At 40.6% G+C, this 72,089-nt stretch overlaps 3 protein-coding genes and 1 long non-coding RNA gene across 4 annotated transcripts in view; all 4 read left to right on the top strand.

Annotated features, from left to right (window-relative positions):
- The first annotated feature begins 24,178 nt into the window (after nt 1–24,178).
- LOC129827989 (transmembrane protein 33-like) lies at nt 24,179–33,017 on the top strand. Its single transcript, XM_055889362.1, has 8 exons — nt 24,179–24,297; nt 24,980–25,051; nt 29,913–30,007; nt 30,457–30,644; nt 31,013–31,080; nt 31,322–31,455; nt 31,630–31,713; nt 31,843–33,017. Exons 2-8 carry the CDS (start codon nt 25,001–25,003, stop codon nt 31,970–31,972), a joined length of 750 nt encoding a protein of 249 aa, XP_055745337.1. The 5' UTR covers nt 24,179–24,297; nt 24,980–25,000; the 3' UTR covers nt 31,973–33,017.
- Nucleotides 33,018–33,176: 159 nt separating this feature from the next.
- On the top strand, nt 33,177–35,450 carry LOC129827988 (uncharacterized). The gene is made up of 2 exons (XR_008755235.1): nt 33,177–34,598; nt 34,712–35,450. It is a non-coding gene; the product is annotated as an uncharacterized LOC129827988 (long non-coding RNA).
- Nucleotides 35,451–44,996: 9,546 nt separating this feature from the next.
- LOC129827987 (cyclin-A2-like) lies at nt 44,997–49,744 on the top strand. The gene is made up of 9 exons (XM_055889361.1): nt 44,997–45,222; nt 45,367–45,622; nt 46,037–46,286; nt 46,410–46,510; nt 46,613–46,836; nt 47,010–47,214; nt 47,291–47,404; nt 47,875–48,008; nt 49,016–49,744. Exons 2-9 carry the CDS (start codon nt 45,407–45,409, stop codon nt 49,065–49,067), a joined length of 1,296 nt encoding a protein of 431 aa, XP_055745336.1. The 5' UTR covers nt 44,997–45,222; nt 45,367–45,406; the 3' UTR covers nt 49,068–49,744.
- A 19,657-nt stretch (nt 49,745–69,401) lies between these two features.
- Nucleotides 69,402–72,089, top strand: part of LOC129827986 (annexin A5-like) — a 17,739-nt gene continuing 15,051 nt past the window's right edge. Inside the window, exons 1-2 of the mRNA XM_055889360.1 lie at nt 69,402–69,501; nt 69,782–69,826. Of these exons, the coding sequence (XP_055745335.1) occupies nt 69,824–69,826 (3 nt within the window). The 5' untranslated portion in view covers nt 69,402–69,501; nt 69,782–69,823. The remainder of the gene's footprint in view (nt 69,502–69,781; nt 69,827–72,089) is intronic.

Genomic DNA, 72,089 nt, shown 5'->3' with positions numbered 1-72,089 from the left:
TTTTCTGTTTTAAGCCTTTCCTAAACCTTAACCACTCTGAATTCATTCCTAAACTTAACCCTATACCACACCTTAACCCTTTAACTTCACCAGATGTGAAACCCCTAGCCTTTTTTGTTTTTCTGTTTTAAGCCTTCCTAAACCTTAACCACTCTGAATGAATTCCTAAACTTAACCCTATTTTAACCCTATACCACACCTTAACTCTTTAACTTCACCAGATGTGAAACCCCTAGCCCAATGGCAGTTTAGTGTTTGGTTTCACTTGAGTTAGGTAACAGTGGCTTAACTTAAACATTACAAATAACTGTTTTACTTTGACTTCAGCCACAGACGTTTGGAAAAACGTGGACAAATGTCACATTTCCGAAGTTAAAAAGTGATATATGGGATTTGATCCACTTGATTAACCAACGCTAGCCTCCCATTAGGACAATTTGTGTTGTTTTGTGTGGAAACTTCATTCAGAACCCTCTCGTGTGTTTATAATGCATTTGTGTCATGTGTGAATTGTTCTGTTATGTATTTATTATCTCATCTGAATGCCACAACCAAAGCTACCTCTGAGAAAAAGTAATTCTATTCTTGCTGATCTTTTTTGCTATCAGACTCAGAGCAAACTGAATGTCTGATTTCACTTTGTGGGAAAATGTCTCAAATAAATGTAACTATTGTTATGCTAAACAAGTCATGGAAGAGACACTGTTATGGCACACGAGTATGCTCTGCTCATTCTCCATTGATGAAGAGAGCATGCAGCTTGGTCTTGAAAAACTTTCCAAAAATTCACAGGTTATTCCAGAAATCCCAGATGGAATATTCCTGGAATCAGGTGGGAATAAGCAGGAAATCCATGAATTCTCCAACCAATTTCAAAAAAGTTAGGAAAATTTTGCAACCCTTTCTGTTGGCAGTGGCACAGTAATGAAAAATACTTTCCTGCATAGGTAAAAAACTAAAAAAATCTCTTTACCAAACCTTAACTAATGCAGCATTAAAATGTCAGTTCAAAGAGATATTAATGAAATCATTGACATTGAGCTTTGGAATTGGGCAAAGTTGAGAGAGGGACTGAAGCAGTGTGCATTGTGTGCAGAACTATTATTGCAATGGCAGAAATATGTCACCAAGGTGTAAAGCTATAGTGTTTGTGCTGCATGTACAGTGCATTTGGAAAGAATTCAGACCCCTTGACTTTTTCCACATTTTGTTACATTACAGCCTTTTATTCTAACAGATTAAATTGTTTTCCCCCCCTCATCAATCTACACACAATGCCCCATAATGATAAAGTAAAAACAGGTTTTTAGAAATGATTGCAAACGTATCAAAAATATAAATAAACTTAAAAATAAAAAAAACACATTTATAAAAGTATTCAGACCCCTTACTCAGTACTTTATTGAAACACCTTTGGCAGTGATTACAGCCTTGAGTCTTCTTGGGTATGATGCTACAAGCTTGGCAGACCTGTATTTGGTGAGTTACTCCCATTCTTCTCTGCAGATCCTCTCAAGCTCTGTCAGGTTGGATGGGGAGCGTCACTGCACAGCTATTTTCAGGTCTCTCCAGAGATGTTTGATCGGGTTCAAGTCTGGGCTCTTGCTGGGCCACTCAAGGACATTCAGAGACTCCTGCGTTGTCTTGGCTGTGTGCTTAGAGTCGTTGTCCTGTTGGAAGGTGAATCTTCACCCTGAGGTCCTGTGTGTTCTGAAGGAGGTTCTCATCAAGGATCTCTATGTACTTTGCTCCGTTCATCTTTCCCTCGATCCCGACTAGTCTCTCAGTCCCTGCCGCTGAAAAACATCTCCACAGCATGATGCTACCACCACTGTGAGTCACCGTAGAGTTGGTGCCAGGTTTCCTCCAGACATGCTGCTTGGCATTCAGGCCAAAGAGTTCAGTCTTGGTTTCATCAGACCAGAGAATCTGGTTTCTCGTAATCTGAAAGTCCTTTAGGTGCCTTCTGGCAAGCTCAAAGCCGGCTGTCATGTGCCTTTTATTGAGAAGTGGCTTCCGTCTGGCCACTCTACCATAAAGGCCTGATTGGTGGAGTGCTGCAAAGATGGTTGTCCTTCTGGAAGGTTCTCCAATCTCCATAGAGGAACTCTGAAGCTCTGTCAGAGTGACCATCAGGTTCTTGGTCACCACATTGACCAAGGACCTTCTCCCCCGATTGCTCAGTTTGGCCGGGCAGCCAGCTCTAGGAAGAGTCTTGGTGGTTCCAAACTTCTTCCATTTAAGAATGATAGAGGTCACTGTGTTCTTGGGGACCTTCAATGCTGCAGACATTTTTTGGTACCCTTCCCCAGATCTGTGCATCGACACATTCCTGTCTCGGAGCTCAACAGATAATTCCTTCAACCTCATGGTTTGGTTTTTGCTCTGGCATGCACTGTCAACTGTAGGACCTTATATAGACAGGGGTGTGCCTTTCCAAATCATGTCCAATCAATTGAATTTACCACAGGTGGACTCCAATCAAGTTGTAGAAACATCTCAAGGATGATCAATGGAAACAGGATGCACCTGAGCTCAATTTTGAGTCTCATAGCAACGGGTCTAAATACTTATGCAAATAAGGTATTTCTGTTTTATTTTTGTTTTATAAATTTGCAAAAAAAATCTAAAAACCTGTTTTGATTTGTCATTATGGGGAATTGTGTGTAGATTGATGAAGAAAAATAATAATTTAAGCAATTTTAGAATAAGGCTGCATGCAACAAAATGTGGAAAAAATAATACTCTGAAAACTTTCCGAATGCACTGTATAACCATTCATTAACACCCATGCCATGATTCTCTAGTCTAGGGATGTGCTTGTCACAATCTCCAACCAAGACAACATAATTCTTGCATTTTAGGTTTAAATAAATATACATAGCATAAAATAAAATAAAACAAACAACGTTTGTGTTAGTTCATGTTGCTTCGGTAGTCCTATAATCTTAAAGTTCAACAAAACAAAAGTACCCAATCTTTAGCTGTTTCTTAGTAGGGCTAAAGGCTCGTATTTCTCTATTTGTTCAATCAAAGGACGGCCATTTATCATCAAGAGGGACAGCTTCGTATTTTCTACCTAGTTCTCTGAAGCCCAGACCCAAATTCAGCATTTTTATGGAAAACTGCAGTCATTTTGATTGATGAAATCTAAAGATGTCTAAAACAATGCAAGAGATCCCCAACTGTGGCGCGCCGAAGGGGTGCTCCACTGTTGTCATTGTTCCGCACAAATGGGGAGCGTTGGGAGAATACGCAAGAAAAAAATAGCGATTTCAGTTCAAAAGGAATAGAAAAGTAGCATTTCTTTGCAGGCAGTGGGAAAGTTTCAGAAAACATTTTCCACTTCACTCGAAAACAAAGCTAGCTTTGGTCTTCTCTTGACTAATTCAAACATATAGGCTTGCATAGGAATAGGATATAAAGAATAGATTATTTTACTGAATATGAAAGTCGTTTGTTTGCATGCATGAGTGCCTTTTATGTCTCCAATTGAGCCAATAATAAAAATGGTAAGTTTCATGTGTCCTATATAAAACGATTATTATTTGACTATCATGTAGCCCAGGGTTTCCCAAACTAGGTCCTGGGCCCCCCCTGCGTGAACGTTTGGGTTTTTGCCCTAGTGCTACACAGTTGATTCAAATAATCAAACCTTGATAATGAGTTGGTTATTTGAATCAGCTGTGTAGTGCTAAGGCTGGACCGAGTTAGGGAAACTCTGATGTAGCCTACTGTAGATTTGTGACACATGGATTTGTTTCCTTGGCATGTAATACAAATAAAAAAAATAAAGTACCATTTACATTTGTTTTTGATAGAGGCCTACTTGTACTTGCTTGTTTTCCCTTCTGTCTTGTTTAGCGTGATACATAATGTAACCTGCCTAATTTCCACCTTATATTATTAATACCAGGAGCGCGTGGCATCCTCATCACCCGCCGGGAATATTTTACTTAATACCGCGACACCCAAAGGGATCAATGAATCTCCCTTTAACTGCCTTCTCCCTCAAAACTCCTTCAGGCGAAAGGGGGCCGTGTCAAGATTGCGTTTGTGTGCCAGTGCTTAGGACCAGCTGCTCCTAAAGACAGACAAGCCCTTGTCAATTAGCCGGTGACAAGCAGGTCCTCTGGTTGCCTAAGGCGCTCCACCACCCAGCTAGCGTATTTGGTTCCTTGGAAGTTGTGGGAACTTTTGCTTTTGTTTTCAAATTGGTTGTTGGAACAAAGCAATACATTTCCTGACCATTTAAACTGAACCTTTTTTACATGTTCTGAGAACAGAAGGGAAACGTTGCCTGTTCCTTAAACTTCCTTAAAAATGTCACTGAATGTTTCAATATAATTTTTAATAACACTACTAGCTTATTTTGAGTTTTAAAAAAAAACTGTAAGCACAGATAGGACACAGAAATTATGTCCTTAGGGATTTATACAACCACATGTATTTTTTTATTGTGATATGGCATTAGTGGGATTTGAATTTAAGAAATTATATTTTCAATCTTATGAATTATTCCACTGCGCCACCAGAATGGAGCTATCATGCTTCTTCTTTTGTTAAACAAACAAAGCTTTTAATTTTAGTCTATTCAAACAAACCCCATTTTTAAAGGGAACAAGCACTCATTAAGATCAGGTGTGGCCAATTAGAGGGCGTGGCCAACACACCTGAATACACTTAACAAGACAGAGGATAGAGGGAGTTTTGTTGAAGCTGACAACGGAATGTATATGTTTTTAAATAACATTCTTAGAACGTTATCTGAACGTTACTAAAGTTTTCTTGTGTTTTTTTTTTTATGGAACATTTTCCATGAAGAAACCGGTGGGAAACTTTACGCAGAAGTACTGAAATTCCCACAGAACAACAGTGTTTCATAATGTTCTTGGCACAATTTGAGAACATGACTTTAAACAGAACCCTGAGGAAACCTATATGAAACATTATGCTTCAGTACTGAAATTCCCACAGAAAAACGTAGATTTTTAACATTCTCTGTATTATTTGAAAACATTCCTGTCAAACCAGTTGGAGAACCTTCCTAGACCATAACCAACATTTAAATTAAACGTAACCATGTTTGAACTTTTAACTTTTAAGAAAGGTTCTGTAATGGAATATCGAGAAAACTAAGTATTTTTGTACCAAGAAAATAACGTTTTTTTGTCAAGTTCCTTAAAGGTGCTGAGAACGTTCCAAACCCAAGCAACTATCATGCACCATTCCCAGAACGTTGTGGGAAGGTTGTATGGAAAATAACCATAGGACAACCACGCTCTCACCAAGCTCTAAGAAACATATGGTTCTCAGAGCGTTATGTGCTAGCTTGTCAGCTAGCCGTGTAGTACAGTCCCTGCAATTAGTATACATTTCTGTCTGGACCTCCTTGGAGCACACAAGGAGGTCCAGACAGAAATAACTGGATAGGCCACAAATTACAATGCGTAATAGACAATTTTAGCTGCAAGAGAAGGAAATGCTGGAATAGTAAGAAAAGGGAGACTTTTTTTAGGCTTAAATTCAAACATGAAACTGTGTTTGGTTCCATGAGACTATTAACAAATTTCAGTCCAACACTGTCACAATACTGACATCCCATAGAACGATTGCTCACCGCGAGCCTTTGTGGCCGGTGTCACCGCTAGCAGCTGGTGGTGCCATTCTGAGCCACGGACGGTGCCCTTTGGCCCGTGGGGGGATGGACTTCGGACAGGGCGGTCCAGCCGTTTCAACAGCGCAACAGAAGAGCTAAGTTTCCAGCAAGACATGCAAAGTCCAGAGTTAGAACGCAATCGCAAAAGCTCGCCAGGCCGGCCGAATCATTAGCACGAGCGTTTATTTAACCAATTAGCAAGCTGGGCAGTCAGGGGACGCTTGTAGTCGACAGGGTATTTATTTTGAGGAATATCCAGAGTTCAAAGTACAGGATGGGGACACGGCAGCGTCGCCTGGTGCGGCACACTGAAGTTCAAGAACAGTGCAAACAGCACATGCCAACAATGGGGGGGACACACACTATTCAACTGTGGAGCCAAAGAAGTCCCAACGACTGCAAAATAGAGAGCGAGGGGGGAAAGATCCCCAGTTAAAGATGGGAAAGTTTAGGGAACGGGTCGGCGGGTCAAGAAAAGTCAACAAGAGAGCAGTCTTGATGACAGAAGGAATTTAATATCAAAAATACATAAATCTTCGAGTAAGGGCAGGCGCACAATGGGCACAAAGGGGGCGAGTGTTCCGAGTCAACGTAGATTTGTAGTTGGCGGTAAAAATGGATTAGGCCAAGTTGTTAACATTTAACACATAACGTTGGCACTAGAATAGAAGTTGGGTGAAATAGAAGGGGGGTCCCTGTAGGCCAGGGCGGTCTACAGGGAAGAAAAACAGCTTATGGTTTTGCCTCGAGGCTAATTGGAGACAGCCAATTCCACTGAGGGTGGCTATTTTTTAAGCACGTACAAGTTGGTCATGCGAAAAAGTGCACTGGTTGATTTAAAAAAATAAATACAATTTAATAAGCAATATGCAAAAAGAAAGCTAAACTTACTCGCAAGAGCTATGACTTAATGAGCAATGATATGTCAGGCCTTCATGCTGGAATAGTTCGGTGCACTGAAATGCATCATCAACCTAGTTGATTTTATGAGTAATAAAATTGGCACTAAAATTGGCACATTTTGGAATATCGTTACTTCACCAACTGTAAACATTATGGGGTGAATGGTAAAAAAACGAATTACATTTACATATAGCAGCCAATACCAAGTCCCAATCCAGTCGTAAACTACAAGTGGGGCCACTTGTGCCTCCTCTCTCCAGTCCTTAGAAGATGCCACACACTGAACAGTGAGTGACCATTACTGATTAGAACTTCATCTGACCTTCGCCAGTTTCTCAGCGGTTGGCCGCCCTCACCCTTCCTAACCCACACTAGGTCGCCCAGCAGTCGCCAACAACCCCTGAATTCCACAATTCTTCGACGAAAAGGCATTATTAGGGAAATCCTTCCTTTTTGACAATTTAATAGTGAAAACTCATCATCTGCGTGACACGGAACATTCATCTCGTCATAGCGAGACAAAGACGAGGCCTCTTCGCATGTTGAGTCTGGGATCCTGCAGCTAAGACATGGCTCTATTTTAGGATCTAGTGCACAATAAAAGCATTGTGACTGCTTAATGGTTATGTTTGTGAAACCAATACCAGTGTATTAAGTAGATTTTTGCTACGGATTAGAAATCTAGCCCAACCCACAGAACTCACGACTTTCATGTCACGTTTTCAATTTAGAAGAGGAGCAAAATGGTATCTGAAAAATAGCTATCTTGAAATGCGTAAAAATAAGGACAAACATGACGGAGAAAGCTGGGGGGAAGATAATGGTAGGGTGCCACACAATTAGGCCTACTATCTGTAAAACCTGAAACAATTTAGTGGTTCCAAATCATTTTCCAAACATTCTCTTGTGGGATTAACAGGCCAGAGAAATTGATCCGTTGAGACCTCACCTTTCAGTGCGCCTCAATAAAAGAGACATCAGCCTCGCGCGACGACTGTTTAATTTTTAATATATATGCAATAAATGTTCAATTTGTTTCCTGAAATGACGGGAAATAATAACGTCAAATTTTAAAGCCATCCATTATAACACAACGATGTGCTTGCTCTATTGCGTGGTACTTGATTAATTCATTTTCTTATTGTGTTTGATAAAGCAATAAAGATAGCGCTTTGATCTTGACATTGTGCTCTCCGCGGGGCAGGTAGACCAATTCCCCTTTAGGGGGAAAATACTATGCAGGCATAGGCAGTTGTTTAAATATTATCAATTATTAATTTATGAATTCGACGTTATTAAGCTACGCCATATCTGGTTGCCCCAAATGTCAACATCAAAATAGATCTACAGATAAGGGCCCATCTTTTAGGCCTTACCATTAGATTGGCGATCCGATCCAAACGAAGGATTCGTTTTTCAAGAATGTCACACACTACTTTTAATTTGTATACCAACACAAATTGTTTATGTCTTCTACAGTGAAAGTGTCCTCTGTTTAAAATTACCTACAATAGGCCTACACAAAGTTTAGTTCATAAACATCATAAGGAATATGGCGATTATGGTAGCCTTCCGGCTACCCATACCATTATCACCAAACGAACAAAAGTGGCCTATCAGCATGCCTTGGCCACTGCACAACGAATAAATCAAATACGCCTTCCATTGGGTAATATTCCTCTAACCATTTGATTAATACTATCGTATTCAACCAAAAGGAGGCCTATGAGCTAGAGGGACGTGACATAATAGTCGAGCATCCCTGCGCGCCCAGATGAGTTGTGGTGACAGCACAGGGCCTCGTTTCCTAGTTGCAATGTAACTTAAACATTACGATTATCGTACCAGTTGCTTCCTTATTTACAAGTCAACTTTTTAAACAAGCATGTAGAGAACGTTCGCTAAGTCCATCGTTAACAGATGGTCTTTAGACCATGTGTCGACACTGACAGGATCGAGAAACATCATAGCTGCTCTTGGATCAGCCTTCTCCACTCAAATCTTACCTTAACATTATAATTATTCCACAATACTGAAGATGGATCAGCTCCTAGAGAAATATTACCACATATGGCTGCAAATATTGAGGCGGCTTATTATGCTTACCCAATAATAAGGTACTAAATCACATTGGGCACATCATTGTGCATGATTGGGAAACAGATCGGCTACTAAAGAAACATGGTAAAATGGTTTTAAAGATGATCTTAACGCTACGAATGCTCTGGGAAACGAGGCTCAGACCACTCGCACAGCAGCCGAAGTGCATCGTTAGATGCTTTTTTGCCCTTCCTCGTCACTTTATTCACAGAAGATCTCCGCTTAACATTGAATCAATGTTTAGGCTATCGGTCTGACTGTGACTGCTGATAACTTCGGATTGAAGTTGACTACAAAGTTGTCAATGTATTTGCAATTGTTACAAACAAATGAAGGATAAAATGATGCTTCAAATGAAACCGAGATGACTGCATTACAATATAGATAGGCTACATAGGCCTATGGCCATTTCAATCCTATTGAAATCAATTTCATGTTCAATCAATTGAGTTGTATTTTGCGACTAGGCTACTGTCTGTCATTTTTGTCTACTTTTTTGCCTCAATGTGTGACAACATGTGTGCAATGATGTGCCCAATTTGTGATATCTCTAAGTTTCCTTATAGAACCAAAAAAGGTTATATCGTTTGCTTCATATATGGAACCCCTAAAAGTTCTATATAGAACCCTTTTATAGGGTTCTTTGATCAGAACCCTAGAGGTTCTTCTTCTCTGATCCAAAATGGTTCCATATAGAACCCTGCATGGTGCCATTTATGAATTATGGATACTGCTATTAAATAGTCATATTTTTTGTTGCAAATAATATACTTTAATAAATAATTAAATAATGGACCAAAAAAATACCAGCATAGCTTGAATAAATGATTGTCATTATATGCAAACATAGTCTGGAAATATGCACTGGTAGCCAGGGAGGCATTTCTTTGTTTGAATAATGGCCCATGTCAACTCCATGTCAACAACTTCTTTACAATACAATGCAATACAACTTTGTCCATTAGTTACAGAGAACAGCACACATATGTCTTCTGCTCCATTCTCAACAGTGGAGGCTCCAAAGAGGAGCATCCTCCTCAGTTCATATCAGAAAAATTAAAATAGTGAAACATTTAAAAAGTTATCCTTTTTTAGATACAAGTATACTAAATATATTCACGTCAACAAAACATTTATTAAAACACACTGTTTGTAATGAAGGTCTACAGTAGCCTCAACAGACTCTGTAGGGTAGCACCATGGTGTAGCCGGAGGACAGCTAGTGTCCGTCCTCCTCTGTGTACTATGTTTATACAAAACCTAAGAGGCTCATGGTTCTCACCCCCTTCCATAGGCTTACACATTACAACTTCCGGAGGATGTCCTCCAACCTATCAGAGCTCTTGTAGCATGAACTGACATGTTGTCCACCCAATCAAATGATCAGAGAATGAATCTAGTACTGAAAGTATAAGCGACAGCTAGATAGCACTGCAGTGCACAAAATGTGGTGAGTAGTTGACTCAAAGAAAGAGAAAGACAATAGTTGAACAGTTTTGAACAAATTAATTTCTTAAAAAATGAAGGTGAAGCAAGAGAGGGAGAGCTAGCTGTATTTCGTTGTATCTTTTTCCACTTCAATTCCACTTACTAAGCTTGCGAATGCAGCTAGCTAGTTGAGTCTACTCAAACACCCTGCACAAAAAGAGAGGGTTGCTATGTTAGCTAGCTGGCTATGGCTATCCAACACTGGAATTCTTCCAAGTCAAGGTAAGCTTTTGGTTTTATTCAGTGCTTGATTTGGACTGAAATAGGTGCTGGTACTCATTTTAGATGCTGGTACTGTTTGTATTTGAGTTCAGGAGCTCCACAATACTTTTGAGCTAATATTCTAAAAGAGGAACATTAGCTCAAGCGTTACAATATTTAAGGTGCTGGTACTCAGCTACGGCGAGCTCTTGTCCAAGTCAAGCACTGGTTTTATTAATTTATTGCCACAGGGGCCTGCCGGTGGAAACTGCTTGCGGACTGTATACTGTACTGCATGATTGTAGTGGGTTTACTAACACGTTAGTTCTAATAGCTATGTTGACTATGACATAAGCTAATATGGTGACAATGAAATAGGCTGTGTGTAGCAGTTAGCGGTTATGATATGAAGGTTTGGCTTAGAGACGTTTTTTCGCCTGGTCACAGACAGCTGATGTGCTGTGCACTGAAGGCCACAAGTGAAAGAAAAAGATGGGAGGAGGTGTGAGAAGGAATTATACACTGAGCAAAGTGATCATACTGTTTGTATGTGGCTGCTATGAAAGTGAACTGTGTTTTTGCATATAATCAGGGGTGTATTCACTCCTCCGATTCTGTTTCTTAAATGGACGGAAACGGAACAAAACGGGGATAAACATACCCGAATTTGTCCAATAGAAACTTGTTTGCAACTGTTGGACTTATTGTTACAGCCGAGATCAGCTAGATGCAGGCAAGAGCGTGCAAGCTTGTATTGAATGTGTCACTGTCTGTCAACTTGATTACTCAAATTTTTCTCTCGACCTGTGTGCACCTACGTTGTAAACTTTCATTCATAGGCTAGGTCATAGGCTAGGTTATAGCCACCTCATAATGGGTATAGGGAACATTTTAGTATCATGTAGAAGCCTAAACCTATCGATGTTACATTGAGCTGGGTGAGTGGAATATGAATGACAGTCATCCAATATGCTGTAATAGAAATAAGGCCATGCTCATAAAAAAATGTATCTTCCTCCCTCATCTTAAACGGCACTGACCGCCACTGGTTCTCAACCCCCCTCCCCAAACAGCTGTATTGTATTGGTCACATGCACCAAACACAGTAGGTGTAGACTTTACTGTGAAATGCTTACTAACGAGCCCATTCCCAACAATGCCGTTTAAAAACTATGAAAATGATTTGCTAAATAAAAAATATGGAAATGGCAACAAAATACAATAACAATAATGAGTCTATATACAAGGAGTACCAGTACAGAGTCAATATGCAGCGCTACGAGGTAGTTCAGGTACTTGAGGTAATACAGTATGTCCATGTAGGTAGGGGTATAAATGACAAGGATAGCAGCGTATAGCAGGATAGCAGCGTATGTGAAGAGTGAAAGTGTGTCTCTGTGAGTGTGGCGTCAATATTCATGTGTGTGTGTGTGTGTTTTGTGTGTGTGAGCATATGTAATGTGTGTGTGTGTGTGTGTGTGGGTAGAGTCTAATGAGTGTACATAGAGCCAGTGCAAGAGAGTCAGTGCAAACACATTAAAATAGAACATCTATAATAAAGGGGGTCCATGTAAATAGTCAGGATAGCCATATGATTCAATTTTCAGAAGTCTTATGGCTTAGGGGTAGAAGCTGTTCAGGAGCCTTTTGGTCACAGACTTGGTGCTCTAGTACCTCTTGTCGTGCAGTAGAAGAGAGAACAGTCTATGACTTGGGTGGCTGGAGTCTTTGACAATCTTTAGGGCTTTCCTCTGACACCGCCTGGTATAGAGGTTCAGCCCCAGTGATGTATTGGGCCATATGAACTACGCTCTGTAATGCCTTGAGGTTGGATGCCGAGCAGTTGCCATACCAAGCAGTGATGCAGCCAGTCAAGATGCTCTCAATGGTGCAGCTGTAGAACTTTTCGAGGATCTGAGGGTCCATGCCAAATCTTTTCAGCCTCATGAGGGGGAAGAGGTGTTGTCATGCCCTCTTTACGACTGTGTTGGTGTGTATGGACCATGATAGGTCCTTTGTGACCTATCATGCTACAGTGCAACACCCCTGGATGGAGATGCTGTGGGGTTAAGGGCTTTGCTCAAGGGCCCAACGGTAGGGGTATGTTTTGATGATGTGAACCCAGCAGCCCTCCAGTTGTCAGATCAATTCCACCTGTTTTTTCCCAGCACCCGGCCCAGGTTACCTACTGCCAGTACAGTATGGGTTATTGCCTGGCTGGTTCCAGAGGATAAGACAATAGGAGCAAAAACATGAGTTAATCTTCAGAAATAAGCATGAGTTAATCTGACAAAATGAAGACAAAATTCTATGCATACATATAATTACTATGGTGTAGAAAAACAATTTACATGCAGTTGTTGTCAGCAGCAGCCAAAAGACAGATTATCTGCCTCTGATAGTTCTGGGTTACTGCCAGACTGAGAAAAACATAGTGTGTTAAAAGTAATGTAATGCTTAACTAGGCTATTCACCAAGACTTATTATACATTATTTATTATAATTTATGCATAGGCCTACCTCCTCTCAGTCAGCAACAGTCTTCTAATGGCTTCATGAAACATAGCCCTAATCTATTGATTCCACACTAAAATACTGAAATAAAACTAACAGTTCGCAAACGTCCTTTGTCAGGCTGTGTCTGTAGCTCCATTTGGCATACCCCATAATAAAAAAACAATGTTTATTTGAAAGAGTAAACATTAGCCGGCTGGCTTGTAAAGTGGCAGATTAAAGTAAATCCTAGCCTAGTTACCTTTTTCTGTTTAACGCTAAATTAGCAAGCTAAGTGCTGTAGCTAGCTAGCTAGCTTACAAACGTGCTCAAATTCTAATAACATTTCAACTTTATTTATCTAGCCTATAGTTTATCATATGAATTTCCCTTCCTATATGTTAAATAAATAATCTACTTTGCTTAGCTTAATACATTGAAAAATAACTTGCTTATTGGTACGGTTCAACCACAGTCCTCTTGCTTATTCATGCTAGAATGGCAGTTGGTTTTGAATTGACCAAAGGTTCTATATAGAACCACTTTTTTTTATCTATGCTTTTATGAAACACGTGATTTCCTCCTGCTTCTAGCTAGCACAATGTGGCAAAATAGGAATTCGATCTTCCCTCTGCCATAAAGAGCTGACGTGTTGGACGTCAGCTAGCCATTCTTCTGACCAGGCGTAATCATGCAGCAGTATCATTAATATGTATATAAATGCCAATGCTAAAAAGATAAAACAAATTAAAAGGGCATGTTAGCTGTCATTTCAGAGTTTGATGTGACTGGGTTAGCTTTTGTAGGCTAGATGTTGTTTTCTACAATCCCCATTACACTCTGTAGGGATAGAACCCTCAAGGTTATTTGCCTTCACATGGCATATAGTACAGTAGCCTATATATAAACTTTTTTAGTAAAGGGATCTTTAATCTCGACCAAAGAACCAAAATGATCTATATTGAACCCCAAATTATCAAATTTTCTAAGTGTAGGAGCTGATCCGTTGTCCGTAGGCTATTGTGGAATCATTGTCATGTTAAGGTAGATTTGAATGGAGAAAGCTGATCTGAAAGCAGCAATGCTTTTCTTTCGACCCTAACAGTAGCGAACACATGGTCTAACAACACATTTAGCGAACATTCTGTCAACATGCTTGTTGGGGAAACACTCTTTCTTAAAAGTTGGCTCATAAATCTACCACTTCTCGCAGTATCACGTCAGAATTAGACATTCATCCATGCCTCTCAAATATCAAATGTCGAAGTTGTTTCAAATGTCAAATGTTGAAGTATTTAAGGTTAAGTTCAGACATGAAGTCTACATTCGTAAGGTTAGGCATTAAATCCGAATGGTCGATGTAAGGGTTAAGGTATGGAATATGAAAACCAAAATATCAAAAACAACTTTCTATTGCTGCATTCGAACGCGCAACCTTTGGAATCAGAGGCTTATAGCCTACTTGAAGGTAACAATGCTCAATGTTGCCCCTAGTGGCCGGTATCCACGTCATCTCCCAATGTCCTCAGAAATGAAAAGGACGTCGAACACTGACTTGACCTGGCTGCATAAATAACTATGCATCTGGTACCATCATTGTGATGCCTAGTTGCATCGTTACTAGGATAATAGGCCCTTATCCGATCAATTCCATCGCCCAGTTTCCCAACAGCGATGGAATTTAGGCTTACGCGTGTTTTAAAGATGTATCTTTCGTGCAATGGCCGAAGATGTAAAATGCGTTACCCAAAACACCATGCAGAGATAATTTTTGCTAAGCGCGTCGTTGAGGCATGTATAGATACTAATAGAATCGAAAGAAAGACGCTGCTCTCGGGATCAACCTTCTCCACTCAAATCTTACCTCAACATTAGAATAATTACACAATACTGACAACGGATCAGCTCCTAGAGAGATATTATCACCAATGGCTGCAAATACTGAGGTGGCTTATTCTAATGCTTACCCTTATAATAATGCACAAAATAAAGACTTGGCACATAATTGCGCACATGTTAGGCTACACATGATGAAATATAGCCTATTGAGGCAGAAATTACATACAGTAGCCACAGAGCAAAATAAAATAAACATTACATTGATTTCAATATCATTTAAATATATAGGCTTATGTAGCCTGTACTGTAGGTAGGCTATTTATATGTTAATGCAGGCATCTCGGTTTTCATTTGGAGCATATTTTTTATCCTTCACTTGTTTGTAACAATTGCAAAGACATTGGCAACTTCATTGTGATGTTATCAGCGGTCACAGAGACAGATAAACATATTGGTTCTATGTTTAGCAGAGATCTTCTGTGTATAAAGTGGCGCGGTAGGGAAAAACGTATCGAACGACGCACTTTATCTGTTCTACGAGTGGTCTGAGGCAGTCGGTAAATAACGAGCGTTTTCAAGTGCAACTTTTTGTAACGACAGTTTTGGGAAACCGCTTGGAGGTATAACAATAATCCTAAGAAGGTTCTGACGATGAACCTTAGCCTTAAGATGCTTTTGGGAGACCAGGCCCAGGCCATTCAGCTAAGAAACAAACATTTTTTTAAATATTTTTTTTACCTTTATTTAACTAGGCAAGTCAGTTAAGAACAAATTCTTATTTTCAATGACGGCCTAGGAACAGTGGGTTAACTGCCTGTTCAGGGGCAGAACGACAGATTTGTACCTTGTCAGCTCGGGGATTTGAACTTGCAACCTTCCGGTTACTAGTCCAACGCTCTAGGCTACCCTGCCGCCCCAGTACCTCCCCAAAAATAAAAAAAGGCTTTATTTTCTAAATAAAGCATTTATTCAATGGAAATAGTTTGGCTATCAAGTCAAGCATAAGGAACAATAGATTAGCCTACATAACACATAACACATCATCTGTAGCCTGTTCAGTGGTCAGCGGGTTTGCACCCGCATCCACCGCCTTATGTGTTCTACATTTTGTTAATGCATGTTTATAATTACCTTTTTGTCTGCTTGACCTTGCAAACATATCCCCATGCAAACAGATGCCGCAACAAGAGCTGCCAATTATTTACAGGCTACAATCAGAAATCAGCATTTATTGCATTATTTGTATATTTGTTTTATATTTTCGATGCAATTCTGAAAGTCTGCTATTCTAAATAAATAGCATTAATATAATAGGCTGTTTGATCCCCCGTTAACAGAGCTAATATAAGGTTTGAAGGGACTATAGATTCACCCTTGTCCCGTTTCCCCCATTCCACCAAACCAAGCCTTTTTTACACGTCTTCCTCGCTTGTGCCAATTTTCGTTGGTTTCAGCCCATTCCACACCCTGTTTGTTTTGGTCAGATACAGCTGTACAGACCTATTTTTGCGGATTACAACTACATTCCTTTTGAGATAGCCCTTTCCCTTTGGCAGTCTTCCCCCCCGCTATACCCTGTCAATCGCACGCATGTTTTGTTCTATTTCCCGACGCAGCTTCAACAGAAAACGTATGGTCCTTGTTGATTGATCAGTTTTGAAATAGGTTAAAAAGGTTAAAGGTGGAAAAAGTTAAAGTGCGGGTTTAAAGGTTTCCCTGGCAATTGCTTTGTTTTTGCGAAAATGCTGTTATTTTTTTGTCATTGGTGGAAGCGATTCGACAGCAGAAAAAGTGGGTTGCTGAACGAATTGTTTTTGCATAGAAAATAGACAATTGTGGACTAAATCAAATAGATATAAAAATAGGAGTCAACAAAAAAGCCTACATTTTATGACACAAAAATGTAGCCCAACATCATTTGCCCCTTCCACATATTAGAACATGACAAACGGTACCGACAGACAGGTGCGTCTGAACGCTCGCACTTTTATGGAGTTTATGGAGCATTTCTTCTCCTGCACTTTTGCATTGCAGTGAATAGGAAAAAAGAGAAGGCCTTTTCATCGAAATCCTGATATCACATTTAAACAACAGCAATGCAAAAACGTTATATCTTGGTGAAATAATCAGAAGGCTAAACCTAAACTGGTTAAAGCAGGAAAAAATCCGTTCTTTTCCACCACAGAATGCCTAGATTTTTCCACATTTACATTTTGCAATGCATGAGTTCACTCTAAGTTAGGCTATGCGCTATAATGACAGTGGTTTAATGATATATGGTCCTTGAGGACCTGACGCAGGAGAAATATCATGCACTGCAGTGCTCATATATTGATGTTGCCATATATTGCGATTCCCTCCGGGAATAATATTTTTTTAAATAAATCATGCTGCAATATAATCTTCCATTCGTGAAAGGAAAACGACATACATTTCATAGTTCAATGCGTAGCCCATAGTTAATGCAGCGATTCCACCAATAAAACACGCTGTCTTATAGCCTCAGCTATAAAACTACGACGTTTCGTGTAGATTCTGATGTTTTAATAACAGCAATACAAAAATGGGCTATAGGGGGGAAAAAAGGGCGAAAATACACATGCTATAGCCTACTTACTGTGACGATGTCCTCCTTTCCCATCTCAGATCTTGTCAAACGTGGTGTGTTTTGTCTCGACCATTTCTCAGAGATTCACTTAAACAAGTGGAAACTTAGTGTCCTGCACGATTTTATACACGATGAGCCGTCAGTAATGGGATTATTAAACAAAAACGGTTTCAGGCGCTGGCGTTAACCTTTTTTAATGCCTAATTAGGTTTTGCAAAGAAATAATTAGATTCAGTATTGCCCTGCCTATATTTTCTAATGATATCTACCACAATCTCATCATTAGGCTATATGGCCCTCTTGTCAATCATCTTTAAACATATATTTAGTGTCAGAGTACAGTAGATGATTTCATAACATGTTGGCATCAAATACAGCTTTATAAACGAAACGAATTATCCAACACACAGCGAGTCAACTCCACACTGCAGACGGGCAATGGACCCAACTGAAGGGCTGACCGCGCCATCTAGTGAAACCATAACAAAACACAAACAAAATTGTTCTGTAAATACAACCATCACATGGTCTAATTTACAGCATCATTGAAACATACAAAAAGCTGATTGACAAGCATGCGGAAAAGGGCTCGGTGCTGTCCATGGTGCTGAAACCAATCTGCAGCTCTTGCCTGGGCCACAGTCACTTGATGACTGTTTTCACCATGGTCTCTGATGCTTTCCAAGTAAGTGATTCTTGCTGTTCTAAAACCCATTCAGCATCTCGGTATCACACATATTCGCTGCAGTCAGTGCATATTAGGGCTACATATCTGTCTTTTCAACCAGCCTTCTCCCTCGATGTCACAGATCTCATCCCAGCGCTTGATTGCATTTACAACAGATTTCACACCCCTCCATTCCTCCACAACAGCTTTTTAAACGCTGGGAGAGGAGATCACATTGAAATTGTTATCACTGTCGCTCTCATCAGTGGTGAAGATGGTCTCAAACTTTCCAATTGTGTCAATAGGCCTAAATAACCAAACCTTAGGTCAAACCTAGTTACAATGTGGATTTATTAGACATGTTAGCCTATGTATTAACATTATTATCCTGCATCATTTAATCAAATGTCCAGATTAGGCTATGCTAAATAGAAATTAAATCAATGGTAATTGCAGCTGGACATCACAGCCAGCCCTGCAAGTACCATTTATTGAGTAGAGGGCAGCATTGAGATCAATTTTGTTAAAGGCCCAGTGCAGTCAAAAACGTGATATTTCTGTGTTTTATATATATTTCCACACTATGTGGTTGCAATAACTGTGACATTGTGAAAATGGTGATGCCCTTTTAGTGTAAGAGCTGTTTGAAAAGACAGCCTGAAATTTCAGCCAGTTTTGGTGGGATTGAGTTTTGGCCTGTCTGGTGACATCACCATGTGGGAAATTAGTTAATAGACCAATGAGAAAGAGAGTTCCAAACCTCTGCCAATAACAGCTAGTTACTCCCCACTCAGACCACTCCAAGACAATCCTAGAAAAAATTTAGCTTGAGAAATTGTTCTTTGTTAAGAAGCTATTTTAGTTTATTTTTTACTATTTTACTAACAATCACAGTAAGGTACTTAATTGTTACCCAGAAAATATTTGATATTGAGATAAACGGCTGAATTGGTCCTTTAATTATTATATTTCAGTTTACTGAATTGGTCCTTTAATTATTATATTTCAGTTTACTGAATTGGTCCTTTAATTATTATATTTCAGTTTACGAATTGTTTTTTCATAATTCGTTTTTGTTTAAGTTTTTGTTTACTATAATAACCAATGTGTATGTGTGTGTGTGTGTCTGTGGTGCGTGTGTGTGTGTGTGTGGTGCGTGTGTTTGTGTGTGCGTGTGTGTTTGTGTGTAATATAGAGGAGTATTGGCCCAATTTAATGGATTTCAGGTTGGTCTCCAGATGAATGTTTGCTGGCTTGATACTTCTAAATTGTGGATTCTGTTTAAAGTACTGTTAAATATGCCATGTACCACAAATATATGATTAATAGATCAAAGCCATTTGAGCTACAACACTGTAATTAATCCCTTGTTAGCATCCCCGTATGGACATGATGCAATACAAGGAACCTTTATGCACATATCCCCTGTAGACTTTTTCTAGCCTACTGCACATGTGAGAACTTGGACTCATTAGTTGCCATATCTTTTACTGAGGGAGTATTTCCAGTGTATTTACACAATACCAATTAAGTTTAAACATTAAATCTTGACTAAAGTAGGCCTATATCTCAAATCAAATCAAATTGTATTTTGTCACATGCGCCAAATACAACAGGTGTAGTAGACCTTACAGTGAAATGCTTACTTACAAGCCCTTAACCAACAATGCCGTTTTAAGAAAATACCCCACCCAAAAAAGTAAGAGATAAGAATAACAAATAATTAAAGAACAGCAGGTAATAACCATAACGGGGCTTTATACAGGGGGCACCGGTACAGAGTCAATGTCAATATGCGGTGGCACCGGTGTCGAGGTAATTTAAGTAATATGTACATGTAGGTAGAGTTATTACAGTGACTATGCATAGATAATGACAGAGAGTAGCAGCAGCGTTCCGGGGGGGCAATGCAAATAGTCTGGGTAGCCATTTGATTAGCTGTTCAGGAGGCTTATGGCTTAGGGTAGAAGCTATTTAGGAGCCTCTTGGACCTAGACTTGGTGCTCCGGTACCGCTTGCCGTGCCGTAGCAGAGAGAACAGTCTATGACTAGGGTGGCTGGAGTCTTTGACCATTTTTAGGGCCTTCCTCTGACAGCGCCTGGTGTAGAGGTCCTGGATGGCAGGAAGCTTGGCCCAGGTGATGTACTGAGCCGTACACAGTACCCTCTGTAGTGCCTTGTGGTCGGAGGCTGAGCAGTTGCCATACCAGGCAGTGATGCAACCTGTCAGGATGCTCTCGATGGTGCAGCTGTAAAACCTATTGAGGATCTGAGGACTCATGCCAATTTCTTTCAGTCTGCTACGTGAGCTAAAGGACTGGAGGACTTATCAACACTGCACATGAATCAGAGCAAATAACTACTCTGTCTGCCTTGACTTCCTCTACCCATTGCAAAGCCAACAATACAGCCATCAGCTCCACCATATATACAGCCAGGTGATCTGTAATACGTTTCCTGACTGACACCCCACATTCCTGCAGTACAAATGCTGACCCAGTACGCCCTGTCCTTGATCTTTTGAACCATCTGTGTAAATGGCCACACAATCCTGGTATACAGTACAGTATCCAGACGTCTATGAAACAAATCAGTTGGATCAACCCCCTCCCTATCTTTCTGTAGTCTCTCCAACACTTCTAGATCAACTACTGGAGGCGGGAGTTGCCATGGTGGATTCACAAGAATAGCTACCATTGGGAAAAATTCCCTTCCTTACAGTCCCATCTCCTTGCCTGGATATTACCCACCCACCCAAAGCTCATGTTCCCAGCATGCCTGTAAAATCCCTTTCGCAGGATGAGACACTCCATGTCCTTGTAAATTTACCCAATAATTCACTGCCAGCGGCTGTCTTCTAATCTGCAATGACATATCCCCCATCTCCATCTGTAGTGCAGGCACTGGGGACATCCGAAAAGCCCCACTACATATTCTGAGTCCTTAACACTGTATGACATCTAGCCTTTCCAATGAGTTCCAGGCTGCTGAACCATATGCTATACTGCCAGTCCATTACAGATCGGATCAATGCAACATACATGGTCCTCAATGAGGAACGCCCCCCCACTCCTTCCCTGTCAGACAGCGCGTCACATTTAGCACCTTCTGACACTTTCACATCACTCTCTCAATGTGTTCTGCCCAGGTCAGCCTGGCCCTAGTGTCAAAGTACACCCCAAGGAACCTGAAGGTCCCCACCCTCTCCAAGTTTCTCCGATATAACCTCAAGCGTACTTCATCTCCCACCTTCCTCCTGGTAAAGAACACTGTCTCCGTTTTCTCTACAGAGAACCTGAATCCCCACATTAATGCACACTGCTCTACCTCATTAATTGCTTCCTGTACCATCCTGACTATAGCGATAGGCATCATTCCCACATTGAAGTCAAATTTATCAGCTGATCTTGGCTTGCACCAGAAAGGGAAAAAGATCATTCAAATCATCTCTGTTTTATTTTATTACCTGAAACTAGCTAGATACATTTCAAGTATGGCTTCTTTTATGTTGTCCTAGTGTAACAGTATAACTTTACCTCGTCCCCTCGCCCCGACACGGGCGCGAACCAGGGACCCTCTGCACACATCAACAACTGACACCCACGAAGCGTCGTTACCCATCGCTCCACAAAAGCTGCGGCCCTTGCAGAGCAAGGGGCAACCCTACTTAAAGTCTCAGAGCAAGTGACGTAACTGATTGAAATGCTACTAGCGCGTACCCGCTAACTAGCTAGCTAGCCATTTCACATCCGTTACACTCACCCCCCTTTCAACCTCCTCCTTTTCCGCAGCAACCAGTGATCCGGGTCAACAGGATCAATGTAACAGTATAACTTTACGGCGTCCCCTCGCCCCGACACGGGCGCGAACCAGGGAACCTCTGCACACATCAATAACGGTTGCCCACGAAGCATCGTTACCCATCGCTCCACAAAGGCCGCGGCCCTTGCGGAGCAAGGGGCAACCCTACTTAAAGTCTCAGAGCAAGTGACGTAACTGATTGAAATGCTACTAGCGCGTACCCGCTAACTAGCTAGCCATTTCACATCCGTTACACTAGCAAGATTTCTGAGTAAAACATTGATCTTACTGGAATTATTTTATTGTAAATATACAGAAGCCTACTGATCCTATATAAATATACAGAAGCCTATAGCCATGAAATCCTTTGAAAGGCTGGTCAAGGCTCACATCAACACCATTATCCCAGAAACCCTAGACCCACTCCAATTTGCATGACGCACCAACAGATCCACAGATGATGCAATCTCAATTGCACTCCACACTACCCTTTCACACCTGCACAAAAGGAACACCTAAGTGAGAATGCTATTCATTGACTACAGCTCAGCGTTCAACACCATAGTGCTCTCAAAGCTCATCGCTAAGCTAAGGACCCTGGGACTAAACACCTCCCTCTGCAAATGGATCCTGGACTTCCTGATAGGCCGCCCCCAGGTGGTAAGGATAGGTAACAACACATCCGATATGCTGATTCTCAACACGGGGGCCCCTCAGGGGTAGGTGCTCAGCCCCCCTCCTGTACTCCTTGTTCACTCATGACTGCACGGCCAGGCACGACTCCAACACCATCATTAAGTTTGCTGATGACACAACAGTGGTAGGCCTAATCACTGACAACAACGAGACAGCCTATAGGGAGGAGGTCAGAGACCTGACCGTGTGGTGCAAGGTCAACAACCTCTCCCTCAACGTGATCAAGACAAAGGAGATGATTGTGGACTACAGGAAAAGGAGGACCGAGCACGCTCTCATTCTCATCGACAAGGCTGTAGTGGAGCAGGTTGAGAGCTTCAAGTTCCTTGGTGTCCACATCAACAACAAACTAACATGGTACAAGCACACCAAGACAGTCGTGAAGAGGGCACGACAAAACCTATTCCCCCTCAGGAAACTAAAAAGATTTGGCATGGGTCCTGAGATCCTCAAAAGGTTCTACAGCTGCAACATCGAGAGCATCCCGATTGGTTGCATCACTGCCTGGTACGGCAATTGCTTGGCCTCTGACCACAAGGCACTACAGAGGGTAGTGCGTACGGCCCAGTACATCACTGAGGCTAAGCTGCCTGCCTTCCAGGACCTCTACACCAGGCGCTGTCAGAGGAAGGCCCTAAAAATTGTCAAAGACCCCAGCCACCCCAGTCATAGACTGTTCTCTCTACTACCGCATGGTAGTAGCGGTACCGGAGTGCCAAGTTTTGGACAAAAAGGCTTCTCAACAGTTTTCACCACCAAGCCATAAGCCTCCTGAACAGGTAATCAAATGGTTACCCGGACTATTTGCATTGTGTGCCCCCCTCAACCCCTCTTTTTACGCTGCTGCTATTCTGTTTCTCATATATGCATAGTCACTTTAACTATACATTCATGTACATACTACCTCAATGGGTCCGACCAACCAGTGCTCCCGCACATTGGCTAACCGGGCTATCTGCATTGTGTCCCACCCACCACCCCCCTCTTTTACGCTACTGCTACTCTCTGTTCATCATATATGCATAGTCACTTTAACCATATCTACATGTACATACTACCTCAATCAGCCTGACTAACCGGTGTCTGTATGTAGCCTCGCTACTTTTAAAGCCTCGCTACTGTATTTAGCCTTTCTTTTTACTGTTGTTTTATTTCTTTACCTACCTATTGTTCACCTAATACCTTTTTTTTGCACTATTGGTTAGAGCCTGTAAGTAAGCATTTCACTACACCTGTTGTATTCGGCACACGTGACAAATAAACTTTGATTTGATGGTGCAGAGCTGGCAGGAGCAGTGGAATAGAGACACTAAGGGCAAGCATCTATTCCAAGTACAGAGAAAAGTCGGGGAGGACGGAAGAGAGGAGGCTAAGATTAAGGGTGGGACACAGCCGGTTGAATAAGACTAAATGTGATAGGAAAGCATCCAATTGGAAAATGTGACTATTTACAGGAAATATATACAATAGGGCATGTAATGATACTGTGTGGGCAGTATGAGGGAAAGAGAAAGGCTGAGATCCAGTATGAGGGTGAAGTGGATACAGGAAATTAGTTTAAAGAGTACACTGAGTAGAACGTCATTAGATACAATATTCTCAAATATTTTGTTACCTTTTTTTATTAATGGAAACGGGGCTGGCAGGTGGGATTTAGTTTCTCCCCGTCTCTGGTCCATACTCCAGTACAGTAGGTGGCGGTAATGCACCATAACGTTGGCTGCCAACTGCTGACAAACCCCACCGAATAAAAATATCGCTGAGTATTTAGCAAAATTAGCCAACAAAATAACAGAGTCATTGATGAAACTGCACATCTGACGTTGATCTCGACAGTTTCAGGTAATTTTCAGAAAATATAGCCTAACCCGAATTGTTCGTGTTAGCTACATTGAAGCCAGACATTCCACACAGAGAATATTTAAGATAGTTTACGGTACATTACATGCTTGGTAGCTAGTCTAGCCAGAATTGAGCTGGCTAACGATACTAGCACTAGCTAACAAGCGTCAGAACATTCTAGAGTGTGAAGGCAGTCATGCGTTAGCTAGCTTACATTAGGCTAGCTCATTTATTTACCGGGATTAGCCAGTTTGATAACGTTCTCTCAATTAACTCATTATATAAAGCCAACACATTTGCTTGCTAAGTACTATAGTTGGCTTGTTATCACTTCCTGATCTGTCTCACGTTTGTGTGGCTAATAATTGCGGTCTAAGTTAGCTAGCTAAGCTAGTTGAATAGCGACTATGCTATGTTCTGACAATGTTACAGCTGAGCCAAAGATATTGATGCCCGAACTGACAGTCATCTAACGTTGGGTAGCTTGAATCAGTTAACATTTTAGCTAGTTGCTTTTACGTTAACGTCTGCACTTAGCATATCAAAAGCAACTCATGAACGTGTGTTTAAACTAATCAGCGTTTTCATTCTTGCCATTTCTTCAGAGTAAAGTGGGCTTTCTATGTCAAGGTGCTAGAAGTTATTCATTAATCGTCGTCTTTGTGTATCATTCTCTCTTCAGCGGTAAACGAGAGTCAAAAAGATGGCTGACACAGAGCAAACAAGTGCCCCTCCCCCTCAATTAGGGCCAGTGGTGAGTATTCATGCACTTCTACTTCGAGATCATAGATTGTACCTGTTAGGCAGGATGTATACTCTGTAGTGTAGAAGCACTGTGACTTCACCACACAAATTTGGCTGCATGTTGTAACTTTACGCACTCTCCAGTGATGTTTTGTTACGAACATTTGGTTGAGTATAAACCCAGCGTAAAGCCTATTTTATACACTGTGCAAGTACTCAACGCAAGGACACTCATCTACACTAATTGATAGTGATGCACCGATATTACATTTTTGGCCGATATCCGATATTTTCCTTGCCAAAGAAAACGATACAAATATATTTTTTGCTGCCCTTTAAGCATTCTAGTACAGTTAAATAGTTAAAACGCACACGGATGCAACGGTCTAAGGCACTGCATCTCAGTGCAAGAGGCATCACTACAGTCCCTGGTTCGAATCCAGGCTGTATCACATCCGGCCGTGATTGGGAGTCCCATAGGGCGGTACACAATTGGCCGAGTGTCGTCCTGGTTTGGCTGGAGAGGCCGTTATTGTAAATAAGAATTTGTTCTTAACTGACTTGCCTAGTTAGATAAAGGTTACACACTCCACACTGACCAAAAATATTTTTTTGTTGGCATTTACGCATGTCCCCATTACCAGTAAAATATAATGAAAACCTATTTTTCACTTACTTGCTGTGCTGTTTATTTGTTCAGTCGTTTCATTCTCAACCAGAATTTCTATGGAATGCCGTTTGGGTCTTTGCGTGTCAAAAAATGTCAAATAACACTATTTGACGTGTCACATAAGCTTATTGACCAATAACTGACACCCCATTACATTGCTTCACATCCCAACCTTGTTTGACATTATATAATCTAATATAGGACCTGAATATGACTGCATGTCACATAATAATTTTAACGCATTCATGATTTTTTTACATAGTTATTACACATTGATTACACTATCACTCGTATTTCATATGTCACAATGATTCATTGATACGTATGCTATAATGCTGGTAAAGTTGTCTTGCGCACCTACAGAGCTGGTCATTAAAATAAAAAAGCTAGCAAGCTCATGGATGCAAACAATGTTCTTCCCCAAAAACATAGCAAAATGACAGCTGTTTCAGTAGCTATATAGTTAGCTATCTAACTATATAGCTAGGTGTCATTATATAAATTAGGGTTATTTTAGAAGACAGTTCTTATTTGATTAATGGTTGTCGAACCCATATGTGAAGCTAGCCACAATAAGGATTAGCCACAATAGTGGACTTTGATGTTAGCCTTCAAAACAAAAGTATGTAATTGACAATGATGCAAATTAATACAAATAGTAGAATTATGCCATACTTGAACAGATCAGGCTAAACGAGGTTGGAATGTTATATAAAATCAACAGACAATCATTTGTTAATTTGACAAAAGTCTGTTGAAATCACACTGGATGTATTATACTTTAGAATTGCATTGGGGGCATACTTAGTTCACTGTACAGCCTTACCTATGGATTGTGGATCAATGACATGGGGTATCAGTCTACTCATTGACACCCAGAGAACATTAGCAGCGTAGCTCTTATTGTGGGACTCTGAAACAACTGAATTGAGCCCCATTCATTGACAACCTATGTGTATTGAACACTATTCCAGAGGAAAAACAAAACTGCGTGGATGTTTTGGAGTCTGAGGAGGATGTTGGGAAAAAATATATTGAGTAGACTAATACCCCATTTCATTGGTCCCCAATCCTTAGGTAAAGCTGTACAGTGCAATATGAATGTCAATACACACAATAGGCTGACAGGGGAGGGGATTTCACACAGTCACAGTCCCGCGATAAGAGCTAAAACACTAATATTTGCGTAAACTCTTCACAGTTATGTTCTGTGGGTGTCACTGAGTAGACTGACACCCCATTACATTGCTTCATATTACAACCTTGTTTGACATTATATAATCTAAATATGGCATGATTCCACCAATTGTGACCTTCTGCATCACTTTCAAATAGGTACTTTTATTTTGAAGGCAAACCGCAAATTCAACTTTTGTGCCAAATCCTTATTGTGGCTAGCTTCACAACACCCAACCCGGTCTGGTCGAGCCGCACTAGCCAGAAGGAGTTAGCTGGCTGCTTATAATGTTATCTTTGGGCAACAGGGTTAAGTAGCTGGCTAGCTATTTATTTTCATGAACTGAAATTCAATTTCAATAGGTGAACAACAAGTGACTACCTAGTAGAGGACGACCGATTTATGATTTTTCAACACCGATTATTGGAGGACCAAAAAAGCAGATACCGATTAATCGGCCAATTTTTTAATTTATTTGTAATAATGACAATTACAACAATACTGAATGAACACTTATTTTAACTTAATATAATACATCAATGAAATCAATTTAGCCGCAAATAACTAATGAAACATGTTCAATTTGGTTAAATAATGAAAAAACAAAGTGTTGGAGAAGAAAGTAAAAGTGCAATATGTGCCATGTAAGAAAGCTAACGTTTAAGTTCCTTGCTCAGAACATGAGAACATATGAAAGCTGGTGGTTCCTTTTAACATGAGTCTTCAATATTTCCAGGTAAGAAGTTTTAGGTTGTAGTTATTATAGGAATTATAGGACTATTTTGCTCTCTACCATTTGTATTTCATTAACCTTTGACTATTGGATGTTCTTACAGGCACTTCAGTATTGCCAGTAACAGTATAGCTTCCGTCCCTCTCCTCGCTCCTACCTGGGCTCGAACCAGGAACACATCGACAACAGCCGCTCTCGAAGCAGCGTTACCCATGCAGAGCAAGGGGAACAACCCCTCCAAGTCTCAGAGCGAGTGACGTTTGAAACACTATTAGTGCGCACCCCGCTAACTAGCTAACCATTTCACATTGGTTACACCAGCCTAATCTCAGGAGTTGATAGCCTTGAAGTCATAAACAGCGCAATGCTTGAAGCACAACGAAGAGCTGCTGGAAAAACGCACGAAAGTGCTATTTGAATGAATGCTTACGAGCCTGCTGCTGCCTACCACCGCTCAGACTGCTCTATCAAATCATAGACTTAGTTATAACATAATAAGACACAGAAATACGAGCCTTAGGTCATTAATATGGTCGAATCCGGAAACTACCATCTCGAGAACAAGACGTTTATTCTTTCAGTGAAATACGGAACCGTTCCGTATTTTATCTAACGGGTGGCATCCATAAGTCTAAATATTCCTGTTACATTGCACAACCTTCAATGTTATGTCATAATTACGTAAAATTCTGTCAAATTAGGCGGCCCAAACTGTTGCATATACAGTGACTCTGCGTGCAATGAACGCAAGAGAAGTGACACAATTTCACCTGGTTAATATTGCCTGCTAACTTTTAGCTAAATATGCAGGTTTAAAAATATATACTTCTGTGTATTGATTTTAAGAAAGGCGTTGGACTAGTTAACTGTAAGGTTGCAAAATTGAATCCCCCGAGCTGACAAGATAAAAATCTGTCTTTCTGCCCCTGAACGAGGCAGTTAACCCACCGTTCCTAGGCCGTCATTGAAAATAAGAATGTGTTCTTAACTGACTTGCCTAGTTAAATAAAGGTGTACAAAAAAAAAATATATATATTTTTTAAATTAAGGGCCAAATCTGTGTCCAAAAATACAGATTTCCGAGTGTTATGAAAACTTGAAATTGGCCCTAATTAATCGGCCATTCTGATTAATCGGTCGACCTCTACTACCTAGCTAATACTTACTCACAAGGATTCCTAAATCATTGCTAAGAATAATGAGAATGACTGCAGTTTCGACTGGTCATTGTTTTCAGGCTGGTTGTATTGGTGCTAGGTACCAGCCAGAAGTTGCGGTCGAACAAATAATGCTTTATTAACAACACGATATTATAAACACATAGTTTGTGGCCGGTGTTTGCTTTTTTGTACAGCTTTGACAGTGCTACTGATAGTAGTGGTGGCGCTTGGCTTGCACGTGCAAATTCATAACACACAACATTCTATAATAGAACTGTGTTATTTGACATGTAAAATTTAAAGCTTATTTAACGCGTCAAATGGTGTTATTGGACATGTATCTTTTTTGACACGCAAAGACCCAAACGGTGTCGGGAAGCTAATAGCAGTGCCGCTATTACTGTGTAACTCCGGTAGGGTAACATCTGAAAAATAATGCACTTGGTAATGTGTACCGGTGCTCGACCAGTCGCGAAAGCCAACATCACTCACAACAGAGAACGGTTGATTGTCAACGGCAATGAATTCCGTTATCTTGGCGTTAATGAATTTCACCTTTGAGTTCTCGCTGAAATGTTGTTCTTACTTTTTCAAATGACTGCTCGACTTGTTTACTGCTCGATCCACACAGCAGACATTGTGGGCTAGGTTAGGAATGCTGTGTTGCACGTGTAGCGCAAAATTTTACGTGGCGTCATTATGTCATGTACCTACGTTATATAGGTATGCACGTCAGCTTTGACATTGGTTTGCACATCGGCGTTAAACTAGACATCGGACTGATACCGGTGTTGGCATTTTTAGCTAATATCGGTCGATACCGATATGTTCACCAATATAGCGCGTATCCCTACTAATTGGCTGTCCTGTGCAGTTGTATTACAAAAACATGCAGAAGTGTGCAGCCCCAAATTTGTAGTGCAATGCACGTGTGCAGGGAAAACATATGTGTAGGTAATTGCGTCCTTGTAGACATTATTTTTATTTTTTGGTCTCACATTTTGGTGTATTTCAGATCATTTGGATAGTGCTCAATGATACAATATAGGCTTGTGGATGGTGATTTTAAAATATATTTAGTTAAGTTTTTCTAACCTCATGAACTTGAATGTACTCTATTTTTTTTCACAGCAATTCATGTTGGCTAACAAACTAGAGACGGCAATGTGGCTCTCACGGCTCTTCACCATCTATTGCTCAGTAATGTTCATTCTACCACTCTTAGGGTAAGGGTCAATGCTCCAATTTTTGACTTTGTCTATATCAGGGCTCTCCAACCCTGTTCCTGGAGCACTACCATTCCTCAGGAGGTTTTCAGTCCAACCCCAGTTGTAACTAACCTGACTCAATTTATCAACCAGCTACTCTAGTGTGCAGTTTGGGTTTTGCATTATTGTTAATGTTAACACCAGGGATAATATTTTTCTGGTTGTGCATATAGCAACAATAGCTGACACAGAAAACCAATGCAGAACTGCAAAATTAACAATGTTTTGGTGATGGCATTATCAAATTACTGTCTTGAATGGTCACGTGATGCCACCACATTCAATTTCATAGCATATTGTCGTCCAAATTGTTTCACCTTTTCGATATACTGAAATGTAGTTAACTAGTCTGAGTTCCCTCAAAGTAATGCATTTATCTGTTTTCTTTTTTTTCTTTTTTATTCTAGACCCCAGGCGGCTGCCAATTTCTACCAGCGTGCGCTGCTGGCCAACGCCCTCACCAGTGCTCTGCGACTACACCAGAGGCTCCCTCACTTCCAGCTCAGCAGAGCCTTCCTAGCCCAGGCACTCCAAGAGGACAGCTGTCACTACCTGCTGTACTCCCTCATCCTGGTCAACTCTAACCCCATCACAAGTATCCTCTCAACCATACGTAAAGGCTTTATCACAATAGCCTGGTCCCAAACCCGTTTGTGTTGTGTAGCTGAATCCCAGCGTCATTGTCATGTCAGGCTAATGTCACCATGCCTTGGTGGTTCTGTCATAAGGGTCTCTGATAAAGCTAGAGCTTTGTATATCGCCACCAAACTGGTTTGGGGAGAATGCTAATTGCTAATGCAGGAAGGTTTTTGTAATGCTTGGGGTCATGGTTTCAGTTATACAAACCTATTTACCTGTTAACAAGAAGGCGTTGCTTGAAAACACTTTGAAGCTGCCCTTCAATGTCTGTTTTGCGTTGTTGTCCATCTTAACTGCTGTTTGCCCTTTAACCGCTGTCTACAGTGAGCATATTCCCAGTCTTCCTCTTCTCGTTGCTTCATGCAACTGCCTACACAAAGAAGGTTCTTGATGTAAGTATCCTCTTGATTGCAAAACATTTAAACATTTGTGAAGCCATAAAAAGCCAGTTGGGTAAAGCATAGCCAGCACTTGAAAAAGGGTATTTTGTGATTTGGATGGTGACAATTACCTTTATGCTCATTAGGCATTTCTAATTTAGGAAATTCATGGGAAATCTAGTGTGTAAGGTGCTCTTTAAGTGCGTGTTTAGTCATCATTTGGTCATCCTGATGTATATAATTCCCCTCGTAGGCAATGGGACCCAATAGCCTGCCCTTTGTGAGGAACTTCCTCAACAAGCTCACAGCCAACCAGCAGAACATCCTGAAGTTCATCGCCTGCAACGAGATCTTCCTCATGCCAGCCACCGTATTCATGCTATTCAGGTATGTCTTATTTCTTGGTACATTTCTCTACACATTTTAATGGCACCTTAGACTGAATTATGTTTTTCCTTTTTGTCTGTTTTGCAATACCTGTATGCACTGAGATAAGAATTCATTGATTGTCCACCCCCACCCAGTCACTTGATTGACTCGTGGCTTTTGTTGTGTTGACAGTGGCCAGGGAAGCTTGCTGCAGCCTTTCATTTACTACAGGTTTCTAACTCTCCGCTACACCTCAAGGAGAAACCCATATTGCCGGTAAGTAGCCTCAATTGACTTCTGGAGGTGTAGTAATTTCAATATGTTGGATAATTGTACAATAGCAAATATGGCAAATTGCATTTCTCAACCCATCATTTCCTTCATCTCCCTGTCCACTCCTCCCAGCACCCTATTCTCAGAGCTGCGGATTCTGCTGGAGCATTTCATCATGAAGCCCGCCTGCCCCGCCTTCTTCAGAAAGATGTGCCTCAACAGTATCGCCTTTATGAGTCGCCTGGCCCCCACCGGAGTGTGACCTCACTTTCTGCCCCCCACAACCACAGTTTGTACTGTAAGGGGTGTGGCGGCATGTCAAGTCGAAAGGGACCGACGAGCAACAACAGAGTGAAATACTTTTGAATGTTACATGTCAGGTCTGTGTTCCTGCTGCTCTGTTCATTTGCTACAGCGGAGGCTTAGGCTCAGCCTGCGATGCACTGAAAATCCCCCGATTTTTATTTGTTTTTAAATGGCTTTGTGGAGTAGCTGGACACTCACTCACTCCCCCTCCACCCCCCTTTCTCTCTCTTTGGGAAGAACACCAGCTGACTATCTGATGTGTTCTACTTCTTCTAAGGATTGACCTTATGATGGTAATTGTCTTTGGTCTGTCCTGTATGATTTATTTATTCATGGGAAATACTTGTTCTTCTCTTGCAAAAAAAAAAATTAACTTCTGAGATTAGATATTTAATTTAAATTGTACTATACATAGTTGTAATCATTCTTTTTTATTAATCGTATTGTGGTTTTCAAAGGCAATGAGATGTCAGTTGCTCTGCGATTTCTACATCCACCAATTCCATTTTATACATTTTTTTTCTTACGTGGAAAGCATTGGTTGTTATGATTGTCTTAACACATTTTTACTCTTTGAAATTCAAATGTGATCTATGCCATGTAACTCACTACTTGGTGTGTTACATGGCACTGAAAAGAGAATATCTGCTGTACTTCTGAAGATTTGAATAGTACAATGACATGCAGTCAAAAGGATTTATGCTAAAAAATTAGTTTCACTATACCAGCAGGTCCTCAGTCTGTGCAGAAAGCACATGGTATGCAGTAAATGGGAAGGACTTGGCTGGCTTCAAATGGAAGTGTATAGTTGCATTTTGAATAGGTTTTCTAATTAAAAATGTCTTAAATTCAACTGATTCGTGGCTAATAACCCTAGTTTTATGGTTCACTGCATGCCCACATTGCCATGTTAAATGTATTTATTATTTACTTGTAGAGAAACCGTTTGTGTAGATCTGAAATAAATTCATCCATCTTAAATCAATAAAATATTAAAGAAATTACCTTGTTGAATGACATTTATAGCCTCCATATTGACTAATATAAACATGATTTGTATCAATTAGTATTTTTTTACTCCTTTTTGTAGCGTCAGGGATTTTAAGATCTGCTTGGTTTTTGTCAGTGATTGGTCAGCGCTATCCGGGAGCCAACGGCGCTATGACTGTTTATTTTAGAACGCTTCTGCATGGAATTATTACGTAGTTGTTTATAACGTAGCTACTATCGGGGAAGACGCTGGACCACGCTAAACCAATCAGAATCTAAGTTGAATCTCACCGACACCATCACCCAATGATCTAGAAGCTTCTTCAAACGACATCGTTGTCCATGGTAACGGGTCCAGTGTGCTCAGAGAATAACCAGATCCTAGCTCGACAACGTGAATTTGCTACTATGTCGATAAACTAACTTGAACAACGATGTGCCAGCTATATGGAATATGTTAATGATACTGGTCCGTGTGTGTCACGTGGATTTCGAGTAACGCAAACCAGCTAAATTAGCCAACTAGGGGTGAGTTCGTAAATTCAGAGCGTTGTCAGATTGTCCGTTCGTAAAAACTGGACGTTCTGGCTGAGAAGTAGGGTTGATCCGAGCGTTCTGACTGGGGCATACTGATCTCACGACAGACAAGCACCCAAGCTAACTGGCTAACGTTGGCTAGCTACTTGTCACACATTATAGAACACCTCACTGTTGCTGGCAACAATTTCATTACGTTAAGCTTAGTCTTTAGTAACTCGATGAATTGTGATACTGATTTACACTGGCTGTAACATTCATCGTCACAGGTTGGTCTGACTTCTCAGAAAACCACGAGGCTCCCAGAAGGTACTGTAACGTTACTGTGCATTATTAGAGGTGACCCATAAACATACCTTGTGGTTGGTTTGGAATATGCTCTTGAAATCTGTCTCTGAACAATGCCCCAGTATTCAGTTACAAATTTAATTTAGCGTGTTACCGGTTGCTGATGGTGGTGTGAGAACTTGTTTTGGGATGAAAAAAGGAGTAGCTGTGGTATGTATGGGGTCTTACATATTCAACGTCATTGAAATACTAGCCTGGGCGCCAGTCTGTTTTTAGCCAACTCATTCATCATTGTTGGCTAAAGCAGAACCAGACTGGCACTGAGGCTAGCAGAATACAACAACTTTCATGGGCTTCATATGAATGCCTACTGCCGTTGTCCCCCTGTACAAGGCACTTAGCCTAACCTGCTCCGGGGAAACTGCTCTGCAGCTGACCCTGTGCTGTTCGGTGGGATGGGTACCATGTTCTCAAAAATACAAGTTTCCATTGTGTAATAAATAAATAAGGTTTCAATCTATGAATGTTGATTGTGGTTATCTTTTCCAGCCTGTGTTCAAGACATTGCCAGGGCAGAAGTCGCAGCTCAGAAGTGAAGGAATACACCAATAAAGGCAAACAGTTCCTGTCCTTTGAGGCCAACCTTACAGAAAGCATTAAAGCCATGTCATTTCTTTTACTTTTTGATTTGACATAGGTTACCTTGCCTCGGTTCCAGGCCCTCTACACATGTTCGTTAACAGTGATGAACGAGACTTGGGAGTATGGTGAGAGTATAAGGCTACCTTTTATTGTGAAAGAGACTTGGAGCATTTTTTAATTGGTGTATAAATAAGGAGAACTGTGGGTGTTTTTTTAATGCCTACAGTGTGTTTTGCAGGCATGTTTCAGGAGCAGACCTTTTTGTACGTGCGAGTTACATCTACAACCACTACTGTGAATGCAAGGACCAAGACTACTACCTGTCCGGAGACAAAATCAATGACATTGTGTGTTTGTCTGCTGAGAACTTGGGCCGCATTGTCCATGTGTTGGCATGTCAAGACAGAGTTTGGAGTGTTGCAGGTCAAGCTTTTACCACACTGTCTGTCATTTAATCCCATTTCCATACAATCCAACGAGTGTTTTCTAATGGGTGAAGGGAAATTAGTACTTCAAAGAGTTTGTCATTTCTTGCCCATAGGGATCTGAGCTATTGTATGATATTGAAGTCCCTGGTCCTCCCTCAGTTTTGGAGCTGTACAATAGACATGGAGGCAAGTACAATATTCTTATACTGAACTCAAATGTCAATTTCACACATCCCTGTACTTACAGTGCCTTCAGAAAGTATTCACACCCCTTGACTTTTTCCACATTTTGTTGGTTACAGCCTGAATTTAAAATTGATTACATTTAGATGTTTTTGTCACTAGCTTACACACAAAACCCCATAATGTCAAAGGGGAATTCTGTTTTTAGAAATGACTAGAAATGAAAAGCTAAAATGTCGAGTCAATAAGTATTCAACCCCTTTGTTATGGCAAGCCTAAATAAGTTAATGAGTAAAAATGTGCTTAACGAGTCATGTAATAAGTTGAATGGACTCACTTTGTGTGCAATAATAGTGTTTAACATGATTTTTGAATGACTACCTCATCTCTGTACCCCACACATACAATTATCTGTAAGGTCCGTCAGTCGAGTAATGAATTTCAAACACAGATTCAACCACAAAGACCAGGGAGGTTTTCCAATGCCTCAAAGTAGGGCACCTATTGGTAGATTGGTAAAACATTTAAAAAGCAAACATTGAATATTTTGGGCATGGTGAAGTTATTAATTACACTTTGGATGGTGTATCAATACACCCAGTCTCTACAGAGATACAAGCGTCCTTCCTAACTCAGATGCCGGAGAGGAAGGAAACGGCTCAGGGATTTCACGATGAGGCCAATAGTGACTTTAAAACAGTTACAGAGTTTAATGGCTGTGATAACTGAAAACTGAGGATACATCAACAACATTGTAGTTACTGCACAATACTAACCTAAATGACACAGTGTAAAGAAGGAAGCCTGTACTGTAACGGCTGTCAAAGTCGTTCTCCTCAGACGAGGAGGAGCATGGATCGGACCAACACGCAGAGTGGAAAGTAGTCATTATTTAATGAACGTAAACTGAACACTTACACACACAAAAACAACAAACGTGACCAAACCAAAAACAGTCCCGTGTGGCACGAACACAGACACGAGATACAACCACCCACAAAACACACGTGAAACCTAGGCTGCCTAAGTATGATTCTCAATCAGGGACAACGATTGACAGCTGTCTCTGATTGAGAATCATACCCAGCCGAACACAAACATCCCAACATAGAAAATCAAACATAGACAAACCCACCCAACTCACGCCCTGACCAACTAAATAAATACAAGAAAAAGGAAAAACAGGTCAGGAACGTGACATGTACAGAATAAAAATATTCCAAAACATGCATCCTGTTTGCAATAAGGCAAATAAAAGTAAAACAGCAAAAAACGTGTCAAAGAAATTAACTTTATGTCCTGAATACAAAGTGTTATCTTTGGGTACCACTCTTCATGTTTTCAAGCATGGTGGCGGTTGCATGATGTTATGGGAATGCTTGTCATCGGCAAGGACCAGGGAGTTTTTTAGGATAAAATTAAACGTAATAGTGCTAAGCACAGGAAAACGCCAAGAGGAAAAGCTAGTTTAGTCCTCTTTCCAACAGACACTGAGAGACATTCACCTTTCAGCAGGACAATAACCTAAAACACAAGGCCAAATATGCACTGGAGACGATACAGAATGTTGCTGAGTGGCCGAGTTACAGTTTTGACCTTTCGGCTTGAGAATGTATGCCCTCCGACTCTGTCTGCCGAATCCTTTCTCTTTGCTCTTGTTTTCCTTAATAGGATGTCGGTAGGCGGAGCCGGGAGGGTCGTCAGCAAAATGGGACACACCTGGGCTCGGGTGTGTCCCAGGATAAATGCACCTCTTCCCCATTCATTGGGGACACTCTCTCCATGCAGACACCTTTATAGATTTTTTTGTGGCCTTTTTGGTTGTTTGCTTTGGCACCTTTCAACACCCCGCATTATCACATTTATGCATGCAAAACACTCACTTACACTACTGATTACACACACCATTGTTAATTGTACTTAGTTTACTTAATTTAATAAATATATTTTCTTATTCCTCGTCTCCACGTTGTCTCCCTTTTGTTATGAACTTTGAGCCGGTTCGTGACAATGGCAAGACTTGAAAATGGCTGTCTAGCAGTGATCCCCTACCAACTTGACAATGCGTGAAGAATTTTATAAAGAATAATGTGCAAATATTGTACAATCCACATGTTTTGACTCAGGAGGTTGAACACTTAATCTAGATAATAGTATTTTAGTTTTCATTACAAATGTTAGGGTGAGTTGCACCAACATGGATTAACTCTTAAACTGGGTTAAATCAAGGTTTAACTATTAATCTTGGAGCACCAAATGTTTAACCTAGTTTTAAATTAATCCTTGTTAAATTAAATCCTTCTGCTAATCTAACTTTAGTTTTCACTTTAAAGCTAGGTTAATGTTAATCCCGTTAATCATTTAAAAAAAGAAACAATACAAACTTAGATTGGAGGTTAATTCAAAACTACCACTTGAGGTGGTTTAACTGATAAAATGGCAGCATATCTAACTGGAGCGACCAAAACGACAGAGTTCCTCAGAGAATAATTAGAGACAGGTTGAATCCTGTTGAGTTTTTGATAAGATACCACTTCTCCAAATACTCTGTAATGCAACTGGAAAGGTTGCACCAACCATTAAGCATGGGAGTGATAGGAATGTAGCTATACCCCAACTACTTCAGCTGCTGGTCCCCTACGGTTCTACGCAACTGGATGTTTCCAGATGGTGGATCTTTTTGGACTCCACAAGTCAAACGTCTGCAGGATTGTAGTCCGAGTGTCCAGTGCTATTGCCTGTCTGAAGAATCAGTACATAAGTTTCAATCCTACAGAAACAGCTGGATTTTACAGGAGAGGTAGATTCCCAGGTGTACTAGGAGCAATAGACTGTACACACATTTCTATTCCCAACCCTGGTGGTGAGAATGGAGAACTATTCCGTAATCGGAAAGGTTACTGCTCCATCAACGTGCAGGCTGTCTGATGACAAAGGTTAGCTCACCAACATCGTAGCTAGATGGCCAGGATCCACCCATGACAGCAAAATCTTTGACAATAGTCATCTGGGTGCAATGCTGGAAAAGGGAGGGGCATATGAAGGCCACCTACTAGGTGACAATGGATATGCCTGTCCTGGGTACCTTATGACTCCCCTTTTAAACCCCAAGACACCTTAAGAGAGAGAATACAACACCTCTCATATCCTGGCAAGTGTGGGGGGGGGAAAGATTCCCCTGCATAAAGGAGGGGCTCCGCACGAAGATGGACACTACACTGACAATCATTATTGCAGTTGCGGCTCTGTATAACTTTGGCAAGAGACAAGCTACCTGAGGAGGCTGAGGACCTACCTGAGAAGAATGAAGATGGCCAGGTGCAACATGCTGCCAATGCAAATGGGAATGCTGTGAAAACCTTGATTGAGAACCATTTTGCAGCCTAAGGTGTGTATAATGTAACATTGGTAACATGTAAAAAGCAATATTATATTTTGATCAACAGGTACAATTCCTAATCAGGCTATCTGTATTCAAATGTATTATTAAGACTTTGTTATTCTCAATACCATACAGGGTGGAACTGGAAGCACCAGAACACAAGAGTGGAGACAAGACTGGAGGATACCAAATCGCTTGGGAAAGCATTGTTTTAATAAATAATTCCTTAAATAAATAAAAAGATTCTTTACACAGGGCCATTTGTTTCCCTGGAGAGGTTTCTGAATTTGCAGTAGCTCCTTTTATAAATTCAGGACCTCAATCTGCAGTAGAATTTTCTCTTTCCAGCTACAAAACATCAATATGAGCTTGGTTCATGTCAGTTCCGGTGTTTTTGCTGCTGGCACGCAAAATCCAGGCACTGCTGTTACTCCATGGCACAGTGTGTCAGCTTAACTAAACGAAAGAAAATGGCTGAGCAGTATATGTGGAACGGTATCAAATACATCACACATGGTTTCTATGTGTTTGATGCTATTCCATTCACTCCGTTACAGCCATTATTATGAGCCGTCCTCCCCTCAGCAGCCGCCACTGATGCCGAGTTATTCAGGCAAGTGTATCATGCGCTCTGCCTTCTCCTCTCCGAGCAGACACCTAGAACCAAGAACACTTCAATAGAACGTGTTTTTGATTGGTTGTCGGTAGCTATTTTTCCTTTAACTTGTCGACATTTATTAAAACATTCGTATAGAAAATATGCGACAATTGCCAAATGCGGTGCCTTTCCATTTAACTATCTTGTGTCGATAAAAACAGCTGGATGTAACGACGTCACACCAACAAGTGTTCCATTACTGATTTAGGCCAATTGGGCATTAATAAATTGGCGAGAGCCTGTATGCCTTTCCACCTATCTGTTTCATGTCTCAGGTGGCCTATGAAAGCCAGCATGGATAGAATGCAAGAATTGACTAATATTTGCCATATTCTAAAAATTGTCGTTAGGGCTGGGCGGTAAACCGTATTTTATGATATACTGGAATTGATGCATGGACCGGTTTGGGTTTTTACTTTACCTTCTAGAACAGTATTTGAATGTTTGGTTGTTAAATGTGATACGCCGTGTGTAACGTCCATTTTCATAGTTTACTTCGCTACTTCAATCATCTCTCTCAGCTCTCTCTCCATGCCGTTTTCCACACAGATCTACCCCCGCCCCCTGTCACTCAAGGAGCACATTTGTGTTTCCTCGACCAGGAGACACTTGAATTCAGTCTGCATGGTCAATTCAGTGCATGCAACAATGATGCTGTTTTCACTTTGCTTCTTAATATAAATCTCCTAGCGTTCTATAATTACACTATTCGTTTGTGTTTCTTACTTCGGCAAACAGGAAGTTTGTCTTTTCTTAGCTAGTTGAGCCTAAATCTTGTTAGCCAGTAATGTTAATGGCTAGCTAGCTAATAAATTAACTGGGTCAGAGCAAACCTAATGAGCAATACAGCCTGATTACTCCAGTGATATTGTGGACCTAAATCAGCATGTTGTTTGTGCAACATTATCTTCTAAATCAAAGAGGAATAGGTGAAGCAAGAATATGTTAGCTACATGAAGTAGCTAAGAGGAAACATTCAATGTAGCCAATGCATTCCTAAAATTCTATTTCAGGTGACACTGTAGGCTATACTTCAGTAAGCACGGACCGACGCCTGCAACTTTTGGATATCCTTTTTTGGTCCTGTCAGGACTGGACTTTTTTTTTTTTTGTGCATAGACGTCTATGTTTGGTTCAGATTTGTTTAGGTCTGTACCAGCCTTGATTTGGACCAAACATAGACGTCTACGGTTGATTCAGATTTGGCCCGGATCAGACCAAAACTTGATGTCACTGGATGTTGAAATCAAGTCCGGACCAAATCTGAACCAATCATAGACGTCTTTTTGTCGAGACTAGGGCGACAGAACAGCCAGGACCGGCACAGGAAACCTGCCTAATGTTTTATAATCTGAGGGACAGGGAATAAAATTGCTCTGAAAGTGATCCAAATGATAGACATTTACATTTACATTTAAGTCATTTAGCAGACGCTCTTATCCAGATAGCTCTCATTATCGTTCTCCTTGAATTAGAGCATTAGTATTTTTGTATAGTTATCGTCCACAAGGCCCTTACATCTGTCCATCCTACAAATGTAAAAAACCCAATAACTTTTGAACAGATTATGATAGAGATGTGGTTTGGAACATTGCTTTTCTTAGAAGAGTATCTACACAATTAACATACTATTTCACCCATTGGTCAAAATATGCGTTTCTGATTGGACCCGCTATATACCCTATACCCTACTGGCACTGTGCATATCATTTGAAATTCAGGGGGAAAATAAACACTTTATTGCCATTCAAGGTTGATAGGAATTTTTATTTTTGTTGTAGAAGTCTGAGAAATTCCAAACTTTCTATCCTAAAGTTGAAAGCATATTGTTGAAATCTATGTCTTTGTGATACTAACTTGTCTACCAGGTGTTGTCGGAGAGGGTCACCTCTATTCATGGTGGCTGTGTTGGGAAGGAGTCTTATGATGAGGTTCTGACAGCCACGTACACAGGTGAGCTATCAACAAAAGAAAAGAGAGGGTTTTGTGCACCAGCTGTACAAAAAGAATAACCACTAGAGAGAAAAACAAGTGATGTCAATGTTGTGAACGACTTGAAGTAACAATATGTATGTGTCAAAGAACCAAGTGTCATCTCTCAGGTACACTTGTGGACAGTTGCAAACCTGCATTTGCAATAGATATCAATGGAACTTTGTAAGCAAAACTCAGTGTTGGCAAGGCTAATTCAACAGCCAAAGTGGTAGTTTAGCACAAAACAAAGATAGGAGTCCTGTATTTTGCCAACATTAGAGGTAGCTAACTTAATTATGAGGACAGATAGTAGCTACGCTATATATACAAAAGTATGTGGACACCCCTTCAAATGACTGGATTTCAGGCACACCCGTTGCTGACAGGTGTGTAAAATCGAGAACACAGACATGGATACTCCATAGACGAACATAGGCAGTAGAATGGCCCATAATGAAGAACTCTGACTTGCAAGGTAAGTATTGTTCTTGGAACCTTGGGGTCTAGGGACTTGGGCTGCAGTGTCAGTGTGCATAGCCAAGTTCCAGCAGATTCTGGTTTCCTATATGGGGCTCTGACAGTTCAGGCTTCTAGGGTAAGTATTTGGGGGGGAAAGGTGGCTTCTGTAATGCCTTTTTGGAGCCGGTGGAACCTGGGTGTGCTTAGGTTGCCATTGGCCTCCTAGTTTGGTACTCTCTCAGCCGGCTTGGAGCGTGATTGTACAGTGCCTTCGGAAAGTATTAAGACCCCCTTATTCTAAAATGGATTAAATATTTTTTTTTCTCAGCAATCTACACACAATACCCAATAAAGACAAAGCAAACACAGGTTTAGATTTTATTGCAAATGTATAAAAAATGTAAAACAGACCTTATTTACATAAGTATTCAGAACCTTTGCTATCAGGTGCATCCTTTTTCCATTGATCATCCTTGAGATGTTTCTACAACTTTATTGGAGTCCACCTGGGGTAAATTAAAGTGATTGGACATGATTTGGAAAGGCACACAACTGTCTATATAAGGTTGACAGTGCATGTCAGAGCAAAAACCAAGCTATGAGGTCGAAGGAATTGTCCATAGAGCGCCGAGACAGGAATGTGTTGGGGCACAGATCTGGGGAAGGGTACCAAAATATTTCTGCAGCATTGAAGGTCCCCAAGAACACAGTGGCCTCCATCGAGGAAGAAGTTTGGAACCACCACGGCTCTTCCTAGAGCTGGCCGCCCGGGCAAACTGAGCAATCAGGGGAGAAGGGCTTTGGTCAGGGAGGTGCCCAAGAACTCAGACAGAGCTCCAGGGTTCCTTAGTGGAGATAGGAGAACATTTACATTTAAGTAATTTAGCAGACACTCTTATCCAGAGCAACTTACAAATTGGAAAGTTCATACATATTCATCCTGGTCCCCCTGTGGGAATTGAACCCTGGTCCCCCCATGGGAATTGAACCCACAACCCTGGTGTTGCAAGCGCCATGCTCTACCAACTGAGCCACACCTACCAAGAACCTTCCAGAAGGACAACCATCTCTGCAGCACTCCATCAATCAGACATTTATGGTAGAGTGGCGGCAGGGACTGGGAGACTAGTCAGGATAGAGGGAATGATGAACAGAGCAAAGTACAGAGAGATCCTTGATGAAAACCTGCTCCAGAGCGCTCAGGACCTCAGACAGGGGTGAATGTTCGTCTTCCAACAGGACAACAACCCTAAGCACACAGCCAAGACAATGCAGGAGTGGCTTTGGGACAAGTCTCTGAATGTCCTTGAGTGGCCCAGCCAGAGCCTGGACTTGAACCCGATCAAACATCTCTGGAGAAACCTGAAAATAGCTGTGCAGCGACGCTCCCCATCCAACCTGACAGAGCTTGAGAGGATCTGCAAAGACTAATTCTATGACGAGTCTGCCTATCTGCTAGAGGAATACAAGAAGCAACCAACTCACCTTGAAAGACTTTAGTTACAGTTATTGCTGTAACATTATCGTTTCACTCAAATAGTAAATCACCCATCACAGTAGCCTAGCTTGCCAGGGATCCTACATCTCTTGGGTGCATAATGAATGTGACAATATGGTTATGCAAAACTACAATCACAGTAAAGTGTGTGTTTGTTTCCGTTTCCCCACGTATGATAACTGACCTCTTCATCGACAAATTCAAAGGACAGAATGTCAAGACCAAAGGTGTCATTGCTGCTAGAAATTCTGGATAACTACGATTTGGATTCTTTAATGAATTTCTTCAATGAGGATACAAACTTTGACACTTCATTTGTAATAGCTTTTGTTTTCTTTTGTATAGAGTTTATTTTTCAGCTTTGTTTGTTTTTTGTGAGATACTAGAATCAATTATGTTACATAATATGAATTATTTATATCAATTGTCAATAACATCTAGATGTGTAAAGGCCTATATTCTGTTGGCCTAGCTATATCTTCTGTTGTATGTTCTCTTTTATAGGTTTACACATGAAAATATAATTGTTAATGTTTGACAAGTTATATTTCCATTCAAGTATGTGTACCGCAGGGGTCGGTATTGAGACCTGTTGTCTTTACTATTTATATAAATAATATTGGTCTATCTGTTAACTTGTAATATTCATCTGTATGCAGACAACACTGTTATTTATTCCAAAGACCCAACTGTTGAACAGGCTGTTAGAGCTGCAATTTGACCTTGTTACCTTACAGAAAGCCCTGTTTGGTTTAAAACGTGTACTTAATGCGGGCAAGACTAAATACATGTTCTCTAATTCTCACCCCAAAATTAAGATGGACTACGTGTTTATTCATGGTTGGTTCTCCCATTGATCGGCTCCTCGCCTATAAATATTTGGGCATTTGCATTGACAAAAATGTAATGTTTAAAAAACATACAGATAAGCTAGTTAAAAAGCTACAATTTAAAGTGGGCTGGCTTATTTTTTAGAAATGGATCTTGCCTCTCACTAAATAGCAGGAAGCAGATTGTGCAGTCAACATTCCTGACAGTTCTTGACTATGGTGACAGCATTTACCAGATTGCAGCAGCCACTACTCTTAAACCTTTGGATTCCGTCTATTATAGCACCATTCGTTTTATCAAAGGTGGCATTTTTAATACTCACCACTGCATCCTGGATCAAAAGGTTGGCTGGTCCTCAATAAAGTCCCGTAGATCACTTAATTACTGCCTTTTTTGTTTACAAAGCTCTACTACATAAGCTACAAACTTACCAAACTTTGTTGTTAAAGTATAAAAACATTAGATACAAAACTGTTGAGATTTCTCTGGTCTCCCCAGAACTTGGTAAATCCACTTTTAGTTATAATGTGCATCATTGCTGGAACCAGCTACAAAATACATTACAATTGGATATTCTGGTTCCGCTCCGCAATTTAAAATATTGATTTGGGAACTTCTTACTGAGGAATGTAACCGTTTTTCTTTAACATTTGTGTTGTGCTGTATTTTAGTTTGTTGTAAATTTAGTATATCATTTTGATTTGATTTTGTCTTATGAACTGTATAGGCAGGCTTTATTGTGAAAAAGGCCATGGTCTCAATGGTAACTCCCTGTTTAAATAAAGGTTAAAATAAAAAATATATCAAATAGAGTATTTAAATATATCAAATGTTCAATCATTTGTGGTTTATTTGTCATGGGGGTTGTCTACTCTGTATAACATAAGTGAGTGTAACAATACTTTGAGATGCTCTCAGAGAGATCATAATTATTTATACGATATTATATGAATTACAATGATAAAAAATCGACCTGTGAGTATTCATTTTCCGGTTGTCCCGCCTGACAAAAGTGTACAACGAAATCTCAACGGCTGTGCATTCGCGGCATTCGCGGACACAGAGAATCTGAGTTCTATCAGCCGCCGTAGCTTCGTGACGTACTTTCGCATTCGGCTCTGATTGGCCGTTTCAATGGTCGCGGGCTACTTGAATTGAGAAAAAGCAACATATATCTAGCTGCATGTTCTGAGAAACAAGGAACTTGGTCTAGTTAGCAGTTTTAATATTTTGTCGAACACTATGGCCAGCTAATGTTGTGGTTTCATGTAGAGGATTTTGTTGCTTCAACGTTCCAGATAAGGTTTTAAATTTGCAGCGCCGACTTTTGCTAACGGTACGTTGCCATCTCAACACGAGACTTGTGCGATAACTAGCTAACATAGCCTCTAGTTCTAAGCTCATTTGTAAGTACAGTTTATATTTAATTTACTATCAAAGTTCTGTTTAATTTTCTGTAACAAATTGCACGTTTCTACAGTGACTTGTTTGACGTCAGTGAGCCAGGAACGGAGGCTAACATGTCAGGATCAACCCAAGGACAAGGAAGTTCAGTTGATGTTCCACTGCCAGAATACCAAAACCAAGAAAATATGTTGTCCGGACTGAGGGGTACAATCAAAAACAATGTGGACAACCAGGAGAACATTGTCCCAAAGGCGCCACAGAGAACTGTCCTGGGAGCCTTGCAAAACAACAAACGCAGCAAACCTCAAACTCTGCGCGGTACAAAACAGGTTGGAAACTTGCTAACTAGCCACTAGCCAGCCAGCACCATATACTTACAGATTTGTAGACTAGCTAGCTAACATAGCAGTAGCATGCAGATTGAGCCGGGTGGCTAGCTAATTTGCTACATTTAGGGAAACACTTTTTTTTTTTAAAGGTGATATTTTCACTACCAAGCAGTTCACTTTGAATTTAATTTATATTTTACTGAATATTTGTGTCTAGAAATGTTGGGTAGGTTCACTTCCAAGTAACGTTAGTCCGCCATTTTATACTGCCAATCTCCTCTTCTGCTCATTGGGATGGGCAATTTGCATTCTCAAACACAATTCTTTCCATTATAAAATTTATTAATTTCACTTTAGTAACCATGAGTATGGAAATAATTGTCTCCTCTTTGAAATGATCCGCCCTCATTTCAGGTGCTATCCTGTGAAAATGAAGTACCTAAAAGTTATGCAGAGAAGCTGGGCAGCAAGCAGCCAGCTTTCCAGATTCATGTGGATGAGCCTGATGGTGCCTGCTCCAAGAAACAGGTGTCCCTCAAGGCCAAGCCCTCCACAGAGATTCCACCCCTGACACTGAACCCAACAGTTACCCTTCTCAGGCAGCCTCTCTCCTCTCTTGATATACCAGCAACATGTGTATCTAACATGAATGTTAGTTTTGACGGTGAGTAATCCAACCAGACTCTTTATATCCCCTATTTATTTACCCTTTTAGAACTCTGATATGAACATGATGTTGTCTCCATATGGATTAGAAAGTCAAAATTCCAATTATCTTTGTATACAGATTCTCCCATGGATATGTCGGTTATTGAAGGCGACGAGAAGCCAGTGAACGTGGCAACGGAGTATGCTTCAGAAATACACACGTATCTTAGAGAAATGGAGGTGAGCAAACTGGCGTGTGTTCATCATTCAATTGTCACACAAATAACTGAACCGTAACTAGAGTATTGTGGAAACTCCTTGTCTTTGGACTCTTGTCCTTAGGTTAAGTCCAGACCAAAAGCAGGCTACATGAAAAAGCAGCCAGACATCACCAACAGCATGCGGGCCATCCTCGTTGACTGGCTGGTGGAGGTTGGAGAGGAGTACAAACTCCAGAACGAGACGCTATACCTTGCCGTGAACTACATCGACCGTTTCTTGTCTTCCATGTCAGTCCTGCGGGGGAAGCTGCAGTTGGTCGGGACCGCTGCAATGCTGTTGGCTTCGTAAGTGTTGTAGACTCCTCCACAGCATTCTTAAAGGGAGTTTGTGTCTCAAAAGTGTGCAGAGTGAACTGAGTCTTTGCTGTCTGTAGCGCTTACTTTATGTATTAGGCCTCTGTCCCAAATGAATGGAAAAGATTGGCACCAACTTCGGACACTGGTTTTCATTATTGCAGGAAATTTGAAGAGATCTATCCCCCGGAGGTTGCAGAGTTTGTTTACATCACGGATGACACATACACGAAGAAGCAAGTGTTGCGAATGGAGCATCTGGTGTTGAAAGTGCTCTCCTTTGATCTTGCCTCTCCCACCATCAACCAGTTTCTTACACAGTACTTTCTCACCCAGCCAGTCAGCAGCAAGGTGGAGAGCTTGTCAATGGTGAGTAGAGCACACATTGTGGTCACAGCTTGTAATTTAAGTTGAAATTGTGGTTTTATTGTTCTGTTTGTCTTAGTTCCTAGGGGAGCTCAGCCTAGTTGACTCGGACCCATTCCTGAAATACTTCCCTTCTCAGACTTCTGCTGCCGCCTTAGTTTTGGCAAACCACACAGTAACAGGAGGCTCATGGGTAAGTTTTCAATGCCACAGTAAGTGTTCCAGCAGGGTAGGAGTTTCCTTGGCCTTTCCAACTGTCACTAAAGTCAGTGCCATTATTATGTCTGCTTTTTTAAAGTTAATTGTTTGATAAGTAGGCTATACCCTGTTGACAGGTTTGCTTACTGGCAACATGGGAATACACAATCTCTAATCTCCCCCCCCCCCCTGCTGCCCGTGTGTTTTTGATCCTCAGCCTCCCCGACACGCAGTCTCTTGATTGCATTGGAATTTTTTTAACAGTTAAACCCACATTTTCCTTACTCTGCTGTAGTGTGAGATTGTCATACCCTGAAGAGACCGCTAGCCTGTGTGGAATGAAAGTTTTCAATTGATCAACAGTTTCTCCCAAACTAAAATGACAACTTGTCTTTGCCCTAAAACAAATACATTTGCAGTGCCTTTTATTCCTTTTCCTGACTCGGTTTTTCTTTTCTTTTTTAGTCAAAGTCTCTGGCAGAGGTGACTGGCTACTCTTTAGAAGACCTGATGCCTTGCATAGAGGATCTGTACCAAATGTATCTCAACACTGCTACGCATGCACAGCAGTCAGTGCGGGAGAAGTACAAGGGTGCAAAGTAAGTGAACCCTACAGAATGATTTCAACTTTCTTATCTGAAAGTTGTTCATGACTCACTAGTGGTCACCGTAATCCACTGTATATACCAAATTTGCCACGTTGGCATATTTTGCTAATTGTAACAACCCATTAGTATCTAATTCATTTGATGCTAATCAATACTGAACAAAAATATAAATGCAAAAACTTTACTGAGTTACAGTTCATATAAGGAAATAAGTCAATTGAAATGCATGATTTAGTCCACAATTTATGGCTTTCACATAACTGGGCAGGGGCGCAACGATGCCGCCCATTGGGGAGCTAGGCCCAGCCAATCGGAATTATTTTTCACCTCAATGGTTTATTACAGATAAATACTCATCAGCTGCCTTGGTGGCTGGTCTCAGAAAATCCCACAGGTGAAGAAGTTGGATGTAGAGGTTCTCGGCTGGTGTACTTACACGTGGTCTGCGGTTGTGAGGCCTATTGGTTGTTCTGACAAAATTATGTTGGAGGTGGCTTACGGTAGAGAAATTAACATTCCGTTCTCTGGCAATGGCTCTGGTCGGCATGCCAATTGCACCCTCCCTAAACTTGAGCCGTTTCTGGCATTGCGTTGTGACGACTGCGCATTTTAGTCACCTTTTGTTCCAGCACAAGGTGCACCTGTAATGATCATGCTGTTTAATCAGGTTCTTGATATGCCCCACCTGTCAGGTGGATAGATTATTTTGTCAAATGAGAAATGCTTACTAACAGGAATGTAAACAAATTTGAGAGAAATATGTTTTTTGAGCATCGAACATTTCTCAGCTCTTATTTCAGCTCATGATACATGGGATCAACACTATACATGTTGCATTTTTATATTTTTGTTCAGTATAAAATGTCCAATAAGCTTACACGCTTGGCCATTGTCTTTTTAGGGTGAACTACTTAATATGTTAATTTTACCGATTTTCTATTAGATTGAACATGACTGATTAGTGTTGGTTTTTCTAACATTGTGTTTCTCGTTATCAGGTACCAAGAGGTCTCTCTCATCGAGCCCCCAGAGAAGTTGTCATTGAATTGATTTCTTTTCTTTGCTCGCCAATGCTGAGAACTGGTTTAATCTATTTCTTTCATGCACATATTTTTTAACTACATGAGACATCTTGCCAAAAAATGTCTTAACTGAACCAATGCAGCAATCTTTTGCAGCTTTGGACACAATTTAGTGAGCTTTTATGTAATTTTTACATGTACAATCCTGTAGGATTGTCTTTTATGCTTGATGCAACCCTGAGCTTTAATGTAGTTAATCAAGCAATATCATCTCTTTGTCAGTCTTTTCTCACTAGACAAATGTGTTCAGTGGTTTTTAACTGTTAAAAAGCTGTACAGATGCATCAATCAGTCTGCATTCTTGTAATTAAACTTCAGCTTATTTTTTCCCCCCTCAAACTAATAGACATGCTTGTGAATATTTCCTGACAAATCTTTCCCAGACTAGGTGTCTTGGTTTACTTGATATTTTATATGGGCTCTGTGGTTTAGTTTTTTTTTATAGCACATTTATTCTGCTCAATGGTATTCTAGCCAAAGTTGGACGCTTAAGTCTAGTTTGGTTCAACATTCCGCAGAACGCTGCCTTATTTTTTTTTTTGCCGCTTGCCTCAATCAACGGTGTCTGGTTGGGAGTTCACTTGTTGTCAATCAAGGCATCTGTGCTGTAAAATATCTTGTAAATAAATTCCATTCCTGCCAAGACCGTTATTTACTCCCTCCTATTTCAATTGTTTTATTTCATGCATGTTGGAGCTCAAAGCCTAATATTTTCAATGTACTCTAATCACACCTGCAATGCTCTGTTACATTTCAGGTGTCTTCATACAGTTGAGATATAGGATTATAAAATAATAATTGTCCATTTGGTCTGATTTGTTTCACATTGCCAAATGCCTAAACCAAGTTAATACACATTTGTGGGGGGGAATTCTCAAATTAAATCAGTCTTATCAAGAGGCTGAACTTGTGTCCCATACTTCATTTTACTGTTACTGATCTCACAACATGCGAGAGAAATGGCGCGATAGCAGCTCTATCTGCAACGTGAATGGGCTATGGAGTACCACATCAGTCTTAATACCCATAAAACCTTGCAGTCAAACAGGGAATTGGTTCCAAATGTTTTTCCACCATTTTCCCATGGGGGATTTTAGACACACTTCAAAGAAGGGCTCTGTTTCATGTAGGTTTATCCTGGCGTGATAACTGCATAATGTGACTTAACAATATATTCACTTGCATTCCCCGCTCCCCTCCCCAAAATGCTAATGTGGCTACAATAAGAATACAAATTCCATGATCTGGGCGAGTCAGCCGAATTGAGTCAATTGTAAACCTTTTGGATTAACTTAATACAATTGATTACATTAGGTTCTTTTGAACTGTCTTGTGCAATATTTATTATTCGACACTAGCTTTTAAGGTGACAGCTAGAGATGCCTTGCAAAGATTTGTACTCGTTCATGTATTGCTGTTAATTTGCGTTTTAGAATCTGGGGGGATAGACAAGGTGACTTATCAATATATTAATTTGGTTCCAAGTTAATCAATTAGTCACATGCGCTGATTACAATGTTTATTTGCAAGCGCTAAACCAATAATGCAGGTTAAGTATTTAAAATAAAGTAGCAAAATAAAGTGAGGCTATATCAGTGCTTCTCAATTATTTTCTGTTACGACCCCCCCCCCCCCCCCAGGAACTCTCCGCCGCTACTGTAAATAGTATAATTTGTCTATAAAAGTGTTATAGGTACACCTCTGCATAACATTGTATCCTTAACATTAAAGAAAACAAAAAAAGAAAGAAATATAGATCAACTTTCTTTAAGTGACGCCTTCATTTATTTGGCTTCATGCTGTTCGCTGCCAACATTTTTAGACAGTAAACATACCGGTCTTTTCTCCTCTCCCACCTTAGTCACAGTCAAGCCAAGCGCTACATACGCGTCGTCATATTTCCTCGTCTTAGCTTTCGTGAGACTTACGTTTGTCTCATTATCTCCGTCTCTCTCCGCCTTTCATCCCTGTTAAATATTTTTCCATGGTGTCTCTTAAGGGTTTGTTATCTGCACTTCATATCTCCTGCTCTGTGCTGTGTGCTCTTGTTCGGTGCAAAAAAAACTACTCCCTGCAGCAAAAAACGCGCCCCCCCTGGCATCGCTCCGAGCCCCCCCAGGGGGGCGCCCACTATTTGAGAAGGACTGGGCTATATACAGGGGGGGGTACAGTCAGTGTGGGGGAACTGGTTGAGGTAATGTAGAGGAAGTGACTGCATGGATAAAGTATAGCAGCAGTGTAAAATGGGAGGGGGGACAATGTTAACAGTCCGGGTAGCCATTTGATTTGCTGTTCAGGAGTCTCATGGCTTGGGGGTAGAAGCTGTTAAAAAGCCTTTTGTACCTAGACTTGGTGCTCCAGTACCTCTTGCTGTCTCCTGAGGGGGAATAGGTGGTGTGGTGCCCTCTTCACAACTGTCTTGGTGTGTTTGAACCATGATAGTTTGTGGACACCAAGGAACTTGAGCTCTCAACCAGCTCCAGCCTCATCGATTGAGAATCAGTAAACCGGGAGTAGAGGAGGGGACTGATGACGCACCCTTCAGGGTACCCTGTGTAGAGGATCAGCGTGGCAGATGTGTTACCTACCCTTACCACCTGGGGGTAGCCTGTCAGTAAGCCCAAGATCCAGTTGCAGAGGGAAGTGTTTGGTCCCAGGGTCCTAAGCTTAGTCATGAGCTTTAAGGGCGCTATGTGGTTGAATGCTGAGCTGTAGTCAATGAACAGTATTCTCACATAGGTGTTCCTTTTGTCCAGGTGTGGAGTGCAATAAAGATTGCATAATCTGTTGCAGTAGTATGCAAATTGGAGTGAGTCTAGGGTTTCTGGGATAATGGTGTTGATGTGACCCATGACCAGTCTTTCAAAGCAATTCATGAGTACAGATGTGAGTGCTACGCGTCAGTAGTCATTTAGGCAGGTTACCGAAGTCCCTGTGCCCAAGAACACGGGTGGTCTGCTTGAAACATGTTGGTATTACAGACTCGATCAGGGAGATATTGAAAATGTAATTGAAAACACTTGCCAGTTGGTCTACGCATGCTTGGAGTACACATCCTGGTAATCCGTCTGGCCCTGCAACCTTGTGAATGTTGACCTGTTTAAAGGTCTTACTCATATTGGCTATGGAGAGTGTGATCACAGTTGTCTGTAGCAGCTGATCCGCTCATGCATGCTTGTGTTGCTTGCCTTGAAGCGAGCTTTGAAGTAATTTAACTCGTCTGGTAGGCTCGTGCCACTGGGCAGCTCTCGGCTGTGCTTCCCTTTGTATTCTGTAATAGTTTGCAAGCCCTGCCACATTCGACAAGCGTCGGAGCCGGTGTAGTACGATTCAATCTTAGTCCTGTATTGATGCTTTGCTTGTTTGTAGCTTAATATCGGCGCCATCTGACCACTTCCGTATTGATTTGCCAAATGGATGGCAAGGGAGAGCTTTGTACACGTCGCTGTGTGTGGCGTAATGGTGGTCTAGCTTTTATTACATTTTTTCCCTCTCTGGTTGCTCATGTAAAATGCTGACAGAAACGAGGTTTGCGTTAAAGTCCCCGGCCACTAGGAGCGCCGCCTCGATGAGCATTTTCTTGTTTGCTTATGGCCTTATACAGCTCGTTGAGTACGGTCTTAGTACCCACATCGGTTTGTGGTGGTAAATAGACCGCTACGAAAAATGTAGATAAACTCTCTTGGTATATAGTTTGGTCTACAGCTTATCATGAGATACTCAACCTCATGTGAGCAAAACCTCGAGACTTCCTTGATATTAGATTTTTGCACCAGCTGTTATTTACAAATAGACACAGACCTCCACCCCTTGTCTTACCGGAGGCAGCTGTTCTGTCTTGCCGATGGACCGAAAATCCTGCCAGCTGTATGTTATCCATCGTTGTTCAGCCACGACTCGGTGAAACATAAGATATTACAGTTTTTAATGTCCCATTGGTAGGATAGTCGTGATTGGAGCTCATCCCCTTTTGTTATCCAATGATTGCACGTTGGCTAATAGGACTGATGGTAGAGGGATAGATTACTCACTCGCTGTACGATCCTTACAAGGCACCCCAACCTACGTCCCCGATATCTCTGTCTCTTCTTCATGCGAATGATGCGTCCGACTTGTCAAAGAAAAAATCTTCGTCCAGTACGAGGTGAGTAATCACGGTCATTATTGACGGTGGCAGAAACATTATGTACAAAATAAGTTACAAATATCAACAACAACAAAAACACTACCAGAATTGCTTATGAGCCCGTAAAAGTTCAGCCATCTCATCCGGCGCCGCCATCAAAATGTCAAGTCAGATTAAGTCTACACGAAACACAGCCCTTTAAGTGTTTCTAAAATACCCGATGGGAAAAATGAATGGTGGAAAAATGTTTGCGACCGTTTGACTGTTAGGTTTTATGGTTAAGACACCTCCACTGTGGGGCTCTAACCTTTTTGAGGCGTAGTCTCTCTTTTCCCAAGTAAGTGATGCTGTTGTATCAACTTCTTTTAAATGTTTATTTTTTCATTGATTGCTGCCATCAATGTGTTGCCCACTGCACTTTTACTAGAATAGTTTAGGAGTGCATATACTATAACCTCAAATCATTTCAGGACAGGTTATCCAAATTGTATTTTCAATATGCAGGTTTTCACTCGTTTTTAAACGACAATAGACAAAACATTTTTACAGGCGTAATTAAGGGCAACTTGTGACAAGATACCACCAAATAAGCTCTGACAAACTGTGCGCAGGTTGGCCTATGGTCCACGTTGGAGCTAGGGAGGTGTAGGTGTGTCGGCCTACAAATGCCAAGTGCACGTTCCCCAGGTGTCACTACGGTATTGAACAATTTCCATTTTCCCAAATCCACAGGTGAGCTGAATAAAATAACCACTTATGTTATGTTATATTATATTAATATATGTTATATTATATACCATTATCCTCCATAAATCTCCTCTTCATGCTGCTGTGTTGTAGTAGGCTACATTAGCAATTATTTGAATGGGAGGTAATTGTACTGTACTAACAAACATCTGACATTTTTGCAGAAAGTTTAGTGGGACATGACACTCCTTACAAACTTAACAGTCTTGCTGGTTATTGCCTGCATATCTCAGCAGCTTATGGTGGCTGACTGTCAAAAATCCAAAAAAAGGTCTGAAGAAAGAAAGGGGGAGTAAAGGACAGAGCACCCAAAGCCCCCCGGTCTGTCTCCAGACAGCAGCTTCAAAGGAAATGTGTTCAGCGGCAAATTCTCCCCGCCAAACACCAGGCGCAATGCACTTGGGTTGCAACAGGTGACAATGCCTTTGTACTTGGAGGGAACTGCAAAAAAAGGGCAAACAAGTGTCGACTGCGAATATGTGGCCAAACCAGCCACTTGCCAATAGTACTGTGCGCTTCTTCTGGTTATTTTCCTGTTTGGTCCGGGCTGCGTTCTCACCTGCAGCGAGCCGAATAGGATCGGATCGAGACCACCCCTTTTGTTCCCCAGATCTTCTAATTTGTGAAGTGGTAAAGTTTCTAATCACAATTTGTGGTTGGCATTAGTCGAATGTGTAAGTATGCTATGTCTTGTTTTGGCCTCATGGTGGGAGCAGAGCACTATTTCTCCCAATTGCCTTCAGATTTAGGAAATGTACACTTTTCCTACACACTTCTCATTAGTTGATATTCAGATGTACCTTTATGCAGGTGTGTAATGGGCTTTGCAGGTGTTATTCCCTTGTGCGCACTGATTAAAAGTTTTCAATCAATAGGATTTTCAGTACATTTATCTAACGCCATCCCTTTAATTTGGTGTACTTTACTTCTTTTTTTCCTATTAGAATTTTCGGGATCAATGAAGGAAAGCAGTGTACATACACACACTTTCATCATTTCAGCACCAATTGGTAGATTAAAAAAATACTCTGATCTTGTATATTGTTTAGGAAAGTATATATATATGTTAAAAAAAACATCTTAAATATATTGGTGAATCAAAAGTAGTGGTTTGATTCCTTCTGAAAGTTTCCATATTAAATTGTTCTATCCTTGAAATATTGGAAGTTGAGAAGTGTACAGTGTGGTTGACCAGTAGTTCTATAAATCTACCCTAATGATCCTCACTAATCATGGAACTGTGATGACAACGGTCAAGGTGTCGGAAAAGGTGCTCCAGGTTTAAACTGCTACGTATGGTCTGCGTTCCATAATGATTCAAATAGGTTACATGTTCCAAATTATTGCACAACTTGTAATACCTTAGCCTAATATGATCCACTATTTCTAGCAATCCTCAGAACAACCACATGAATGTGACACAGGAAACAAAGGTAAACTAAAGATATAATGGAATGATGCAAAATGTAAGGAAACTAAGACTGAAGTGACTGTAATAAATGTATTTTGGTATAACTAACGGTTACCGATAGTGGCTAATATTTAACATGATACAAATTGTAAAAAAATAGTGAAAGTCTGGGCATATAATTAAAACATTCTAAAAATTATAAATTAACTTGGTAGGTTTGGCGCTATGCTGTCAATTGCTCATGGCTACATAAGCCTATAGCTTAGGTCTCCACATTTCATATCTGCAAGTTATAAGGCCAGCATTAAATAAACTTCACTATTGAAAAGGTGATGTGTTTGTGCTTCAGTTTGGTGCCATGTGACCGGTTTCACATTTGTCTCCAGTGATCAACGTTTCAAATGAATATAAACAATTGTTAAATTTACAATCCCCTTATCCAAACGGCTTACTCATTAGCCTAGCTCTTATCAATAGCTCTTACCAATTTGTAAATTACTGTGCATGGAGAATCGTGTTATTATTATTATGAATTTTTTTTTTTGGGGGGGGGGGGGGGGGGTGTACAGTCGTGGACACAAGTTTTGAGAATTACACAAATATACATTTTCAGTCTGCTGCCTCATTTTGCATGATGGCAATTTGCATATACTGCAGAATGTTATGAAGAGTGATCAGATGAATTGCAATTAATTGCAAAGTCCCTCTTTGCCATGCAAATGAACTGAATCCCCCAAAAACATTTACACTGCATGTCAGCCCTGCCACAAAAGGACCAGCTGACATCATGTCAGTGATTCTCTCGTTAACACAGGTGTGAGTGTTGACAAGGACAAGGCTGGAGATCACTCTGTCATGCTAATTGAGTTCGAATAACAGACTGAAAGCTTCAAAAGGAGGGTGGTGCTTGGAATCATTGTTCTTCCTCTGTCAACCATGGTTACCTGCAAGGAAACACGTGCCATCATCATTGCTTTGCACAAAAATGGCTTCACAGGCAAGGATATTGCTGCCAGTAAGATTGCACCTAAATCAACCATTTATCGGATCATCAAGAACTTCAAGGAGAGCGGTTCAATTGTTGCGAAGAATGCTTCAGGGTGCCCAAGAAAGTCCAGCAAGCGCCAGGACCGTCTCCTAAAGTTGATTCAGCAGCGGGATCGGGGCACCAGCAGTACAGAGCTTGCTCAGAAATGGCAGCAGGCAGGTGTGAGTGCATCTGCACACACAGTGAGGCAAAGGCTTTTGGAGGATGGCCTGGTGTCAAGAAGGGCAGCAAAGAAGCCACTTCTCTCCATGAAAAACATCAGTGACAGTCTGATATTCTGCAAAAGGTACAGGGATTGGACTGCTGAGGACTGGGGTAAAGTCATTTTCTCTGATGAATCCCCTTTCCGATTGTTTGGGGCACCGGAAAAAAGCTTGTCCGGAGAAGACAAGGTGAGCGCTACCATCAGTCCTGTGTCATGCCAAAAGTAAAGCAGCCTGAGACCATTCATGTGTGGGGTTGCTTTTCAGCCAAGGGAGTGGGCACGCTCACAATTTTAATTAGGAACACAGCCATGAATAAAGAATGGTACCAACATATCCTCCGAGAGCAACGTCTCCCAACCATCCAGGAACAGTTTGGTGACAAACAATGCCTTTTCCAGCATTATGGAGCACCTTGCCATAAGGCAAAAGTGATAACTAAGTGACTCGGGGAACAAAACATCGATATTTTGGGTCCATGTCCAGGAAACTCCCCAGACCTTAATACCATTGAGAGCTTGTGGTCAATCCTCAAGAGGCGGGTGGACAAACAAAACCCCACAAATTCTGACAAACTCCAAGCATTGACTATGCAAGAATGGGCTGCCATCAGTCAGGATGTGGCCCAGAAGTTAATTGACAGCATGCCAGGGTGGATTGCAGAGGTCTTGAAAAAGGGGCAACTGCAAATATTGACTATTTGCATCAACTTCATGTAATTGTCAATAAAAGCGTTTGACACTTATGAAATGCTCGTAATTATACTTCAGTATTCCATAGTAACATCTGACAAAATATCTAAAGACACTAAAGCAGCAGACTTTGTGGAAATTAATGTGTCATTCTCAAAACTTTTGGCCACGACTGTATCTGTTGACACCCCTCTGCCACACCTCAATTCAGGGTTTCCCAAACTTGGTCCCCGGGACCCCAAGGGGTGCAAGTTTTGTTTTTTGTTCTAGCACTTCAAAGCTGATTCAAATAATCAACTAATAATCATGCTCGGATCATTTTAATCAACTGTGTAGTTTTAGGGCAAAAAATAATACGTGTCGTCCGAGTTTTGGAAACGCTGCCTTAATGTTGTTGATCTCCACCCTAAACAAATAGTTGGTGAATAGCATGCTATTTTCATGATTAAGTTCAAGGTCAAAATTCATGTAGAGAGAAAGGTGCACAAAAAGGGAATTGCGTTCCATGTACGCAGGTGTAAATACCACCTATGTATTTCTCAAATCCTCTGAGGAATTTGATGTCACGCTTTTTCTAAAGTGGAACCCAGAAGCAGACCAGGACAAGGAGAGTAGGATGAAGGTGAGTATTTATTTACAAGTTTAAATGTAGATGTAGAAAGATCCAGGTGGCGGAGCGGGCAGCGGAGGTGAGTTGATGGGAGTGAATAGGCAGATCCAAGGGAGTAACAGAAGCCACCGACGACCAGGCAGGAATGGGGTGAGTGTTCCGGGTGAATTACTGTAGACAGAACAAACGGAGGTAAGTTCAAGGCAAGCAAGACGTAGAAAACAACAAAACAAACTGGAGGCTGATACGCTGGCACAACATACTGTTCATGGCTAACGATCCGGCAGGGAATGGATGTCAGGTCAGCGCTTAAGAAGTGGAGGGGTGATGATCAGGACCAGGTGTGCAGATAGCTGATGGGATACAGGTGCGGGTAATCAGAGATCTTCCAACTAGCTACGTCGCCCGGCAACCAGACAGGGTGCGTTCCAGGACACCGGAAAAAACCCTCCAGGACAGAACACAGGCAAAAACAGACTCAGGAACGGGATTCGTGACATTTGAATGATAACCCAGGCTCTGTACAATGTAACCATTGTGTTTCCAACCAGTTCTTTTGTGTCCCTGACATTTTAAAAGCCTTGTATTCTCAATTTCCTTTCCATCTATAATGCAATGTCTTCTGTATGATAAATTATAGCTTTTGTGAAAATGCTTATCTTTTGAAAGGAAATACTGGATGTTGCCTAAACTTGGTTGGAACCCTATTGCACCAGGGTTCAAACGCCTTGGAGCAGAGACGGGCAACTCATCCTCGATCGCCGGAGTGGTGCCACACTTTTTCCCCATCCCTAGCAAGCAATTAATTGCGTTCTAAAGTAAAGACCGTGATTCATTGATTATTGGAGTCAGGTGTGTGAGCTGGGGCAAAAATGTGAGACCAATCAGGCCCCCAAGCCTGGAGTTGCCCATCCCTGCCTTAGAGCAGAGGTGTAACTCCTGGTTTCTTTTGTAACCACACACTTTTTAATTAAAAGAAATATATATATATATATATATATATATATATATATATATAAACTTTCTTTCCTCACCACCATTGTTTAAGCCTGAAGTCCAAATAGTTTTTACTACAATATATTGTCTGCGAGAGAGGTTTTTTTGATCAGTCGTACACATAGTTTGAGGACATCCTGCAGTGGATTTAAGTTTGATTCGAATTAGTTTTTCAACTTCAAAGTAAAAAAATGATGCTATTACATCTCATATTTTTCTGCTATGAGACTGTTGATTGTAATCATTCCACAATTAAAAGAATAGACTAAAATAATGTAACTTCTCGAATCTCAACTGATAAACAACGCACAAGTTTTACTCACTTTAACATTCATCTTTTTCATCTATTAAAAACCATGAGGTACAGATGAATGCAAATTTGAACAATTAGAATGACAAAGGCAGATTGTGGATGCCATTGGGTAAGAAATGGGTAAGAAAAATATGTTTAAATTATACTACCATCATGCAATGTAAACTGAAGCCTACTATAGTTCTGCTTTGTGCTATTGGTGCCAAAAAATGAACATAAACATAAATGTAACATTTTATTTTTCTTGTTGTTTATCAGTTGTGACGTCCCACCCAGGTGAATTCAGAAAAAGGGGGACACTTTTTGCATTTCCGTCTTCTGTAACCTCTTTCAACATCTATCCAAAGTATTATCCCAACACCTGATACATTTCTGAATTCCTCAAGATGTTTCCTAAATCACACAACATTGAATTGACTTGTCATTGAGGTACAATTAGGACAGTCCCAGTTTATCTAAACTGCTGTCCCAGTTTACCAAACGCAAACTGAAAATAGGATTTTGGTTCAGTCTACACAAATGCGCGTGTCATGCCTCCTGTGAATATGATATCAACATTTGTCATTTTTGTGTGATTGGGAAACATCTTGAGGATTTCAGAAATGTATCATGTGTTGGGCTAATATGTTGGATAGATGTCGAAGTGTCCCACTTATTCCGAATTCACCCTTTATGAACATGCTTACATTCAAATCACATCCCTAAGTTTGAAAAATGTAACAGATCTAGGCATCTGTGACATAAATGCATCTTTTCTCATCAATGTACTATTATGGACTATTATGGTTGGCATCTGGCTCTTTGTTTTTGAAAGCCACGATTCAAAGCTGAGGCTCCCATCTAAATGGATGAAAGCTGCTTACAAATAGATGATATGATTGACACTTCAGAAAATGCTATTCTAATTTTTTCAAGGCCTTTGTGCAACAAATAATGTTTCCTCTTATCCTCAACATGTGAATGTGTATACCATCACATACAGCTAGGCTACATAATATATTGTTTCACGAGGTAAAAGAAGCAGACTGATCGTGTAAAAAAAAAATGTCATCACAATTTAGTTCAACAATGTAAACACGTCTGTATATTTTCTCCAGCAATGTGTATGAGTCATTTAGTCAAACTCTCACTCCAAAGACATAATACCGATTAAACAACATATTGATGTTTTCTGTTCCCAGCTCGCCTATGATTTGATTCTCTGCCTGTGATTGTAGACAGAGGTAGCCAATGGCAGTGAGAGGGGTTTCTTGCTTTCTTGGTGTGTGTTGAGCGCTGACAGCAGAAGAGAGTACGGAGCCCAGCAACAGAACGCTTACCACACATTTCCCCAGTCTGTCTTGACGAGAGCACAAGTCTACACCATGGACCGCCTCTCCCTTGCTTCTTCTCTAGATAACGACGACACAACTCAAAAGGAGGACACATGGAATATCTGAGGAAAAATAAAACCATGGAGGGAAAGAAAATTCCCAAACCAACCAGCCCTAAGTATCTAACATTCTAAAATGACAACCATGACCACACCTCAGCACCGGTCCAAACGTTAAAGGACCAAGAACGCGTCCAGGGGGGACTCCAGAGCTGACCCATGCCTTCGCCGAGGAGGTTCTTGGTGGCGTCCACCTCGCTGCCCGTAGCCTTGGGCTGGGGCTGGAACCTGAGCGTGTACCTGGGGCTGTTGCTGCTACTGCTCCTGCTCATGGGTCTCCTGCTCTGGATGCTCCTCAAGCAGCTGAGGAACGTGGGATCTAGTCTGCAGCCCGGGCGCTCTCTGAGAGACCCTCGCCATGGTCAGAGAGGAAACTATGTCCTGTAAAGGAAGAATAAGAGTGTGTTGACTTTGTTGGACTGTGTCGCCATCTTGTTGGATGGAAAGACTGTCTTCTCCAGACTTGTATTAGACTGTGCATAAAAAGACCTTGTTATATGGAAATACAGTTTTTTTTTCTGAAAGAATGTTGGGCTTTGCCTCGCAGCTTGCTCAATGGAAAGATTGTATTTTGAAGATCAAGAATTCTATTGGACTGTGCCAAAGACACCGTTGGAAGGAAATACTGTCTTTTCTGAAAGGGTAAAATACCTTTCTTTTCAAGAGGTGTCAGACTATGCTGTATCAATTACATTCAGCCGTGGACCGATTTATCCTTGAGAGGATGGTCAAGGGGGCTGGAACATAGTTATAAATAATTTGTACACTGCAAATTGAATTCCAATCAGAATCATTTCAAACTTGGATACGATCACACATTGTCTATTTATGCGTGGTAATATTTGGGAACAGATTTCCTCAATTAAAATCACTTTGACATTTCCTGGGGATTTTACTGTCTTATGTCAAAGAATAGAAATGATTAATAATAGTCAAATATGTATTTATTCTTTGCTCAGAAAACTTGGGCCAAATAAAATCACTGGAAGGACGAATTTGGCCCGTGGCCCGCCTATTGGGGAACCCTGCTGTAGACCTTTGTCGTAAAGAAAGCGTGTTGGACTATCCCTCACAGCTTGTGGAAAGGAAAGACTGTTTTCTCTATGAACCTGTTTGAATGTAATGTACCTCATGGTTTGTAGAACACTTACCATAAAGCCTTCTTCAGAAGTTTGTTGGATTGTGCCTCACAGCATGTTGACTCACTGGAGCTATACGCTATGGAGCTTAACATGCCTATAACCTGCTATAAACTGCTTATTCTCCTCTCAACTGAATAATGGGTCATAGAGACCACAGCAGTGCTTTGGACTGCTTAGTTGTGATTGACAGAGACCGTGACTCGGCAATACTTGTTTTATTCATGTATTACATCTTATTTCCATGTATGTATTGTGCCTAAAATTGTACATAACAATGTATTCACCATTGTATCAGTAGATCTTTTCTGATGAGTGCATACAATGTAACATTTGCTGAGAATATACTCTGATATTAAAAAGATATCACCCAAATTACAAAATGACACATTGATTACAGAGTAAGTAAACCAGTCTTTGGACAAGGTATGACGGCAATCCATGGCTTGGTTTTATTTCCTTGGCACTGTTTACAAATGCTAAAGTTTTAGCGCAAATCCCATTCAAGTCATAGAACCGATATTAGCATTTTTTTTCATCTATAATATCTATAACTGACTGTTGAGATTCAGTACTTTGGGATTATTTGAACATAAAAAATTATAATATCGGTACTAGGACTAGGATGGGATTTGTGCCACAAATTTGGTAACAGTGCCCAAGGAAACTAAACCAAAGCATGGTTTGTTATCAAACCTGATTACAGAGTAAGGGAACAAATTATATGATTTGGGTGAACTAGACCTTTAAGTTTATTTTCTCTTTTCAAGGCATGTTGAAGTCGTATCAAATCAATCTATGCCAGTATACGGTGTAACTCATTATACTATTGATTGGCCACAACAGAGCAGGAGTCTCTCAGCATTAAATATTGATGATATTTTCATGCAATTTGTACCGCACATAAATACACAACCCATATTAACCTACTCCTATTAATCTTTCGAATGCATTTTCACAGTCACTTAAAAAAATCTGCCTTTCCAAGAGAAAAACACATGCAAGATCCAATCTGCATTTTGATATGCTGATTAAAGCGATGCTTTCAGGATGGCAATTTGCACGCCTCTCATCTCAGTGGTGATTTGTTTGGCTAGTATTGAGGAAATGTCTCCAATGAGCTTGGCCATTTGTTTAGTTAATAAATCTACCCCACATCCATGTCAAACCAATTTCTGAATGAGTCCCTCTGGGAAAAGGGTAATATCTTTAATGTATTACTGCCTTGGGGGTGTATATATGTAATTTCCCAACCCATCTTGATCAGAAGCCCTGTGTTTTGCATCGTAAGGAAGCGGTCCATGGGGGTGGGGGTGCCAGGGTAGGTGTGTGTGTGTTCACTGCGTTGTGATGAATGGGAAGATTTGTTGCTTTTCTAGAGCTTAGAGCTTATCAATGATGTCTTCACCTTGAAGGTTAATTAACCTTCAATAGCTGAATCCACCATTCAAGTAGCTCACAACATCAAGAAAATGCATCTTTCACTTGGCTCCGTTATGCAGTGGCGTGAAAAAGTATTTGCCCCTTTCTGATTTTCTCTATTTTTGCCTATTTTTCACACTGATGTTATCAGATCTTTAACCAAAACTTAATATTAGATGAAGGGAACTTGAGTGAAAAATATGATACTGATTTCATTTGTTTGAACTTATATTGCAGTGCGCTAAATCTGGGTCACGCGGAGTGTTTCTTGGTAATCTTAAACACATCTACTTTGAAACAAAAGTATACACTTCACACACATGGTCATGGCCTTAAACAAAGAAGACACCATGTCAGATATATATAATTTTGAGTTTGCATCCCAATATTACACTTTAAATACATCACACAGCACTGAAATATAACAAAACCATTTGACATAGAAACACCAGATTTTCAGTGTGTTTTATGATGTTGATTAATTATGAAAAATATTAATAACGTTCCACCCATGAGGCCACTAGAGGGTGATTTGGTCTGACTGCAGGAAACTACTAAATTAAGTTATGCAACATCCAATGCCCCTGTGTGAAAAAGTAATTCCCCCCTTACACTCAATAACTGGTTGTGCCACCTTTTAGCTGCAATACCTGCAACCAAACGCTTCCTGTGGTTGTTGATCAGTCTCACATCGCTGTGGAGGAAGTTTGTCCCACTCTTCCATGCAGAACTGCTTTAACTCAGCGATATTTGTGGGTTTTCGTGTATGACACAGAAAATGTGTCACACGTACACAAGCATACACACAGCTTCCTAAATGAGTTGCTTTTCAGCCATTCTGATGTAGACTTGATTGTGTGTTTTGGATCATTGTCTTGCTGCATGACACAGCTGTGCTTCAGCGTAAACTCATGAATGGATAGCCTGACATTCTCCTGTAGAATTATATGATACAGAGCAGAATTAATGGTTCCTTCAATGATGGCAAGTCATCCCGGTCCTGAGGCAGCAAAGCACCCCCAAACCATCACACTACCACCACCATGCTTGACTGTTGGTATGAGGTTCTTACTGGGGAATGCAGTGTTTAGTTTTCGGTCTACTTTTAACTAATCTGTCCTCAGAACATTCTTTCAGGAGTCTTGACGATCATCCAGGTGCTTTTTTGGCAAACTTGAGTCTATTTTTTGGATGACATGGGTCAATGAGGGTCAGGGCCCTGGGCAAGTGCCCTGCGTGCCAGGTCAGTATTCCGCCATGATTACTACAAGTTTTTAGATAACTGGTTTGAGTAATCTAAAAATTGTTAGCTGACATGGCTAATTGAGGGACTGTCAGTGACTGACAAAACATTATTTTGAAATAAAAGCTTATGTCGCTTATGCCTTGGTTGCAGGTGTTGCAGCTAACGGTGGCACAACCAGTCATTGAGTGTAAAGGGGCTATTACCTTTTCACACAGGGGCAATGAGTGTTTTATGTCTTTTGTTTATTAAATAAATGAAATAAGTATCCCATTTTGTATTGGTACATTCAGGTTCCCTTTATCTAATATTAGGTTTTGGTTGAAGATCTGATAACATTCAGTTGAAAAAATATGCAAAAATAAGATAATCAGAAAGGGGCGAAAACTTCTTCAAGGCACTATAGCCTCATTTGTGACATTGTACGTTTAGATTCAGATTCGCTTTTTGGATTCAGATTTTGTCATCAGTTTACCTCAGCAAAAATAAACTCACATGTGGCATTGACAAACAGAACATTATTCTCTGAATTACCAACTATTATGGCAGTATTTTTTTTGTCCTATTTTTTTTCTTCTAATCAACAAGTCAAAAGTGTCACGTTTTCACCAACAAAGCTTTGTTTAATAAGGTCAAGGATGTGATACTATGTGCTGAACTGCTAATCTTAGCTACAACCTTGAGTGTCATATACTACCTTGCCCATCACATACACAACCCAAGTGAGTTTACTTTAACTGTGACGTGCCTAAACTAACCAGAGACGCTCTAACCTTTTGACGTCAAACATTGTAACCGTCAAGGGATTTGAACAGTTCAAATTCCTTAGTGACAGTGGGTCCACCCACTTCACTAACAAGCCACACACCAATTGGAGATAAGAACTCAAACTGGGCATAGGGACAGGACACGTGGCTATGATGAGAATTCATTATGTGACCTGTTGGGTACTACAGTATGTTCTGTAGAATCACGATTCATCAATGTCACCGACTGACGGTGTGTGAGCCCACAGCGGAGGCGACATGCAGCATTTTTCTCTTCTGTATTTTGGTGGGCGGAGGCGTTCAGTGGTTGACTAATGTCATCTGTCACCACTTGGTCATCTGCAGGGCTCAATAAACCAACGTATGACCTTTAGCGAGTCTACATCTCCTATCTTGTCTCCACCTTGTGATCGCCATGGCCTCGGGGCCTTCGTTATCGTAACGGATTCTGCCCCTGTCAATTGAAGTGAATGGATAGATGGATGGATTAATGAACGAAATTCATTAATTATGGTTACTTACCACTTCTTTCTATAAGCTTTATACCATCCGTAATGTGATGACTGGACATTTAAAATAATACAAATAATTGTATATTTATTAATAGCTAACATGTTAGCCCCTTTAGATTTTTATTGATTCTCAGGCCTGCATAGTCTGAGGTTATAGTAGCTTAATAATAAACACTTGGGTTTCTCTGTGAGTTCAGAACCTGAGAAACGGGCATCTTTTTTCTTTTATCACCCACGTCTAGAACCTCACACTGCAATTCATCCCAATGTGACAAAAAGTATTTAAGGAAGTCACTTCAACCCAACCAAATCTCGTGATCTGATTTGAGAAGCGCTCCCAGACAGTCCTCTCAATATCCGTGGAAATGTATCCCTCTCCATTTTATCCGCCACCTCCTCAGAGTATAGGAGTTTGGGACCAAATGAGCAGCGGGCGGAACCCGAAACAGACGCCTCGATTTATGAATCGAATTTATTGTCCATCTATCAGCACTTGGAAAGTGAGCCGTCCTGTGGGATGTATATCATTCTGTCCTAACTGAGGTGGAGATTGTAAATAATCATCCCTCCCATATCGACTCGCTGTTGAAACCGAGAGTGAGGAAGAAAAGCTTCTGCTGCAGAGAGGTGAACTCTGTCCGAACTCAGGGCAAACTTCAAACTCCAACAACTGGTGGCAGTATTCTCGAGAGTAAGGAGGATACATAGCACTGCACTCTTAGGCCTAAATGTGGCACTCTAGGGAGACAAGTCTAAAATGTTTCCACTTGAAACAGGAGAACCATCACAGGAGGAACTAGGTTACACTTCACACCTAATAACTTAAACAAATAAGCAATTATAAATGCATTGTAAATTGAAAGCAATGTCATAAACGCTTATGAAATGTACCACTTATGATGCTTATGAATACTTTAGAAGCAATTCAATATATGATAATAGTATGTAGCATACACTATCGTAAATACTTTATTTCTGCTTATATTATAAAATTATTACAGTTGAAGTCATTCAAGTTATTATAAACTCTTACCACAGTTTTTATCATACAGTCAGACTCGCGGTTGAAGATGGAGTGAAGTCTTTGGTGGTGTAAGATTCTCACTGTATGTTGTTGTTGGTATGTGTAGGTATCTTTGCTTGTTTAGCCATGCCTCAACTCCAAAACCCCTCAGATGAAACCGAGATCTGTGCACTATAACTCGATAAGAGACGATGCTTACCTGGGCTCCTGTCTCCTCGCAAGTGCTCATTTTCATTAAGGTTTGCTGTGTTCAGGACAGGAATGGGGATATGGGAGAGATAGCACACAAACACCTTGTTCTTGTGATCTGCTGATCTCACTCCTATCAACGATCTCATTCCGTCTATCACAGACTACTCACTCAGCCTCTCCCACATGTCAGCATGCTACTTTCAGAGTTGAGTGCAGATAAGGGAAGCTGGTGAAGAGAAGGCAACTGTTTGTGTTCGTAAGCTTTTTTTTTTAAATCATAGAACGTGAAAGTCAGACTCAGTATGAAGATTGTGTGAGATTTATTGTAAACTTGACTTGCTCTGTCTTTCCAAATACAATGTGACAGGAGCGAAGATCAAGATGAAACTTCAAAAAACTAAGATCTGCACATTTGCTCTGGGTAGGTTGCATTGATTCCACACTTTGTAGTGTGACTGAAGTTGCCGAGTGAAACTATTGGGAAGACTGCCTAATTTAAAAAAAAATGTATTTTTAACCTTTATTTAACTAGGCAAGTCAGTTAAGAACAAATTCTTGTTTACAATGATGGCCTACCCCGGCCAAACCCTAACCCGGACGACGCTGGGCCAATTGTGCGCCGCACTATGGGACTCCCAATCAAACCAGGGTCTACAGTGACGCCTCTAGCACTGCGACGCAGTGCCTTAGACCGCCGAGCCACTCGGGAGCCCACATAACATTGCCTTGTTCAGCATTCCTCCATCTCTCAAACAAATAATATGTATGAGGCATGTTCGCTTCAGATCTGGGCTAAATACATTGTTTGAGAGATGGAGGAATGTTGAACAAGGCAATGTTATGTGGACTCTCGAGTGGCGCAGCGGTATGTCACTTTCAAATCCTAGAAAATATTTGAGGTGTCCGCTTTTGATTTAGCTCAGAGCTTACACCTTTCGGTGTACGTATTATATTTGTATTATTGCGTTTTATTACTATTCCATTGTGCCGGGAAAACAAAATCAATTGTATGTTAAGAATTTCAAAGTATTTCAGATGTATCTGACCCAGGTCTGGTTTGCTTATACGTACTATCTAAACTTAACCTATCAAGGCAGGGAAGTGGTTGATAGTTGTTTTAGGTACACTCCCCTGAATGTTTTTAGACAGCGAAGCTAAAATGTTTGATATTACTCTGAACTCCAGCATTTTGTATTTGAGATAAAAAAAAAGGTTTTAAATGAGGCGACATTACAGAATGCCACCTTTTATTTGAGAATATTTTCATACATACCGGTATCTGTTTTACCGTTTAGAAATGAATCCACTTTATGTATTTAGTCCCCCATTTGAAGGTATCATGAGTATTTGGTCAAAATTCACTTGTCATTTTCGAGTCACTTTGATTGCAATTTTTGTTGTTGTTTCTGAACACTTCTACATTAATGTGGATGCTACCAGGATTACGTATAATCTTGAATGAATTGTGAATAATGATGATTGAGAAAGTTGCAGATGCACAAAGATCAGGCCCCCAAAACATGTTAACCTCTCGCCAACACCAATAACAGGGGAGGTTAGCATTTTGGGGGGGGATATGACTCTGTAACTTTCTCGCCTAATGATTATTCATTCATGATTTTCCGTGACCATGGTAGCATCCATATTAATGTAGAAGTGTTTAGAAACACATTCAATTCTTATTTCAAATGAAAGTGATTCCAAAATGACAAAATACATTATTTACCATTCATTACTAATTGGAACAACATAATCCAAAACACAACCAAAACAACCTGCAAATGCATCCAACAAGTGTGTAGAGTCACAAGCTTGATGTAGTCATTTCATGCTAGGAATATGGGACCAAATACTCAACTTTTGACTAAATTGAACGCGCTTTAAGTGGATTTGTCCAAATACTTATGACACTGTCAAATGGGGGGACTAAATACATAAACTGCTTTCATTTCTAAACAGTAAAACAGATACCGGTATGAAAATACTCTAAAATAAAAAGTGACATTCTGCACTGTCGTCTCATAAAACATTTGATCTCAAATCCAAAATGCTGGAGTATAGAGCCTCAATCCACCGGATATGGGATTCCAGTAAATGGAACCTAAGGCTGGAATAGGATAGTTGGGATGTGGGTGAAATAAAGTGTCTGATGTCTGAAATCCCCGATTTATACGCTATTTAGGGAAATTCTAAGCTGAAATGTAATATTTCTTTATTGGATCCCTGTCCATTGTTACAACAGTCTCTCTTGTTCATGTGTAAATGTATCATCCATATACTACACTGTAAAAACATCAGAATGCATTAGGTCATGATACCCCCGTTTGATTGACAGCTGCTGAAATAGGATACTTTATTTGGACAGTGGAGTAGTTCAGTTAGGTCTTCCCCACACTGTTGTCGAGCGCTTAGTGGGCATTAAGAAGCGTGGAGTAGAGGAGTGTCAATATCCATTTACATTTTCATAGGTTACTGAATCTTTACTGCACTTTCCGTTCTCAGAGGTAAAGAACAAGACACCTTTGGTAAGATACCCTTTAGTTCTTGTTATTATTCATATGGTTTATACTGCAGTGTTTTTGTGAGGTTTCAGAAAATGAATAGTGCTTTTAATGTTGACAGAAATATTTGTGTATTTGATATCCTACACTTAATTAATTCTACTTATGAATTTCCATGTTTTTCTTAAAAAATCAGAAAGACCATTTGTCGTTGTAAATTGATGCTTTTAGAAGCGTGACTCTCAGTGCCATTGTAAATGATGATATACCAACTTATGTGATGCTTGCAAAATTGCTTTTTCAGATTTGATCAATTCTACATTGTCTCATCAACAAGTTATATCTCATGGTAAGTGTTTTTTTGTTTGTTTACTGCTGTGTCAGTTCAAAACATTGCAAATACAGCAGTGAAATGGACCGCACCAGTTCTGGTTGACATGGGATCATTATCTAAACTACATAGTGAACTGGAGAATACGCTAAGAACATAACAAGTGTATTATTACCAATTAAGAGCGTCTCATTTCCACGTATTCATTTGAAACTTCAAGTTATTCACTAACTATGGAGAAGTACTCATTAAAAGTGCAATATGACAGCAAACAGCTCCCCTGCTGTGACATCAAGCACTCATTTATTTAAACAAATTTAATTTGGTTCGTTTCTTAATTTATTTGCAATTCCAGTCGCTTCTTCAGCTCGTTATGAATATTTCTAACAACTTGATTAGATGATTAAAAAGACATTCAGAGGTTGACTTCCATGCACCACTTCCTCATAATGGTGGTTAATTTGCATAGTGTTGTATTACCGTAAGGATGGTAACAGGGATAGCGTGGGTCTAAGCCCACCCACCTAGAATAGGGTTTCATTGGGGGAGACCTGACTTGAATATCCCTGAGGTAGTCTAGGTAGGCAATCTTCACTGATGGGTCGCTAGCTCAGCGTAGCAATGTCCATCCTCCGTCTGCACTTGTAATCCCCACACATAAATCTAAGAGGGCTCTAATCACTCTGCGTTGGAAACTTGAAATAGACAGACAGACAGACAGACAGACAGACAGACAGACAGACAGACAGACAGACAGACAGACAGACAGACAGACAGACAGACAGGACAGGACAGGACAGGACAGGACAGGACAGGACAGGACAGGACAGGACAGGACAGGACAGACAGACAGACAGACAGACAGACAGACAGACAGACAGACAGACAGACAGACATGGTCTCTTTTGGTTGGTGTGACTAGAAATGGGTTTCAACCATTGAGTAAATACAGCCAAATGCCGTCAATCTAACAGTGGATTGTCCCGTAGACCTATTTGTATTGGTTGATTACTATTTGTGCAGATTGCCTGTCTGTCTTTGCATTATTACTTCAATGCCTGCAAGGAAACAGAAGACATCTTTAATTGTTAATGAAAAACCTAAGACACTAACATTTAATGTTCATTCACTATTAGAGAATATTTTTTAAAATTAGGTGTGGTATTCAGTCAGGTTGCTGCCTCCTGGTAACTCTACTAATTAAAATAATTATTTCTCAAACCCTTTTCAGGTTATTAGTAACCATGTGAACTTGAATGTAAACGCGAGTGGCTCAGATCATGATCAGATCAAGTTCGTCATTCCATTTGTTTGTTTTTTCCTTCAAAATAATATGAATCCATCATCCTCCTCAAATATTAAGTCGCCAACCGCCACTGATGTAGCCTTCACCCCTCACCCACTATATCTATTCACCCCATGTCATGTAATTCCAGTTGCTCTCTAATATCAATATCTTTAATGATTAAAGAATTGAGTACCTTGTGCTTGATAGCCTTTAATTAGGTAGTTGGTGCCCCCGCACACCCTGTATATAGCCTCGCTATTGTTATTTTACTGCTGCCCTTTAATTATTTGTTACTTTTATTTCTTATATTTGTAGGTATTTTTCTTAACTTAATTGTTGGTTAAGGGCTTGTACAGTAAGTAAGCATTTTACTGTAAGGTCTACACCTGTTGTATTCGGTGCATGTGACAAATACGATTTGATTTGTTGTGGAATTGTTAGATTACTTGTTAGATACGACTGCACTGTCGGAACTAGAAGCACAAGCATTTCGCTACACTCGCAATAACATCTGCTAACCGTGTGCATGTGACCAATCAAATTTGATTTGATTTGATAATGCTTCACCAACGGATAATGGCTAACATGTCAACCATTAGCTGAACATAGCCAACCAGCTGCAATCTCAATATGTAGCAGAATCGGACATTCAGTCGATTCAATTTTTTGTTGTTGTTGATCAGCACATACCAGTATGATCTTGTTAAGTAGACAAAGAGATGCAAAGAGATGCACAACAAAGCAAATTGTGGGAAGTGAGTTTTCTAAACCTTCGCTGGCATCCGACTGAGGCAGAGGCCGAAAGAGATGTGATATTGCTTTTCTCCTCCAATTATATTTTCCTCAGAGATGGAAACCAAGTACAATTGAGAGAATTATGACTCTACATGACGTAGGCCTGTCAATGTGAGCTTGTACAGTATGTGTTTACTTCTGAATTAGCAATGATGGTTAACATATATGTAGATTAACACAGACTAGATTACAGTAGGC

This window comes from Salvelinus fontinalis, chromosome 29 (genome assembly GCF_029448725.1).
Source record: "Salvelinus fontinalis isolate EN_2023a chromosome 29, ASM2944872v1, whole genome shotgun sequence".
Lineage (NCBI taxonomy): Eukaryota > Metazoa > Chordata > Actinopteri > Salmoniformes > Salmonidae > Salvelinus > Salvelinus fontinalis.
This window is presented reverse-complemented; position numbering and strand designations above follow the sequence as displayed.

What these genes read in the sequence shown, in the direction of transcription:
- LOC129827989 (XM_055889362.1), top strand. Translation starts at nt 25,001, where the DNA reads ATGGCTGACACAGAGCAAACAAGTGCCCCTCCCCCTCAATTAGGGCCA. An exon ending in ACACAAAGAAGGTTCTTGAT is followed by an intron (nt 31,081 to 31,321) that starts GTAAGTATCCTC and finishes TTCCCCTCGTAG; the next exon opens with GCAATGGGACCCAATAGCCT. An exon ending in ACCGTATTCATGCTATTCAG is followed by an intron (nt 31,456 to 31,629) that starts GTATGTCTTATT and finishes TTGTGTTGACAG; the next exon opens with TGGCCAGGGAAGCTTGCTGC.
- LOC129827987 (XM_055889361.1), top strand. Translation starts at nt 45,407, where the DNA reads ATGTCAGGATCAACCCAAGGACAAGGAAGTTCAGTTGATGTTCCACTG. An exon ending in CATGAATGTTAGTTTTGACG is followed by an intron (nt 46,287 to 46,409) that starts GTGAGTAATCCA and finishes CTTTGTATACAG; the next exon opens with ATTCTCCCATGGATATGTCG. An exon ending in CAGTAACAGGAGGCTCATGG is followed by an intron (nt 47,405 to 47,874) that starts GTAAGTTTTCAA and finishes TTTCTTTTTTAG; the next exon opens with TCAAAGTCTCTGGCAGAGGT.